The 72,089-nt window shown below is 37.5% G+C and overlaps 1 protein-coding gene across 1 annotated transcript; it reads right to left on the minus strand.

Annotated features, from left to right (window-relative positions):
* Nucleotides 1-31,257: 31,257 nt before the first annotated feature.
* On the minus strand, nt 31,258-52,257 carry Plscr5 (phospholipid scramblase family member 5). The gene is made up of 8 exons (XM_041677471.1): nt 52,170-52,257; nt 48,238-48,296; nt 43,969-44,153; nt 38,321-38,363; nt 37,257-37,477; nt 35,707-35,868; nt 33,128-33,289; nt 31,258-31,321 (listed from the first exon to the last, which is right to left on the minus strand). The coding sequence occupies exons 2-8, from the start codon at nt 48,248-48,250 to the stop codon at nt 31,283-31,285; spliced, it is 825 nt and encodes a 274-aa protein (XP_041533405.1). The 5' UTR covers nt 48,251-48,296; nt 52,170-52,257; the 3' UTR covers nt 31,258-31,282.
* Nucleotides 52,258-72,089: the final 19,832 nt, after the last annotated feature.

Genomic DNA, 72,089 nt, shown 5'->3' on the forward strand with positions numbered 1-72,089 from the left:
GAAAAGGAGCTGTTGTGTCTAAAGTCTTGTAAAGAAAACATTCAATTTTATCATGGGAGGTGGAAGATGGTGTGATCTAATTTTAAGGATGAGAGAGACACTATTAAGTCCTTGTATATAAAGAATAGTCCATGTGGAGGACCTAGTACTTGTTGGAGTAAAAAAAAATGAGCATAGAAGAGATTATTTTATTGACATTTCAAGACCCAAACAGTGTGAGGCTAAACTGAGATACTGAGATGATACTAGTAAAATTTGAAAAGAGTGGGCAAACATGAATATAATCAGAGCATGTATGAAAATGTCACAATGAAAATTCATCCTGTAAAATTAATATTCACTGATAATGAAAAATAAGTTGTTGGTGGTGACTAAATAAAATCAGAAGAGGGAAAGGAGACTTGTCACAGGGACGTTCCTACCTTAAATAATTGACCATGCTCAAATTCCAAAAGCATTGCAAAGGAGATTTGGTGAAGAGCCAGACTGACAGAATTTGCATTCTTGTAGGATATCAAAGTGAGGGCAACTTTGTTTTTAAGATGCTCTGGTTACGTTTTTTTTTTTTTTTTTTTTCTTTTTTGGAGTGAGGAGTCAGCACCTGACTCACAAATTGTGCCCACCTAACAGACTACTCCGTACTCTAAAATGTCACAGTGAGGCATGGGTGGGCATTGAAATTTGGGCCACACCTATCCTTAAAGACTTTGGCTCCTTCTAACTGTAAGAGGGAAGATGTGAACAAGGAAGGGTGTGGTCAGGAGAAAAGCCTGCTTTTCTGAGACTCAATGAGGAAGGGATTTACCATAATGATAAAAGCTGTAAACTTGAAGGAAACAAAAGAAGTGTGACTGAAGCAAGCTACACCTTGTAACAGTGGAAGAGGCCTGCACATAGCTGTGTTGACCACAACGTCTAGTTTATTGTGTTCCGACCTCTCCAGTTGCATAGGGGAAAAGAAGGTACAATCAGGAATCACACTGTGTAATTCTTTGCCTTAACTCAACCCTGTGACTGGATATCAGAGTGTTAAGAAGGTAGAAGCTTTTTACCCTAGGGGCTCTTTTTGTAAATGGAGACTGCTTGTTTGTTACCGGGCCACCCAGACCTGAATAATCAATCACACAGAAACTATGTCAATTACAACACTGTTTAGCTAAGGTCTCAGACATAGTTCAAGATGGCTCTTGCATCTTAAATTAAGCCATTTCTGTTAATTTGTGTATCGCCACAAGGCTGTGGGCTACGGGTAAGTCTCCTGTGGTATTCTTCTCCTTCAGCAGCTGCGCGACATCTACTAGACTCCACCTACTCTATATCTCTGTTTTTATTTCTCACCTGGCTTTACTCTGCTAAGTGCTAAGTTGTTGCCCGAAACAGCTTCTTTATTAACTAATGGTAATAAAACATATTCATAGCCTACAGAGAGGAGCCCCACATCACCAGTCCACATTCACTCAAAATGCAAATCAACAAAAGCAAGCAAAATGAATTTAAGGCCTAAGGATGCCTACTTATTTTTAAAAAATGGCCAATGACTTCCTGGAATATAATTATCATTAGGTTTAGTGGGAAGTAAGAAATTCTAAGAATGAACAGGTGTTTTTACAGATTTCCTGAACATCCTAGTCATGATTTAGTAGCTGCCAATTGCTATAAAAATAAGGTCACAATCTTACTGAAATGGTGAGATGGAATCTGCATTTTAGATGTTTAGAGAATAAAGGAGAAAAAGATGAAATATAGACAATGATTTCAGAAAATATAAATACTATTGTTGCTAACCAAGTTTACTTAAAAGCGATTATAAGCATTTTTAAGGCCGTTAACAATAGTTGTATGTCAATGCCTCTCAAAGCAGGAGTACTTCACTATGTCCATAGAACTAAACATTTTAAAAATATTTATTTGTGTGTGTGTGTGTGTGTGTGTGTGTGTGAGAGAGAGAGAGAGAGAGAGAGAGAGAGAGAGAGAGAGGAGAGAAGAATCCAGAGGACTTTGGATCTTATGGAATTAGAGCTACAGGCAATTGCAAGCTATTAGATGTGGGTGTGGGTTCCTGGAACCAAATTTGGCTCATCTGCAAGAGCAGTACATGCTTCTAATCTCTGAGTCATCTTTTCCAAGCCCAAATTTTTAAATTGGAAATATAAACCTTCCTGAAAACATCATAAATCAAACAAGAATATAGACATCTTGTTAAAGTTCTATGGGCAATTTGGGGTCTTCTTTCTGCAGATTGCAATATTTAGATATCAGATATATTCTTCAGCGTCCTCCAGAAAACCCTGCTCACTAGGATATATGCATTTCTACAGAGAGGATTCATTGTAAGTGATTATCATCCTGTGATTATGGAGAAGTTTTATACTTTGCTCACTCTTGTCTGGAGGCCTAAGAGGAATCAATGGGTTAGTCCAATCCAATCTTAAGTGGATTCTTAAGCCAGAAGAATCCACTGAGCCAACAGCTTGGGCCCCAGTTGGAGCCCCAAATCTTGAGAACCTGGTTGACCAGGACAGTGTCTTTTTCCCGCTGTCTGTGTTCTATTCAGCCCAACATTCACTTGAGCCCCAGTTCAGTAAGGAAGAACCTTAAATCTTGTGCTGGGTACAATTGCAGCTCTTTACTCCAACAGTTCAGCAAGCTGATATAGGTTGAATTAAGATGCCCTAAATGCTAGCTAATTCTTCAGTCATTGAACTTGGGACTGAGCAGCTCAGTTAAGTGACTCCTCAGTTCCTCCAGTGGCCTTAGCTTGAATACACCAGAATTTAGCTAGGGAAACCTCTTCATCTTAGAAATCGCAAGCAGAGAAATCCATCCAGCATAAGGGCAAACTTTAGGAAGGGGAAGAGCCCCAGATCTGTCTGGTATAAAAATCAGCACAGGAGCTCAGAATGAATCAAACCACAGAGAACTCTGTAAGGGAGGCTCAGGTCTGATTTAAGATAGGAAGAGTTTGCATCGAACTAGGATATGCTGGGGATCACCTGCTTTTATATCTGGAAATAGTAACTACTGAGCAGAAAAGGATGCCTGAGTATCTAAAGTCACGTTACTACGCTTAGTGTCGCTAGAAAAGATAAGACATGTCCTCTTACGTAAAGGGTCAAATCAATGTTTTTTTTTTTTTCTACTAGAGAGAAAGCTCATTGAAGCCTTACTACTTACTTGTTAGATGCCGCACACCTTGCCCCCCTAAATACATTTAAACTGCCCCCCCCCCCCGAAAACAGACATGGTTTCCAGTCTTCCTTTCAGTCTCATTTCTGGTGGACTGGAAAAGTATCTGGGAATGTTTTATCCATTAAACCTGGCTTTTCTCTAATTCAATTTGATTTGGTCTGAATTGGATTGCTGCATCAGCAGAGGGGCTTATCGGGGTGCAAAAAATTTTCTCTTACTGGAGATAGTCCAACTTGATTTGATCAGTTTTAATACATGTAATGTCTGAAAGCCTGTTAGGCATGTTGCATGGAGATGGTCTAAGCGTCTGTCTTTTTCAGGGCCGGATAACATCAGAGCCATAGCAGGTGTTCCCCCTGGACAGCCCTGAGCGCTGTTTCCATCATTTCTTCCACCCTGCAAGGACCTAAATTTAGTTAGAAAACTAGGTGAGTTTGACAAGGAATCTGTTAAACGTAACTGCCCAAAGCATTAAATGTGAATATTATCTTGAAAACAATGAGAGCCCAGATGCTACTGGTTACTGATGGAGCATAATTGGAAACTTTCTTCATTTGCCACAGTGCTGAGTGGACAAAGAGTCTCAAGAGGCTAATGCTGAGAAGCAGGCAGGGGTGAAGACGGAAAACAAAATGTGTCTGCATTACTTTAAAATATGTCTCATTTCCAAACACATTTTCAGGTCCTTGGTAGTACACTTTTTCTACAGTAAATTAGCTATTAATGTGTTTGTTAGATTTCTGAGGCTGTATTGATGAGAAATCCCTTGCTTGAAATATTCAGGTCAAACAATATAATTCTGTGTTCTTTGGGTTACATTTTATCCTAATTTTAGTGCTTATGTACATTTTACAGAGAGTTGACGATGTGACCACAGCTGAAGGGATTGAGGCTTGTTTTCTACTCTCCGGACCAATTCTCTTAAAATGAGGATATCTAAACAGAGGGTGGTGGCCCACGCCTCTAATCCCAGCACTTGGAAGGCAGAGGCAGGTGGTTCTCAGTGAGTTTGAGGTTAGCCTGGTCTACAAAAGCAAATTCCAGATCAGCCAGGAGTGTTACACAGAGAAACCCTATCTTGAAAAACCAGAAAAGAAAAAAGAATGAAAAGATGATAATATCTTACTTCCTGCTTTGCTAGCATAAATGCATCCAGTTATTGTAACATGTCTTTTTCTGTCCCACCATCCAGCTCCCAAATAATGACATGGAGACTTTTTATTCATTATTAAAGCTTGGCCTTTGCTTAACCTTTTTCCTAACTGGTTCTTTTAACTTAAATTGACCCATTTATATTAACTTACGCTCTATCATGTGGTGTTACCTCTCTTCTATTTTGCACCTCCTGTTTCCTCTCCCTGTCTCCTGGTTTCTCCGGCCCCTCAATTCCTCCACTTCTTCCTTTCTTGCCCTGCTATTGGTCATTCAGCTTTTTAATACACCAATCGCAGCAATACACCTTCGCACACTGTAAAAATAGTCCACAACAATTTATGGAAAGTAGCATCCAGTTATATGATCCCAGCAAGCAAGTGCCTCCATTTACTTGCATTTCCACATGCTTGTGTTGACAGAAACCACACAGTTTTTACCTCTAAGGGAATAGAGATAATTTATTCTATAGCCAGAAAGGAGTGACCACATCCCTATACACACATTCAGTTCCTCCAAATACCTTGTTTTATTCTGGATGCGCTTGCAGGAGATTTTAATAGTTGCAGAACAAAGAAAGTTAAAAAAAACTCAAAGTATTCACAAAATACAATGGTAGAAGCACAGGTTTGGGGGTACCAGGGAGTGGGGGAAGGTTGTACTGTGGGGTTCAGATGACAGTCTCAGCTTTTGTACTAGTAAAAGCTAGTGATCTACTAAGAATAGAGTTTAAGATTTTGAGAGTTACAGGATGTTAGGTCAGGTGCAGGGGTGGGTGGTAGATAACTGGAACTCAAAGTAGCCCAAGAGAATTTATCTTATGTTTGCATTTCTTTGTGTTTTTCTTTTTAAAATAATTTACTGTCTTTTGATGTTTAAAATGTAACATTTTATTCATTTATTGAAAATGTTGTACATGCAGTATCATGTATTTGGTCATATTAATGTGTTACTCCTCCTACATCACTCCTCACTCCCACCCAACTTCATGTCCTTCTTTTGCCTTTTTCATTGAAAATACATTCTTTTCTCATATATTATATGCTGATATAGTTTCTCCTCTTTCTACTCCTCCCATTTCTTTCCAACTCCCCTTCCATCTCCTTTTCTGTCTTTCATTAGAAAAGGACAGGCTTCTAAGAGATAGCAACACAATATGCTAAAATAAAATATAATTTAATACAAAACAAGCACATTGAAGTTGGACAAGGCAAACCAACAGAAGGAAAAGATCCCAAGAGAAGACATAAAAATCAAAGACACAGTCATTCACACACTCAAAAGTCCCATAAAATACTAAACTGAATGTTGTAATATGTGAACAGAGGACCTGATGAAAACCTGTGTCAGCCCTGTGCTTGCTGCTTCAGTCACCGTGGGTTCAGATGATCCCTGCATAGTTGGTTAGAGGACCTTGCTTTCCTGGTGACCTCTATCCCCTGGGATCTTACACTCTTCTCACTTCAACATTTCAATATCTCATAACTTCAATGTTCTGTCTTGTAGTTTCTTTAACAGATTCAGCCTTTCTCTCCTCATCTTCCCCCTTTCCTTCTCTTCTTATCTCTCCATTCTCTCCTTTTGAGAGCGTTAGTTTACACTTGTCTAAGAGACATATTCTATAACAAAATATCCATAGACTCTGTGTTTTATGATGGGAATATAATTTTGCCATGAGATAAATGTAGCTAGATGCCTCCCCTCAGCTGTATTAGCTTTTCCTAGGCTCCAGGAACAGGCCGTCCAGACAAGGAAAGGCACAGTGAAGGCACCTCTGGCAGTGGAGACATCGCATTCTGCCTTGGACCATGGCAGGTCGATGGCCTTGTCAAGTCTTTGCCAACTTATTATCAAACTGGTCAATCTCTCAGAGTTTCTGTCTTTAGACATACATCAGAACCTGTGCTCATATTCATGTGTAAGACCAGGCTCAAATTTGTTACGTTAGGAAGTCACCATATATGACCAAATACAGTGCATGAATTGACAGTATTGACTAAACTATAAACTCTGGGAAGATGATAACGTTTCCAAGCCCTGCCACTCTGCCTCAGTGCCTGCCTTGATCATCTCCTAAGTGTAAATAACAGCGTCACCAATATTTGATTTGCTGCATTGCATAATGTATTTCCTGACATAAATTGAGTGCTCAGTATAAGTGTGACATAATCAGAATATAGTATGGAAATATTATTTGATTTACTGCTTCTTTTACTTTTTTTCACCCTTTTTTTCTCATTAAGATTACATTTAGGAAGACAATTTTTTTCTAGTTTCTTTTTTTAAAAAAATTTTATGGAGCTCTACATTTTTCTCTGCTCCCCTCCTTGCCTCTCCCCTCTCCCTCTCCCCTCTCCCAAGGTACCCATGCTCCCAATTTACTCAGGAAATCTTGAGGAAGACAAATTTCAATATTAAATGAGTGTTTGTATCCATGGGAAAAAGCTCAGTTACACAGAGAGCCCAGGAAGAGAATAACCTGGGAAATCGTAGCAATGTTCTAACTGGCTGTAATCAGAACCTCCTGCGGCTGTGGCTAGGTGAGTTTTTGCCATGGAGATATACCCCAGCATACAACCTGCACTCTCTGTGATTAAAACTATTTCGGAGTTGTGAAATGCACATACAGTTCCATCAGCCGGGAAATTGAATGATTTGAAAAAGTATGTGTGGAGTCTAGTTATTATCCCATGGCTAAAGTGTCTCAGTTTAGGTACTATCTTTGTACTGTATTGTTGTTAATATATTAAATGTTTTGAATCTAGCCACTGTAGAAGAAAAAGGTGAACATTACCCCCTCTTTCTGCTTTGCTAATTTCTTTACTTTTATAGTAATTTAATGTTAATGTGATTTTGCTAGGATATAATATGTTAACTTTAAGCCAAGTTTCGATGGCGTTGTTTGTTTTTGTTTTTATATAGGATCTTAGAATTAGAGTGGCCTCAAACTCCCCTGTGTAACCAAAGATAGCTTTGCATTTCTCTAATCCTTCTGTCTCTGCTCCCCAGAGCTGGAATTGCAGGCCTGAACTTGCCTATGGAGTTCTGGAAATTGAACTCCAGGCCTAAAATATACCATGAAATCACTCTACCTAGTGAGCACCATGCTAATTCCAGATGCTTTCTTTTTAAAGTGGCATCTATAAAATTCCCAAATTGCTTTTCTGTGTTGCCTGTATATAACTATATCAATAACTACATATGCAACTCCTAGGAGGTTTATCGACATTGAACCACGCAAGCAGCATTTACTTCTTGGTGTTCAGAATCACACAAGTCTTAAATATACACCCACCGGTGTCATTCAGATCAATGCACGTGTGAGATATGTTCCTTTAACTCACTGAGGTAAAGATAAAGAGGTCATCGGCATATGTGTTCGGCGGAAGTTAAGATCGACTTTTACTAACCAAACACTAATTAAGGTTCTTTTTTTATCAAGAACTGTGCTGTTGCATGGGTGGGGAAATGTTGTCAAAGGCTCTGTGAATGCCCTTTGCTGGCAACTCAAGGCTGCCAGAGACTCTCTCGGGAGCAGGGCCCAGGCTGGGTGCAAGGACCCACAATGTCTAAAATCTATTGCTTGACGCTGATTTCACACGTGCACAAACACACATTCTCTTCGATTTTCAACTCTTACTAACTTTCAAAAATTGTTGGAAAGTTTGTCTTTTTGTTTGTTTATTTATTTATTTATTTATTTTAGTACTAGGGTGTGAAATTATATGTAAACACAGTTGAGTTTTAAATGTTCAAAACTGTCTAGCTTTTGACAATGATATACTTTATGAAAACCAGAGAGCTAGGGCACTTGAATAAGTTTATAGAACTCCTATTGCCAAACCAAATTAAAAGCAAGCACTTTAATATGCCTTTAGCTCTCCTTGAGAAGGTAAAATTCTTAATCATTTTGACTGTGACTTCCGCTGAAATTCATGGTCCATTTACTCAGAGTGGCCACCATTCACTCATTTTGATCAATTGAAACATTTCAGGATTTCTTGAAAACATTAAAAATACTAATAATTTCTTTGACGTCTTGTATTTTAAGGCTTTATCATCTTACAAATGTCAAAATAGGTCTAAATTTCAGGCTGTTGATAGATGGCTCGTGTTTTCCAAGTTTTTCACTGATAGCTTCCATAAACACAAATCTATGTACATATATATATTCCGTTTTTTAACTTAGTGTTTATTGAAACCATTTTTCATTTTATGTAATATTTAATTTTCATATTGCATAGAGGAGTATTCTGGCTATTTCTTTCTTTCTTCACTTATTTTAATGCTACTTATAGTAATTCTTCATTGGCTTAAGGTGACAACACAAGTGTAATCTCCCTATATAGGTATGAATTGTTTGATTTATTTCATATTTAATCTTCGACCTTAAACACAATCTGTCACTACAACACTCTTGTATTTTAATTATTCCACTTTATAGTACTCACTCTGTAGTTCTAATTTGCTTTCATTGTTAAAAGTTTATTTTAAACTATGCATATGTGTGTATGTCTGTGGTGGATATGCGAGTGTGAGTGTAGTTGCCTGTGCAAGCCAAAAGAGGGTGTCAGATTCCCTGGGGTTACAGAAGGTTGTGGGCTGCTGGGTGGGGTGCTGGAAATTGAACTTGGGTCTTCTGCAAGAGCATGATGTGTTCTACTCCCCGAAGCCTTCTTTCTACCCACTCACCCTTCTTCAACAGTTATGTCTTTCCCAGACATTTATCAAGATAAATATTTTAATTAGAATATGGAGTTCAAAATACTTCTAACAGTTCCACGTATATCCACACCTTTGTAAATCTTTACACTTATAGACTGTGAATATCTCAACCCTCATCAGAGAGGCTTCATTTTGGAGTAGATGATACTTAACCCAGAGACTCACAACTGAGCAAAGTGAAGAAAATAAGAAACTAGATCACTCCATCTACATGGGACACCTGTATCATAATCCTCTTTTCCTAAGCCTCAGGGACCATCTGAGAAAATGGGGCAGAAAGTCACTAAAGGCCAGGAATAGTGGCGGACAACTGTGAAATAATATTTTCTGAATAATACAGGACCATGGCACACATGAACCCATGGTGGCTTTGAGTGAATACACAAGACCTGCACAAGAACAAGCTAGGCTAAATTCCAGCATGGGTGAGGAAGGGGATAGCACAGTGTAGTAATAAGGGCAGCGGGCCTGTTTTTCGTCCCGCCCAGCTCCCGCACAGCTAGCTTTACACCAGAAATAACAACACACAAACTGTATTCATTTAAACACTGCTTGGCCCTTTAGCTCTAGCCCTTACTGGCTAATTCTGATATCGCAATCAACCCATCTCTAATAATCTGTGAGCACCGGTCTTACCGGGAAGATTCTAGGTCCATCCTGGGTTGGAGCTGAATCGCATCTGCCCGGGAGAGCGGAGCATGGCGTCTCTCTGAGGCGTCTGCTCCTGAGCGGAGTGCTGTGGAGTCTGAGCTCACTTCCTCTTCCTCCCAGCGTTCTGTTCTGTTTACTCCTCCCACCTATCTTCTAACCAATGAGGGCCAAGCAGTTTCTTTTTATTTAACCAATGGCCTTCCTCCATCAGCACAGTCGCTCATCTAGCTGAGATTCTGTGGGTGGTTAATGGCTATTGGAGTTGATTTTCTTCAGGGATGCAGGCTAAGGTTGTTTTCTCATGTTCCACTGGATGGTTCTACACCCATGTTCATACTGACAGCACTAAGTGGATCCAATAGCTTGAACAGAAGAATACATTGGGTTGGAAGGAAAAAGTGATGGGGGGGGATATGGGAGGTGCTTGAAAGATTAGGATGGAGTATGGATTTGATCAAAATACATTTTCATAAATAAGAGTCTCAAACAATACATTTTTAGAGAAGATTCAATGCCTATCTTTCGCAAACATTACATCTAAATTAAGTCTCATGGTTTCTAATGAAACAATCTGGAACTTTGGGCTTGAGTTTCTCTTCAAACTTTATTTCATTTAAAATCATTAAGTTGTGTAGAAACTTGGTAGAGCAGAAGGGAAATGCCGGTCAGACTTCCTTTGTCTTTGTCATCGTATGAGTAGAAGGAGACTGTCTCTGCATCTCCTCTTTGCATCCTCCATCCTGCTTATGTGTTCGCTCAACCTGGTCCCGAACATTTCAATCCCTGTTCTGGAAACTCTTGTTCACATGTTAGGTTGTGCCAGCATCTCAGTGTCGGGAGCAACAATTCTGTGTTTCCATAAACTGGCTTCATTTCAAGCCCCCCAACGTGTAATTATAATCTGGGAAAACCATATGTAGTTAGCTGGATGGAGTTAAGCTGGGAGTCTTCAGAAACTGTCTATTTCCATTCTCTTTCTTCTGACTTTATATTTTACTTTCACAATTTATGTCCACATTTTCCTTTCAGGGTAATTATTTCCGATATACCAGGCTTAGCTTGAGCTGATAAATCAAAAATGTGGAAAGAGAAAGTCAGAATAGCTTACATTAATACTTCAATTTTTCAGGAAATTCACTGCTTTTTCTCATGCATTTTATGAGTTTCTAATTTCTCCTCATCTAACTTTTCTTCTTATCACCCTATTAGTTTTCACGAGAGGTCCAAGAAGAGCTCAACATTGCATTTCTTCATCCCTTCCCCTCCCATTAGTCTCCATTCTCAAACCTGTAACGTTTGTATATTTTTTTAATGGTCCAGTTATCCAGAGTGGTTTATTTTAATTCAACGTAAATATGCCACTTAATTCAATATATACTTATAGATTCTAGGTGTCAAACTAACAATTGGTTTAAAAACTTGTGTCGTTTGCCAAGTATGACATAACTGGTTTGACATTTTCCCATGTGCTTTTCATTGACTAATTTGACACAGTAGACTTTGAGTAACATAAGTAGGACTGAGGACCTTGATACAACTAGTGACAAGGACCTTGCCTTCACACAGGGATTTGGGCTCACTTTCTAAGTACTGTGTAGAATACCAGTATGTCTGCTATTCAGCAAATTCTCCACATTTTTCTTTTTACGAAGCTAAGCATACACAACACAGAATAAAGAACAACAGCACATAGGTTTCCTTAAACCTCTCTTGGTAGATTTTCTAAGCAAAAGTATCATTAGTTCATTATTGATGCTGGCTTTCTGTTGCAGATGTTTACAACATTTCAGGCAATATATACCCTAGTTATTCCAGGCCCCTGCTTCATCTCTATAAATGAGGTTATCTTTTAGATAGCTGGAGTGCCATGTTTGAGAGAGCCTGAGACTTCCTGTGGCTGGCTCTTGCTCCCATATCTCAATGGCCTTTCAGCCTTCATTATCAGCTTTCAGAGCTCGTTATTCTTTACAAAGAATGATATCTTTAGTATCATACAGCAAGGATCAGAAATTTCAAGGAGCACAAGTATGTGCCAAATTAATGGCATTTTGATGAGTGTATGAGTAATTCGCCACGTGGGAAGGAGATAAAGGACTGTTCCTACCCAACTAAGAATGACAGAATGTTCAGCAGGAACTTGCAAGCACTCAGCATTCTTGGTGACAGCCACATTCCAAATATCAGCATTCCTAATTTCTGCCTGGAAGGAGATATAATGTGACTTCTTCCCAAGGTGAGAATGTCCCCTATAAGCTCACACTGAAGGATGAGGATGTCCCCTATAAGAAGATCACAGTGAAGGCCTCTAAGTTAACAGTTAAATTCTTTCAATCCTGAGCGGCTAGAGAATTCTAATTACCATGAAGCTTTTTCTCATAGAAGAAATGCTGCCTCTGTTTTTCTAACATTGCTTACCCACTATAGAAGATAGAGGAAGTAGAAGCTGGTTTGTTCATAGGTTTCATTGAGTTCCATGAGTTACTCTAAGCACAGAGCTATCTTGATGGTTTACCTAATCTTCAGGAAATTCCTGGGAGGAGTTTACAACCACTGCATCAGTTTTATAGATCAATGCTCTGAGGCACCCAAGTGACTCAGAACAAAGCTCATATTTCCTTTGCTGGTGATGTAAATTGTTACTGATTTTTTTCTTTCCTCATACAGCACATCCTGATCATGTTCCCCTCCCTCTCCTCCTCCTTGTCCTGTCACATCTGTTAACTGATTTTTCAGAGAACACAGACTCTATACTCTTTTCGTCATCCTTTCCCAGACAGCCTCAGCTTTGGCGCAATATTAATGCTTGAATTTATAACTGTATTGTTTGTCACCTACAGGAAACGGGAGCACTGGAACACACAGTACCATAGCCACCCTTCGTCATAGACAGACATTTTTTTTTGTCAGTTCCCTCAGGAAATCTTTGATTTTTAAGCGATCACTGGAATTTTTGTTTAAGTAAAAGCCTTCTTTTTTCTTTTACTGTTGACATACCTTCTATTAAACTGCTAACGATTATTTTTAGACAACCTCACTAAACACTTGCTTAATTATTTTACAAAAAAAAATAAACGAAACTGAAATTAATTGCATGTAAGACAAAGTGTTCTATGCCCAATGGAAACAGCTTGAAAAGAAACCCAGAAAGAAACACAGTGACTCCGGCTTCTCAGTCAGCTCAGTCCAGCAACAGTGGAGGAGAGGAGAAGTTGAGCAGGGAATCCACACAATAGGACAGGGTGGTTTCCAACAATAAGCTTATCATTGTATTTCCGGACATGAAGAGAATGGAAAAGGTAATGTACATGGATTGAAAATGAGAAGGTAGCTTTGAGAGAGAAAGCCTTTCATCATTAAACAAAGTAAGGAATTTGGACACATAAAAAAACGTGACGACATTAAGGAGTGCAGAAAAACGGTCACAAATGTGGGTGGGATCTCTATGGGCCTGGAGGACATTTGAATTTGAGTAAAGCAAGCTAAGCTGTGTGTATTCAAAATCTCGATGCCGTTGTTTGAGCTTTGAAATTAAATTTGAAAGCTTAATGCTAGGATTTCAAGTTTCTATTTGGAGGTTTTACTGCATCTCTCCAGTTTGAGACAGCTGAACTGCATATTCTGTTTTTGCTTTTGCAATTACATAGAATGTACAAAGCATAGGAATCCATGTCTGCATCATACAGAGTGACTGTGTGTGTGTGTGTGTGTGTGTGTGTTACAAAGAGACCCAACGTATACTCCTAAATTGTTCTCTTCTTTCTTTTGTGAGACAGGGTCTCTCACTGAACCTGGAGCTCACTGATTAGACTAGATTTGCTCACCAGCTAGCCTAAGGAATCCTCCTTCCTGCCTTTTTATCACTGGTGTGACAGGTATGTGCTGTGACACTTGGCTTTTTATGTGAATACAAATGATCCAAACTTAGGTTTATGTGCTTTAATAGTAAGCACTTTTCTGAATGATCCATCTCCCCAGCAGCTGGGTAATGATTTTCAAGCCTTCCTCAGTCCTTGCATCTACCCCATTTGTTGTCTGAGTGATTGAAGTATTCTACAGAGATATTTACATGTTGGCCTTTTTTTTAGGGTTTCTATTACTGTGAAGAAACCATGACCATGGTAACACTTACAAAGGAAAACATTTAATAGAGTGACTTGCTTATAGTTCAGAGATATAGTCCATTATTGTCATGGCAGAAACAAGGCAGCATGCAGGCAGACATGGTGCTGGAGAGGGAGCTGAGTTCTACATCTAGAACAGTTTTAAGACTGCTAGCTGAGGTGACCAAGCCTTACAGAATTTTCCAGTTAGGACTTGACTATAATTCTAAATTCTCTTCAGATGCCTGTAAGATTATCAGCGTTCCCAATCAGCCAGAAGTAGCCTGGAAAACTAAGCCCACATTCCCCCAAAAATGGATTATGAATGTTTTTCTTTGTTTAGATTGTTGGTTACAAGTATAGATAATGGATAATAGACAAACAAGATTCGATTTAGAGTTCTTGTTTTGAAATTAAAGTGCGGGGAGAAGTGCTGTGGGACAATGGTTTTACCCTGTGAAGATTTGTTTCTTGTGCTTGTTTAATAAAACACCGATTGGTCAGTAGTTAGGCAGAAAGTATAGGTGGGGTAGGGGCAGGGCAATGAGAACAGGAGAATTCTGGGAAGAGGAAGGATTTAGTCTGCAGTCGTCATCCAGACACAGAGGAAGCAAGATGTGACTGCCTCGCCAAAAAAGGTACCAAGCCACGTGGCTAACATAGACAAGAATTATGGGCTAATATAAGTTATAAGCATTAATAAGAAGTTGTAGCTACTAGGTAAATCAGTTTATAATTAATGTAGATCTCTGTGTATTTCTTTGGGACTGAATGACTGAGGGACCTGATGGGACAGAAACGGCTGTCAACACGTGTGTGTGTGTGTGTGTGTGTGTGTGTGTGTGTGTGTACACACAGCATTTGGTATGATAATGCTTACCCTGAGAGTCATAGACTATCTAACAAAAATACCAAGATTAAACCTAAGGAACCACCTTTTGAGTTGTTGGTCAAGGTAATCCAAGAGACTTCTAAGACAATATAGGTTATTCCTGTTTCCCTTCGTTGCTTGCCAGACATTGAAGGTAAGTCCCCATGTACTTTAGACATGGGGCTTGGAAGAGTACAGTTGAATAGAACCATAGTGTCTTCTCCATGAGGACTAACTTTAATAGTGCTGGAAGGTGCTATGTAAGTTGCCAAAGGAGGAAACCATTAAATAGTCTTACCCAGCTTTGATTCCTATAAACTACAGTAATGATAAGCATGGCAAGATATTCCAAAAGGTGCAATAATTTCACTCACATCTTGGCAGTAACCAAGTAATTGTACTTAAGGTTTGGTGTGGGAGGTCCTTCTTTCTATGTGTTGCTTTCATTGGTTAATGAATAAAAAAAAGTGGTTTGGCCTGATAGGGTAGAACAGAATTTAGGTAGTTGAGGAAAACAAAATGACATGCTAGAAGGAAGAAGGCAGAATCAGAGAGAGAGAGAGAGAGAGATGCCATGGATCTGATGCCAGAGATAGACGTGCTGAAACTTTGCTGGTAGGGCATAACCTTGTGGTGATACACAGATTAATAGAAATGGGGTAAATTAAGATGTAAGATTTAACCAATAAGAAGTTAGGCCTAATGGGCCAACCAGTGTTTTAATTAATACAATTTCTGTGTGATTATTTCAGTTCTGCGAGGCAGGGACAAAAAGCAGCTGCCTCCTACAAAAGTTTGCTTCACAGGAGGCAAATCATACTTGTAGTGTAAACCTAACCAACTACATGGGGCTAGTAAGGTCATGGAACTTAGAAGACAACCTATAACTGACACTTTTCTTAACAATTTCAGTTCCTGAGTGTATTAAAATCCTTATACCTAGAGATGAGTGCAGATCTTATCACTCATCAACAAAGTTTGTTTTTATAGCAGAAGGAGATCACAGAAAGCACAACTCATCATCATTTTGTTGGCCTACTGGCCCCAGCTGATACCTCAGTAACTCAAACTCTACTACCTAAGGTTCGGGGTTCATTGCCAAAGAGAGGGTAGAAATGTTATAAGAGCTAGAGGAGTGGACGTGGGCTGTGAAATAAATCTTTGATATATGATAGGGAAGCTGCACCCATGAAATCTCAACAATATGACTGCCTGAGCAAGACCTGAACAGTGACAGCACCAACTGCCATGCTAATGTGGATGAGGGAAATCTCATGGGGCTCACTCCATAATAAGATACAAATAATTTACAACTGCTGAGAGAGGGAACAATTAGTCCTCCACAGGGATGAGCAACCTAAGTGGCTATCTGTTACCAAGTGGTCAACTATAGATACATATTCATACAAGCCACACTAAAAGGACTCAGAAGGTTGTACAGATGTATGTTTGTGTATGTATGTATGTATATATATATATATGAATATATATATATGTATATGAAAAAGAATATAATTGTAAGAGGGACATGGAGAGACATAGGAGAGGTTGGTGAGAGGAGAGAGATGGAGAAAATGCTGTTGTTATTTTTAATTAAATCTGATACAATGTAGAAAGTTGTGCTGGAGAAGCAGCTCAGCATTAACAGTGTCTATTAATTTTGCAGAAAACTGGAGCTGTTTTCAGCCCCCACTTTGGGTGCTCAAAGCAGCCTACAAACTCAGTTCTGGGGTTCACACCTCTGTTTGCCTCAAGTACTTGCAATCAGATGCACACACCCACAGACAGACAGACAGAAAGACAGACAGAAACACACATATATATATATATATATATACACACACATTAAAAATAAAGCTAATCTTAGAAAAGTAACTGAAAGAGTAATATGTGGACTTTGCTCATTGTTTTACTTATTAGATCATTTCTTAGAAATTGAGCCCAAACTACACATTTAAAAACAAATGCGTAAATTTTCTTTGATCCTAAATTGTCACAGTAATATGTATTTGTTTTCAAGAGTCCTTTTCTTTTCACTTTACAGTTTCCTAGTTTTCCTTAATAAATATAAAAATGTCTCCATTTTCCATTGTACAGCAGAATATTGTTTTTAATGTTTTATTCTCTTCCTTTTCCCAGATTGTATTTGTTTCTTTACTGGAACAATAGATTGAGAAAAAAAGATTTAGTTGTGCATGATCTTAGATCTCTGTTCTATCTTTCTCTGTTATTTACATATGTGTATATGTATATAAATGTATATGTGTGTGTGTCTGTATTGTGAATATGTGCATGTATGGATGGATACATGTGCATACGGATGTTTATATGTATTTATGTATGTGTATTAGTCGGTATTCTCTAGAGGAACAGAAATGATAGAATGAACTAACATATATATATATATATATATGTGCTATACTCAAATATATATGTTATACACACATATATATGTTGCACTATACACACACACACACACACATATATGCAGAAAAAGGATTTATTAGAGTGGCTTATAGGCTTGGTGCAAGTAGGCCAACAAAATGGTTATCTCCGGATCAAGAGGCCAAGGATCTTGTCGTTCCTCAGTCCATGAGACACTAGGTGTCTCCGGAGTCACAGTCGGGTGCTGAAGTCCCAGGGAAGTCCTGGAGAGCTGCCTGTTTTCAGTCTGTGGTGGAATTCCAAAGAAGTAGGTTCTAAAACCAGCAAAGGAGAGTCTCAGGAACAGGACAGATGGGCTTTCCTACCAGAGTGAGGGAAAGCAGGCAAAAAGCAAAACAAGTCTTTCTTGAATGTCCTTTAACATGGCCTGCCACCTATGTGGGCTGCCACTAGAGGGTGTGACCCAGATTTAGGCTGGGTCTTCCAACTCAAATCCTCCAGCTTTAGGGTAGATTTTATAGTCCAAGTAATCTAAAGAAGAAAAATCCCTTACAGGTGTGCCCAGATGCTTGGGTTTTAATTAATTCCAGATATATTCAGGTTGACAACAAAAATTAGCCACCAACGTATGTATATAAGTGAATGTGTGTGCATGCACTTGTGGATGTATGCATACTTATGTGTGAGTGTGTGTGTGTGTGTGTGTGTGTGTTTGTGTGTGTGTGTGCATGTGTCTGTACAGGTGTATATGTGTATATACATGTGCACAGATATTATAATGGTACTAGTTTACTCATGTTTAAGAATAGAAGGCCAGGCGTTGGTGGTGCATGCCTTTAATTCCAGAACTTAGAAGTCAGAGGAAGGTTCTCTGTGAGTTTGAGACCAGCCTCATCTATAGAGAGAGTTCCTGGACATCCAAGGTTGTTACACAGAGAATCCCTGTCTCAAAACCAACCAACCAACAAACAAACAAAAACAAAAACAAACAAACAAAAACAACCCCCCAAAACACAGAACCCTAAAAACAAAACAAAAACCAAACAAGCAAAAAAAAAAAAAAAAGGAAGACTATTGATGTCGTTTTCTATAATGCCTGTTTATTTTTCTGTTAGATGGAGCAAAGCTGAAGAAGTAGTTATTTTTAGAGAAGTCCAAGACCTGGAAGGTAGAGGTATTTTGGCTGTCATCCTTTTAATCCCAATGCACACATTTTATGTGGCTTGTGGATGAACGTGTAGCTGTGTTTCTGCTGTTGCAAACAGGCAATTTGACCTTCTCATGCTATTTTATTCACCCCATTTCTCTCTGCATGTCATGTATACAAGGACTACAGCTAGTTTTTAAGTTAATTTTGACAAGATGCCATCTGAAAATGCATTAACCAACCAAAACACACAATGTTTGTTCTTAACTAGAAGGTGAAGAAGCAATTGCTAAGTTTGTGTTCTGAAACAAAGTGTCTAAATTCTCAGAGTTCTCCTATGAGAATTCTGAGAAACTGTGAGGGCCATCAGCTCTCTTGTGGCATTGAGAGTTGTGCCAAGAATCCCCAAGAAGTGTCTTCCTATCTGTGCTCCTGTGTCTATTTCTTCTGAGTTGGGTGGCCAAGGACGAGCTTTATTTTTTAGCCTCATTTTGCCAACTCAAGTTCAGAAATGTAGCTCCAGGAATTTTTTTCTCTGAAAAACAAACAAAACAAAAGCAACAACCTAAAGCACAATAAAATCCAAGCTACATAAACTTTTTTTTTCCTGAAATTAGATCTAGGATCTTAATATTTCTGTGAGATCATTACAGCAGCACTGTTAGAGCTACACAGGCTTGTTCAGGTGTAAATTACACATTCAAATACTTTGTAGTGGACCTGTGTCTTACCTGTCATTCTGTTAATTACATAGCTGAAGAAAATGAATATCTCTTTCCTTTAGATGGCTACCTTCTACAATAAGGAAATTAGATTCCCCCCATACTTTTCTACCTTCTCTCTCCTCTCTGTTTCCATTTCTCCCTCCGTTTTTGTATGCAATTTCTTTTATGGTTTTGCAAGCAAATTGTGGTTCTACACATTTGTATAGCTCAACTTGCTTTAATCTCTTATGAGTTGTAGATGCTGTCTATCATTTATATTTATGTACATGTTCTTTTTGTCTTTCTAGAGAGTTTTTGTCTGTGTAGCTTTGGCTGTCCTGGAACTTGCTCTTCTGCCTCCCAAGTTCTAGTATTAAAGGTGTGTGTCATGTGTCACCATTATCTACAAGATTTATCTATTTACAACCTAACATAAACCTGAATAAAGTTGTTTAATTTCTGGTTAATTATTAATTTCTAAGTTTTCTATGGATGAGGGAGGCATCAACCTGCTCACATCTAGTGACTGAAACCCTCTGAGTTCCTGTGAGCTCAAGCTCAGGACATTAGTATCTGCAGAAATGCTTTGAAATGCTGGAAGGATTCTAGGACATGAGACGACATTGCTAATAGTATAGTTAGTTTGCAATTGCTGCATCTTCACACAGATCCCTGAGTATCATGAATCCACTAAAAGCTTATTGACTGAAGCTTTAGAATGATAAATGTGGAGTTTGGACTCAAACTAAATTGACGTTTTCCTTAACATTGCATAGGTAGCTACTATTCTAGAATTTTTAGATAGACTGTTTTTGTAAAAGTATACAATGACAAGAAATTTGGTGCACAAACTGAAATTTAGCTGGTCCACAAAGAGGCCTGGACAATGGCGTTTAAGAAAATATCTAACCATGTGCTTAAATACATACTTGGTTGAAAAATCACCTGTCCAGAATAGAGCCATTTCTCTCTATTGTAATTCCCCTTTCCCTTCTGATGTCACAGCTGGCTCTGCATGGCGTATGCATCATGGTTTTGTGCTCATACTAGTTCACGATCTTAAATGCTTATTTTTACATCAATTCGCTAGCAGACCTCCTAACGCTAGCTTGATGATTGAATCACACCGGGGAAGAGATCTGAGCTGATGCAGTAGCAATGGCCATTCTGCACAGGCTTCCGACAAAAGTCTCAGGAACTTTAGATTTTTGCTTAAGGTTGTTTAAGTCTTAGTGACAATCAGAAGTAAGATTTTGAGACCTATTTTTATCTAGTTTTATGCTTGAATTTTTTTTTTTAAACATAGACCCTTGCTGTGGTGCTCAGGCTGCTTTGGGGTTTACTTGAAGTTTCTGCACCTTTCCTGCCTTACTCCCTGGGATCACAGGGGTGATCACACCCAGCTCCTGAACTTGATGATTACTGTTGTTCTTACTTTACTTGTTGGACTAATGCTCATCAGTTTTCATGGAAAAATAGGGAAGACATGCACTTACAAGGTTGATTTGAATTTTATTGCATCTATTCCCTGAAAACTGAAAGTCCAAAACCTCTGCGGTGTGCATCATGCAGCTAGAAAGACGGCCTGCTTCTCTGTTGATAACGAAATGAACATCAAAGTTCACCCTCCCACTGCCGAAACCTGCATGCTTTCACAGATTATAGAGAGCACAAAGTGAATCGCTAATCGAAATGTGCTTTTCCCAGATTCCCCCTGCCTGGCTACAGTGTGTTCATGGTAATGTGAAGTGTTGCTGCCATCTGCAGCATGGAAAAATTACTAAAACCATTACCTTTACCTTCCTTACATTATTGGGCTTTAAATAAGTGTCGTGGGTTTAAAAGTAAGAACTGTTTCGTTCTTTTTACTCTTCCTCTGCATTTTCTATTGCTACCATTCAAGGTGTTTAAAGACACCCTGAAATGCACAAAGCACTCGAGAATGAAGTCTCAGTAGTGAAATACTCAGCTTATATTTACTGATGATTTAGTTATGCTAAATTAATTTTGAGCGTCAGGGAGATGGTAAGCAAAAGGAGCATTCAATAAGTTGCATCAGGAATTATTCTTCACATCTACTACTGTTGGCAAACTATGAATATCAATCTTGTCTAAAGTTATTAACAAAGAGAACTTTTCTAGTTTATGCATTGATTCCTTCCTCCAGTGCAGAAGTACGCAAGCATGCACAGATGAATCCCACAACTGTTGGCAATGTTTCTCATTTATTGGGCACTGTTGTTCCTGTAAACTGACAGAAGGATGACTTCTTCCTTTATTGTGTACTTCTGGTGAATAAAAGACGTCTTTATAGTTTAGCCCTTGTTCCATGAAATGGTAAGAAACTTAGAAGCCTGTTTTCTATCATTAGCTAGCTGGCAAGACAATTAAGGACAAATTAGCTAGATTGGGTGTCTCTCTGTGTATGGATTGCACGCTAGACTTTTCACAGATATTACTCAAGGACGGAGGTGCAGATGTCTGGTTTGTTGAACCAAAGTCTTTTAGGTGGGGAGGGGGGCAGGGAAACAAAATCACTTGCCAGTTTCTGTTGCCAGGTCCAGTTGTTAACTGCACAAGACATTGGAACTGGCAAAATTTCTTATGCAATTAGCACCTTGCAAGAACTTCTAACCTCAATTTATGATACAGGATCCTAGGCTCAGACAACAAACCGCTTATTTGTAAGTCTTGAAATTTATATGTGTAACAGGTGAAAGCAATTAACCAATTAACCAGGTCCGGAGGGAAACAGCTTTACAGCAGTCACAATGGGAGAGACTTCACAGACGGTCAGAGAGTGCCAGATAGAACCTGGCCTCACAACCTCGAATAAAACGTTACAAACTTCCCTCCTTTAATTTCTTCCTTACCTTGTGGGCTACATACAGGATAAGAAAATATATTTTTGGATTTGGGACGTTTTCTCATTGTCAGCCTTTCTGCCGAACGTGCTGATACATTCTTTCGCCCCTTGCTTTACGCTGGTTGTCATGGTTACTCACAGGCCTACCCCCTCTCCCCCCATCGCCCATAGGTTGCCCATAAACTGCTTTCAGCTGTGCAACACTGTCCTGTCAGGACAGTGGCTGGGTTTGGGGTTAGGGAAACACACCTTCGGGCTTTATTAATCTAAAAGGTTAGCTTATACTGTTAATCACAGCGAAGAAATACAGGTTAGTATGCGGCCCCTTCTGTGATTCCCCTATAGTTGAGCTTTTCTCCCTTGTAAGTCTGGTAACCTGTCTCTGTTAGAGATAACACCTTAGCCAGAATTCTCTTTTACCCCACCAATCCGACAGCTAACAAGAACTCTCCGTTTGTCCCTTATTCCCTTATCGTTTACTCAAGGAAGGCATTGTGACCCTGAGAAACAGGTTTTGTAACCCCCTTTAAAATTTTCTGAAGTCTGTTGTATTGGATGTATTAAAAACTGTATGAACAAAGAGTCTCGAGAGAACGAGAGCTGGAAATAAAGAGTGCAAGACCTTAAGATCCTGTGTGTGTGTGTGTGTGTGTGTGTGTGTGTGTGTGTGAGAGAGAGAGAGAGAGAGAGAGAGAGAGAGAGAGAGAGAGAGAGAGAGGGAGGGAGGCAGGGAGGGAGGGAGAGAGAGAGAGAGAGGGAGGAAGGGGAGGGAGGGAGGAAGGGGAGGGAGGGAAGGGGAGGGAAGGAGAGGGAAGGAGAGGGGAAAAGAGAGTCCTCCCTCCACCCCCGCAGATGGATAGAAACTTATTCCTAAAGACCCTCAGACAAGTTCCTTCCATTCCCACTGCTTTGAAGGCATTTTGTTGGCACCCTGGGTGCAGTGCTGGGAGCTGGTCTCCCAGGCTGCAGAACTCCAGCTATGGAGGAGTCATGCCAAAGCCCACTGCTAAGGGGACAATGCAAGCACACTGTCCTCAGAGGGAAGAGTCTAAGTTCATTGCTTCTGTTGCTTTTCCAAATAAGACTGGCAGGCAGAGTGGAAGAGAACACGGCTTCTTTCAAGGAAATGAAGATGTTCTTTCCCCGCACTTCCAGATTCTCATTCTGTGTTTAAAAGCCCCCGCACTCCTCCATTTTCTGCCCCCTCATATTCTCATCCTAAAAAATAGACACAAGTTGATCAGATCTGTGACGTCGGACAGGTTACTTAACATCTGCTACTTAGATTGATTTCTTCACTCAAACCCGTGTGCTTATAGTAACTATATTTTTATTTTACACAAAAATTAGATGAGAAATGCATAAAAAGTCTTGTATTCTAAAATGTTCATTAATGCTAGCTTTTTATGTATTTATGAAACATTTTTTTTATCGTGTTTTAGTATTGTTTCAGGCGAGATAACAAATGTTAAAGCTTTAAATCTCTTATAGTCCAGGGTATATGATCTTCTAAAAGCAGATATTTACAGACAGAGACTTCTCAGGAAGTAGACTTGGATATTAGGGCACCAACAGTAATGGCCAGCCACACAGCAGTGGCTCAGTAAACGAAACCCTCTGCATTTTCCTCCTGTTCTTTAAAAAGACTTCAATCAATTTAGTTTTTATTTATATCTGCAATATCTAGATCTCTATATGTGCCTTCTAGTGGGTTAAGGGCTGACAACCTGCCAGAGGCGGTGATGCCCAGTGGTTTGTCCCCCTCACTTTTTCCTCATATCATGTCTCTGTGCTGTGATCTCCAGTAGAAGTGTAATTCCACACATCATCTGCAGTTAGAAGGAGCCTTAATACTCGGGCTGAGTAGTCTTCATGTGATTTCAGTGAAAAAAATAAATGTCATATAATAAGTAACACATAATATTTGAGTAATTTTTTCAGACAATTTTTATTTAAGTGCATTTTTTTTCTTACAACGTAAGCCATAGGTTCTAAAAAGCAGTTGTGAAACTCCTTGACCTTACCCTAGGACCGTACACACACACACACACACACACATAAAATTATTGGCTCGGCTTTGCTTAGCTACCCACTTTCTGAATCCTGCTCAAGCACCCACATAGGCAGCAGCTCCCAATAAGAATGAGACCCTTTGGCTCTTATACCCATACCCCTGCCCTGTAGGGTTGCCAAGCAACCACAAAGGTGGGTCTAGGTAGAAAAGAAATCCTTGGGTCCACCCATCCTTACTGTTCTAAGACTTAGCCTAAGCAGCTGCACACAAGGCCAATACCTCAGTCACATGCCCCAGTTTCTTCAATTGTTTATCCTGGGGCCTTACCCAAGGAACCCTTATGTGTGCACCAATGATATCAAACAAAGCCCTACATTGTCTGTCCCCAGGACTTTGCTCAAGTGGTATACATGAAGCCAGTAAGGCCCCAGGGATTCTATTAGTTTCTGAAATCATCCTACCCTTTTCACTTACAAACAACATTGAGGGACCAACAGACTGAATTTCAAGCAATCCCTACTTTCTCCAAAACCAGTCAAGTTAGGGTAACAGCAAAAAGAAAATGACACCACCACCCAGCACATGTAAGCAATAAACTCACCAACAACCTTACTCTAGTTTTCCAGGTCCCTCTGTAAAAACAACAGGTAATACAAAAAATCAAGACAATATAGTCCCTAAAAGATGATCAATCCTACAGCAATATTCCTCAAACAGACAACGTAGATGGTCCTTAAGATGCAGGTTAAGAGAACAATTATAAGCAGGTTCAAAGAGCTCAAGTTCAATGAGGACATTAGTAACCCCCTGAGTGAACCTAAGGAGGACAGGATAAATGCTGATTAAGTCCAAGAAAACACAAACGGATGGCTGAATATACAATAAAGATGATTCAGGATATGTAGAGTGACTTCAATAAACAGAAATACAGGAAAAAAACCTAAATTGAAGTTTACTTGAAATGAAAAATTCAGTAAGTAAATTTAAAAAATGTCAGTGGAAAGCCTCACCAACAAAAGGATTATGTAGAAGACAAAATATTATGGCTGGAAGATAAGGCAGAAGAATTGAATCATGCAATTAAAAAGGGGTAATTTTTAGAAAGGACTCTACCAAGTAATATGCAGGATCTTTGAGATAATATGAATTATAGGGTTCGAAGAGAAGGGAAAAGTCCTGGTTAATGCATACAACATATCTTCAAAAAGTTAACAGAATAAAATTCTCTAAATCTAGAGCAAGATATGCTCTTATAGGTAAAAGAGGCACACAGAACACCAAATAGGACCAGGAAAAAAAATTTTCCCATACCATTTAATAATGAAAATGTTAAATATATAGAACAAATAAAGAGTACTGAAAGCTACAAGAGAGAAGTGACAAGTCACATTTGGGCAAAACTATAATAATATCAGCTGTTTTCCCACAATGGAAATTTTAAAAGTCAGAAGAGCTTATAGCAATGTTCTTCAAGTCCTAAGATCACATATGTCAAACTAGTGTGTTATACTTGGCAATACCATCTGTCATATTGAAACGAAAAGAAAAACTTAAAAAATCAGTCAAAGAAATTTATCTCCACAAAACCTCCTCTGCAGAGACTACTGAAAGGGCTTTCTCAGACTGAAGGGATTGGTCCCCATATCCAAGAGGCTACAGGAAGAAAACAAATGATTCCACAGTTATTAGTGTGCAAATTAAGACTAGGAAAACTGATACCACAGAAGCAATAAAATGACAGCAATCAATGTAAAACTTTCAATAATAACTTTAAATATTAGTGGCTTTAACTCCTCTATTAACTCTATTTAACTCCTCTCCTGGTGTAGGAGTATGGTCTGTATTCTGTCAATTATATTTTAAATAAATGCTGATTGGCCAGTAGCCAGGCAGAAAGTATAGGTGGGACAACCAGACAGGAAGTAGAGGCAGGTCAATGAGAACAGGATAATTCTGGAAAGAAGGAAGCCCATTCCCCCGCAGTCGTGACCTGGCAACAGAAGAAGCAAGATGTGACTGCCTCGCTGAAAAAAGGTACCGAGCCACGTGGCTAACACAGACAAGAATAATGGGATAATATAAGTTATAAGAGTTAATAAGAAGCCTGAGCTAATGGGCCAATCAGTTTATAACTAATGTAAACCTCTGTGTGATTTCTTTGGGACTTAATGACTGTGGAAACCAGGCAGGACAGAAACCTCAGTCAACACTAACTAAATGGATTTAAAGACATGAGCCACCTTTTTGCTGTCTACAGGAAACATACTTTACCTTCAAGGGGAGACACTACTTTTGATAAAAAGGATGGGAAGAAGTATTCCAAATAAATAGAAGATGGAAACAAACAGTCATTGCAATACTAGACTCTTATAAAATAAAGGTAAAACCAAAACTAATGAGTAGAGATAAAGAAAGTCATTTTGTTCTGTTCTGCACAATCCACCAAGAGGACATTACATTCTTAAATACCAAACTCAAGTGCAAGCAATTTCACAAAACAAATATTACTAGGCAGTATGCTACATATTAACTTCAATACAGCATCATTAAGTAACATCAGCACTCCACTTTCACTAACTGACAGGTCATCCAGACAAGATTTAAAAAGAGAAACATAATAAATGACATCAGAAATTACCTAATGAATATCTCTAGAATATTTTACCCAAACACTACAGAGGACACATTCTTCTAAGTAGTTCAAGGAAATTTCTTTAAAATAGATTATATATTGGGATGCAAAATAAACCTCAACAAGTGGAGAAAAATTGCAGTAATTCTGGCCACAATAGAATAAATCTCCAAGTCAACAGAAAAATAATCTTTTAAAAGACACAAGCTCATGGAGATTAAACAATACCCTATTGAAAGATGAAGGAGTCATTAGAGAAATAAAGGCACAGAGAGACTCATCTGGAATGAGATGGAAGATTTCTCCCTGCTAGTTAAGTTTCATACATCGAGAAGGTGGCATGCAGGCTACTGTGGGTGGGTGTGGGAAAGGCACCAGTAGATGTAAACTTTTCAAACTAATTGTAAATTTTACTCACTACAGTACCTGTCTACCGGGCAAGATATAACTAATTATGCAAAAGATCCATGACTATTATGGGATAACCAACTGCTCTCTGACTGGAGTCCACTCTGTGGACTCTGTTTTTGGCAATGCAAGTCCTAGTAAAAAGTGAAAATTCCACACCTTGAGAATAATCTTCTAGTGTTGCTTAGTTAAATAGACAGGGTGTCAAACTAAACTGCCTCCTAACTATTTGTATTTATAGATATAGATTAATGTTTCGGCTTGAATCAGAGAAGCCTTTCTGTGGTGAAAGGCAGTGAGGGCAAAGTCACACATGACTGATCAAGAAGCTGAGAATGAGTGAAGTTGAATGCTTAGCCACAAACAAATATAAGAGCTGCAAGATCGTTCTGAAGAAAGGGTAGAAAGTGCCACATTAGAGCCATCCCAACAATGAACTCAGTGCAACTGTTCTTGCTGGTATTGCATCTTCACAGAAGTGGACCTGTCAGCAGTCAATCATGACTGAAGGAGGGGCATAGGGTCCTGTTTATTCCACTGAACTAGTTAGTGTTCATTGATTGTGGGAGAAACTGCCATCAGTTGCATAACTTCTGTGACCCAACCAGGCTCTAATATACAGTTCCAAACAGTCACACAGATGACTCTGGTTATCAACACACCAGGTCTCAAAGCAAGTCATAAAGACAATATGGTAAATGGATTGGTAGAGGGAGTATGGGATTGATGGAGGAGGCAAGTGAGGGTAAGCCTGGAAAGTAATCAATACAGTGTACCAAAGAACAGAATGGTCAAAACACACATGTCATAAATTTAAAAAAAAACGTAATAAGAAAGGATTCAAGGATTCGAAATCAAATGTTATGGATTTAAGACAGTTCACTTTTTACTGTGCAATCATGAAGAGTTGAGTCCAGTTTCTATCATTTCACATAAAATTCTCTGCATACTGGAAGGCAATCATAATGCCTTTGCTAAGGAAGTAAAGAGAGTTTGTGACCTGGGGCTCACTAGACAGCAAGCTTAGTCTAATTTGTGAGTTCCAGGCTAATGAGAGACCCTGTATAAAAACCAAGGTGGACAGCTCATGAGAAACATTGCAAGATTGGCCTTTTATATTCCTATATGCATACCAAACAACAACAACAACAACAACAACAACAAAACCTTACAAAACAAAAACAAAAAGCCATCTACAGATTCAATGAAATCCCCATCAAAATCCCAGCAAAATTTTCTTTGCAGACCTCAAAAGAACAATACTCAACTTCATATAGAAAAGCAAAAAACCCAGGATAGCCAAAACTATCCTGTACAATAAAAGAACTTCTGGAAGTATCACAGTCCCTGACTTCAAACTCTCATTACAGATTTACAGTATTGAAAACAGCCACAGGGGAAATGGAAATGCATTGAAGACCTGAATATCAACCCACACACCTATGAACACCTGAGTTTTGACAAAGAAGCAAAAATATAAAATGAAAAAAGGAAAGTATATTCAACAAATGGAGCTGACATAACTGGATATCAACATGTAGAATAATAAAAATAAATCCATATCTATCGCCATGCACAAAATTCAAATCCAAATGGATCAAAGACCTCAACATAAAGCCAACCACACTGAACTTCATAGAAGATAAAACAGAAAGTATACTTGAACGCATTGGCTCAGGAGACCACTTGCTAAATATATCCCCAGTAGCACAGACACTAAAAGAAACAATTAATAAATAGAACACTCTGAAACTGAGAAGCTTCTGTAAAGCAAAGGACACAATCAACAAGACAAAACAGCAGCCTACAGAATGGGAAAATATCTTCACAAACCCCACATCAGATGGAGGACTGACCTCCAAAATATACAAAAAACTCAAAAATTTAAATTTTTATGGAAAGGAAAAATATACAACTTGAAAAGATAAATATTATAAACAATAGTTCCAGACCCTCTCATTTTAACAGAGAAATAATGACATAGAACTACTGAAATAGAAATGTTTAAAAACTGGAGAGATATCTCAGAGGTTAAGAATATGAGTTGATCTTCCAGAGAACCCAAGTTCAGCACCAGACAACCACACTGCATCTCACAACAGTGTATAATGTCAGTTCCATGGAATCTGATGCTCTCTTCTGGCCTCCATAGGCATCAAACAGTGAAGTGGTGTATAGATATGCATATAGGAAAAAATCAATGTACATAAAGTAATAAAGTAAATAAAATAGTAATTCTGTTAAGTTATGAAGACATTAAAAGTTTGTTGTTTTGGTAGTAAAAATTACAAATATAAAAATGTGTATTCATACTAACAAAATTTCAAGTGAGTCAAAATTTTAGAGAGCTGTTGATATGTCACCTGGTTTTTCAGATTGTCTAGCGAATATTCTTCCTTTTTATTTTAGTTTTATTTTTCATCTTCAGTCCTCATGATCAAGCTCAGATCCTTGCATATGCTACGGGAGTTCTCCATCACTGCAGTATACCCTACCTTTAGCATTGTGTGATTGCATCCTCCTATCTCCCTATCTATCATGATAACAGCTTTGGTGATGGACATGGCTCGTCTTGAGTTTTCTGTGATACACTGGCCTCAGACTTCAGATTCTCTTGTTTTCCAATATGAAGATTATAGGTACAAGTCACTGCACCAGTTCAAATTTCTCTTTCATAGAGAAGTACTGGTGACTTACGGGAAGCTTTTAGCGTTTTGTTTCAAGGTTCTCTGGCTCACAAAGAACACTCTGTTAAAATCTATTGGCATTGTACTTCTTCTTGATGATCCCACTGCAGTAAGTCTTCCTGTGTTTATCAAACTTGTCCAACATGCTTGACACAGAGACTTGGCACGTTCTTTTTCAACTGGCAAGAATTCTCTTTCCTAAATGCTCTTATCTCTTGCTGACTTCTTTTTCTCTATGTTCAAATTAACAGCTCTACTTATGTCTGTTTATTTATCTCGAGTTACTTTTCTTCCTGGGTCTGGAAATACAAAACTCTTGCCCTTTTAGGAGAGAACTGATTAATACCTTATTGTCCCAATGGGTAACAATCAAAACTAGCATTAAACTTAGTCAAGGACTGGCTTTTGCAAAAGTATGTACATCTAAAAGGCAATGTGAGCTATCATTGATAAAATTACTAAACATCAGAACACCAGTTCAATTAAGATATTCTTTTCTGTTTTTATTTTGGGGGGTATGAGGTTGAGATGGGGCATGATTTTGCAGCCAAGTATGGCCTTGGACTCAGGTGGTGGTTTGGATGAGAATGTCTCATATAGTCTCATGTATTTGAAGATTTGGTTCCCAGTTGATGCCATGTTTTGGGATGTTCAGGAAGAGGAGCCTGGTTGAAGGGCTTTGGAAGCATACGGACAAGTAGGGTATAGGAATCAGAAGTACTACCCAGCACCATGTACATCCAGAATCAGTGGCATTTGCTATGCTTGCTTCCCTCTGCACTGCTGCATGGATCCAGGCCTGACTCTTTTGGCTTGGTTTGTTTGTTTTTAATTCCTGAGCTGTCCATTCTTCATTTTGAAGTCTCTGATCTTGTAACTGGCAGAAACTTCATAATAGTTAGCTATAATGCTGGTTGATAAGACGGCTTTTGCTAATTTAGAGTCTATCTGTATGACTATTTAAATCTCTGAAATGAGTCTGCTCAGTACTTTAGTTAATTGCCTTACAGAATATAATTGTGCCTCTGCAACTTCAAGAAATAGAAGCTATCTATCTTCCTCCAAATCTTTACACATACCATTTACTTGATCTCCAACTTTTCCAATATAAATAAAATATTTTTACTTTAATAAGAAAATTAACCTAGTCTGAGATGCATGAGATTCTCTCTCAAAAATGTATTATAAAATACTTATACTTTAACTTGTTAAGACTACGTGTAAAAATTTTAAAAAGAAATAAAATTAAGAAAGTCAAAAGCAACTACTTTTGAAGAGATATTTTAGAAATTCAAGCCCTTTGATTAGTAACCACCCTTAGTACCAGAGATACTTCAAAGCATTTTCTAAACATTGAATTCCCATCAGTGATGCTGCAAGCCTTAGCTCTCATCTTTCATGCTTACCATTGCGGTAACTTCAAAAGGATACAAAGAGAATGGAAATCTCTCAAAGTAACCTTGTACTCATGCTAGTAATTGCGTATTTAGTTATCATGCATCCACAATCAGGTTAATTGTATCATTACACTGTGTTTTAATAAATATAATAATTAACATTTAGTTATAAAAACTAGAATATTCAAGCCATTCAGAAATTAAATTCAGAGCCCAAGGGACATCTAGAAGAAAATGAAAAAGAATTAGAAAGTGTCAAACCTAGACATCTTCAAAGGAAGGAGATCATTTAAACTTGCCTTTTACTTACTGAAATGTATTCTGCATATTTTATTGTTTTCGTCATCATGCTTGCTATAATCCAGCAAGTGAGTGTTCAAAGAACATAAAATCCTACAAACAAATAAAGTGAACATGAGTGAATTTATAAAAGAGGCAACAATTAGGATCAAGATCTTGACATGCCAGTTTTGATTATGTGAGTCAGTGATGTTCCTAATGGTGTTTCAGCAATTCATGATTTATTGGAAAAAAAACCTTAATGTTTTAAGTTTTGTGATTCTCAAATGTTGAATTTTCATATTGTAAGGAACTTAAATCCTTATCTAAGTAATCCCAATATCATCAGTCGAAATTTTGAGGGGTTATCAAGACCGTAAAATTCTGTTGTAAACATAATAAGGCAGAGGAAGAAATGATAACAGTCAGTGCCTTTTGCAGTGTTTATGACCTACCTTGGTGACACATTTAAGAAGCTGTCTCAAAGCATATACTAGGAAGATCACAAAGTCCTCATGAGGTTCTGATTTAACAAGAAGTGGATGGAGTTCTTTCTATTGTCAATTAAGTATGTGTCTTTCCTAGCTGTTGGAGTATTACCCATACATACAACTGGGGGACTATGTAGATCAGTCTTCATTTGCGTTTATTGAGCACAGAGGACTCATTAGACGTCATGTTCAAGAACTGACCCTGGTGCACCCAGGTGAAGTCTGTGATTCCACAATCTTTTGTGCCACACAGAGAATGTATGATGTACTACATATTGATGGGATCGAAACAACCTGCCTAGATCACATTAATCTCCCAAAGAATGGGAGTCAAGGACAGAAAGCACACTTGTCAAAGCACAAATATTTAGAAGGGTTCAGAAAGTGAATAAAAAGGAAAATCAACAAGGGTTAAGATCCAGAAACCATCTATTGTTTATCAGGACCATTTTGTCACCAGTGTGTCTGCCAAGTAGGTCAATAAAGAAGATCACAGATGGACACTTTTTAATACAGACATAAAGTGAACAACTTGATCATCAAGATCTAATTAACAAGAGAAAGGGTATGTGAATGTGTGTTTGTCTGAGAATGTGTTTCTCTCTCTCTCTGTGTGTATAAGCATATGCTTCTGTGTGTAATTGTTTTGTGTGCATGCTTATCACGTGTGTGTGTTGAAAGGTTACTGCTAAAATGTGTAATGAGCAAAAATAGGAAGGATAAACAGGAAGTGATGAAGTACTATGAATTAATATTTCATGTCAGGAAAAATTAACTGGAATTACTTTGATTTGTAGATAAAGATAGGGACCAACTACTAATGGTAGGAAACAGTTAAGCCTATATCTCAAAAGATTTTGAAGAAATTATTCTGATATATATCTCTATGTATATATATATATATATATTACCTAGTTCATACTTAATTCTCTGTGTCCATTAAAAATATAACCTTGAAATTACTTTTAATTAATGTTGTTTATGAGCATCTTTAGTGGAGACACAATAAATGGGTTGAGTTTATTCAACAGCATCATAGATTGCTGTAATCATTAGGTTTGGGATCTTAAATTCTGTGCAACAAAAAAGGAAGAGGGAAGATGTTGGCTTATGTAAAAAAAAAAAAAAAAAAAAAAAAAAAAAAAACACCCGCAGGTTTCTGTGAATTCAAAATATTCATGATAGGGGGAAATCCGCGGCAAAAACTAGTCAAGCATTTTGGCAAAGATGTTACTTGACTCCTTTGTTATCAGCCTGAGCAAAACGTAAAGCTCTAAATTCTGGTTTCCAAAGGATGATGATCCTATCTTAAACTGCCTTCTGTGTATAAAGCATGTTCTGTGGGTCAAGACTGGGTTGAGGAGGATTAGCTCTATAGAGGCTGGCACGTAAGGACGAAATTCATCTATGCAGCTTAGACCAAACTTACAAAGAGAAAGCAAGCACCAATCATTGCTGCTTTGAGTGTCACATCGAGATCTGCAGGAACATGTATCCCAAAGTTGTCAGCGTTTGTGAACACGTCATTGACAAATCCTGACCAGTACTTGGAAATCTTCCCAATTGTAATCTTTTCGTCAACAGTTTGCACCTTTGAAAAGAAAAATAAGAGCTATGAGCTTTGCAGATAAAAGAGAGAGTAGTTGCCATTTCTCAGTCTGTTCCTTTCACTGTGAATTTGAGACACTGTATTGTTCGCCACCTCAAAAAGGAGCTCTACGGTGTTTGTGCGTGCATATCAGCACAGGTGTGAATACTCACCTCCAGCGTGTTCAAGGATTCCAGATGCCACAGTTTGTAGACCATTCTAGTTTGCTTTCCTTTTCGTTTTCTATGTAGATGGAGTAAATAATTAAGGCTACACAACCACAAGATGGCAGCAGGTACATCTCTTAGTTATGTAGCTAAGTATGAAGGTACCTGTGTTCAGATTTTAAACCCGAATTGGCCATCATAAAGTATATGGACAATACTACGTGTGTTTGTGTGTGTGTATACACACAGGGATATTAAAAATTTCTATTTGGATGCATTTCATATTTTCGAAGTATAATTCATAAACTTAAAAAATTATTAATTCTGTAATTAGTGAAGCTTTTAAACCCAATGCATTGTCAAACTACACTTTTAAGTTACACTCAGATATTTGTCAACACATTCCTTCTAACCAACTCTAAGTATTAGAAATCACTTTGAGCTAGTGTATAAACAAGAGATTGGGGTGAGTCTGACATTGAAATCTATCACGTCCACTGAGTGAGGAATCCACATCTGATTCATCAAATATTTATTTCTTTATCCTGTTTATTGTGCTGATACATTTATTTAATATGGACCTCCCCTTTCCCTATGGTGATAGAAAATCAAAATAGGAAAGGTTTCTTAGGACGTATCTATAGCATGGAAACTAAACCCTGGTATTTAAACTCACTTCAGTCATATTATTAAGAAGTCATGTAGCCAGGAGGTGGTGGCACATGCTTTAGTCCTAATACTTGGGAGGCTGAGGCATGTGAATCTCTATGAGTTCGAGGCTATCCTGGTCTACAGAGCTAGTTCCAGGACAGCCAGGGCTACACAGAGAAACCCTGTCTTGAAAAAAAACAACAAAACAAAACAAAACAACAAAAAACACATCACATGCTTTCACAGTTCTGGATCTAGGACAAGTCACTTAACAAAGTCTGTTTTCTTGGTGTGTATAGGTTCCTCCAGAAGTCGGGAAAACAGAACTATGTGGGATCCGTACAAATAATGAAAAGTAGATATTTTAAAACCAAATGGTCTTCTCACATATAATGTATGTGTACAATAATCTGTTAAGAGCATATGTTGCAGGTTAAATTTCCAATGGCTCATTTTAGTATTCAGTTCCAGAAATCTGAGAGTGCATTATTATACAGTCTTACAAATATAGCTTTATATAGTGACACTCTAGTGCAGTACGCTTCTGAAATGAGACCTGAATGGGGCTAAATTTCCATCAAGCAGGCCAACAGGAAAGGACATAGGTAATTTTGATGATCAAAATGCACATATGCCCTCTGTCCCCCACGTGCTCTTAACTCCCTATGAATCAACCCCATGAATCAACCCCATCAAACATAGGGTTACCAAGACTTTTAACGGTCACATATTGAACATATTGGATATCTAAAAATCACAATATATATATATATATATATATATATATATATATATATAATATATATATATTCTTGATGTTCAACGGTTTAGAGGCTGAAGTTAAAAATAACAAGACATTTATTGTTTTATGTAAGGAAGTACAATAGATATCTACTGTATTTGGCAAATAGGTCAAGAATTCTAATTTTATAATTCTCATTTTTATTTGTTAAAATTTCTTTGAATGACATGTGCTGTTATTTATGACAGATAAAATGGGCCAATCAGTATATTGTCATAGCATTGTTTTGGCTAAAAACCCCATGGACTTAGAATCTCTGGACTAATGTCTGTTAGTTGTTATTGGCATGGAAACATGATTTATTAGAGTATTACACTAATATGCAATTCTTAAAATGTATTTAAGTGATACATTATGATTTCGAGTTTTTTTTTTTGTTTGTTTTTCAAGACAAGGCTTCTCTGTGAAACAGTCCTGACTGTCCTGGAACTCACTCTGTAGACCAGGTTGTCCTCAAACTCACAGAGATCCACCTGCCTCAGCCTCCTAAGTTCCAGGATTAAAAGCATTTGCCACGACTGCCTATCATAATTTGGAATTTTTTAACTAATTTTTTCATGTACATTGGGTTTTGCCTGCATGTATGTCTGGGTGAAGATACCAGATTCCATGGAAGTAAAGTTACAGACAGTTGTGAACTGCCATGTAGGTGCTGGGAAATGAACCCCAGTTCTTTGGAAGAACAGTTAGTGCTCTTAACCACTGAACTATCTCTCCAGCCCTATGATTTGGATGTTTTATAAACTGAATTATGTTGCAAGAAATCAGGACCTACGCAAAACTTTCTTTGTCATTCATACCTCAAAGTCCACATCTCCAAAACAGCCACAGGTTGCACAAGGACCAACAATTTTCAAAATATCTTCATTGTCTGCATTTTGGATTGTGAATGTGGGTTGAAAGGGGTGCCACTTTTGTGCAACATAACCAACAATAGTACCAGGAGGGGCTTGAATTTCTAGCTGTAAGAGAAAATTGTAAAAAATGACATTTTCGTAAGGTTGCTGTACATCAATTACAGAAGAATGCCGACTTACTTCTACATAATATTTGTTATGAAATCACTTATGTATTATAATAATCATTATAAATATTATTTAGGATGAAAATTGGTGTTTTCTTTTGACATTTTGTATTGTGTCATGGAAATGATAAGAATTCATTCTGCTGATGTGTGTCACATTCCCCTCTAAATGCCTTTGTGTCCTTGGTACAGCTGTTGTCCCACCTCACCTGTGACAGTGAGTGAATCATAATTTTTTTTTTAGCATGGACAAACTCAATTACTACTTCTCAGTTGTATGCATACACAGATCCATTTTAACCTTTTTTTTCGGTTGTTGAGTGTTCACATTTTTTATTTCTGACATTATTTCAGCATTTGAGTGTAAGCCATGTAGAATCTTTTTGTAAGATACTTTGGAATGGGGGCAATAGGAAATGTTTCTTTAGAAGGAAACAAGATATACATACATATATATTCATATATGTGACACACATATAGTCATATATGGCATATGTCATACATACGACATACATATCATAGTCATGCATATATATAGTAAAAGCACACAAATTCACTCTTTCCCACAGTACTTTAACTTCCTATGAATCAAGCTTGCCAAAAATATATAAATATATGACATTTATGTATAAACATATATAAACATGTGTAATATATAGAAATATATATTTTATACTTAATGTCTTAGATCTCAAAACACACACACACACACACACATATATATATATATATAATCTGTTGAATAGAGGATGAAGTAATATTAGAGTCTACAGAGACATCATATCAAATTGAGTAGTTTTCTACATCAATAAAAATTATTGTTACAGTTTTATTAACAATGACAATGACATTATATTCTAAAACAAAACAATTAAATAACATCACTCTTTTGCATACTGTGGGTTTATTGAATGTGAAAATGGCAAATGTTATCCGAGGAGAATAACACCCATGGAAGATGGCATCTTAGTAGAGGTTCAGTGTCATGGCACCTCCTGGGCATTGCTACACTTAGAGACGATGACTGTATTTGTGTAGTGGGCACCTGAAGGTATTGCAATTACTTGCATAATACTCTAGTTCAGGAGGTCATGTCTCATTTTTACAGGAGGCATGAACTCCCTTTAGCATTTAATCTAATGCTAGCTAATGTAGTTTTGGGTTACAAATGGTAAAAGTACCTCACCAAATCTTCATGTTTTCCTTATCCTAAAAGGGAAGATATAAATTCAAACAACCCTTATGTTGACTGTCTCATAGCTCCAGATGAATGTCACTTAAAGGAATAATCTTAAAAAGGAAAGATGCTCAGAGGCGGTGACCAACCTCTTGTAGGTAGCAGGGACACCAGCAGCTGTTACACCTTAGGGGCCTGTTCACTGTAATCACCTCTCGACCCGAGTTGTCTGTGATCCTCAGGGTGCAGGCTCTCAGTGTGGAACACACATTACGATTAAAACAGATGCTTTCCTCCACTGCAAAGTAAATTCTTTGTCCCAAGCTGTTTTTGATCTCGTATTTGTTGGAAGTCTCAGTACCGAGTATCACTATCAGAAAACACATCATATGAAGGCATGCTTTGATTGGCATCACAACTTGTCAAAAGTCAAAAGTCAAGGATTATTAAGAGAACATAGAGTTGCTGCAGATATACTGAACTGATAGTCTCATCTTCATACACATCTCTTTCCATGTTTAGATGTCAGAGCAAGAGCCAAGAACAAAACTAATAACTAATTTTTATTCTAGAACTATGAACAAACATATTGTGACACCTTTCAACCAAATAACATTGTGTAAGGAAGAAATCATTGCTCAAATAATAACCCTATTGTTCTTCTGCAAGTTATTTGGACAATTTACAGTAGTATTTTTTTTTTTACTGTGTCTAAATTTTCTTTTAGCATCCACAGTAGTGGTACTGGCCAACTTCTTCAATTCTGCCATATTTTGGAGTAATATAGACTCATAAACAGAAAACACTCAAGTGATTTGAAATTGTTAATCATCCTTACACACATCTATCTACTGATAAGCTGTGTGCATATTTTATTGAGGTGATTGTGAAGGAATAAAATGATAGCATTTGTGTTGATTAAATTTTAATATGATCTCAACTGTGATATCCCCTTCTCAGAATGTTAAGAAATTTCAATGGGATATTAATTACTGCTTGTCACTTTAAGACTGATTTTATTAGAATATGAATGTCACCGTTATGAAGGACTTACTTTTATACTTTACATGTGCTTAAACTAATAAGTTTAATTTTGTTTAAAAAAATAGGTTAAGCAATCATTCAATCTTTCTACCCATTGTTTATAACATTTTCTTTTGAATAGTAAAGCCTTTTCAAATGTTTTAATAAATGCAAACTCTGATGTACTTACTCCCGAGAAGTTCCACCTGCTGATGAATGATTATCAGGTCCAGCTGCAAAGGATGATAGACAGGAAGTGAAACCATTCCGCCACAGTCCTTACTATGCAGCATGAAATCTGTCATTTTCATTAAAACATTCCAAACACTCACAATTTATAAGGCAAAGACTTAACCATAGGAATCAAAGCAAATTCTGAGAAGAAAATGTTTAACTTTTATTTTGGATCTATGAACAAACATATTTGTACTATGTTTCAATTAAAGAACAAATTTGATAAGGAATAATTTTTTACTCAAATAATCACTCTATAATTCCTCTATGAGGCTATGTTTCACTTACAGGATACATGGCCTGTCTTCACCAAATGTTATTGTCCAACTAATAATTTATAGAACTCTTAAAATTCCAAGTCAGATTTGCCAAGAACAAGAAAAACAGCAGTGGTTATGCTAACTTTCTGAAAATGAGAAACAGTATTTTAAGAACGTTTTTAAAATAACCTCTGAATAGTAATATTGAAGACATTTTTAAAATGTCTCCAAATTTCTTGTGAGGAAATGAAGCCACAGGATGGGCATCCATCAGTTGGCTCCTTCAGTTGGCACCATGCACCTCTCGGGGAGGAAATATCTGTTTAAGTTGGAAGATGACAGTTTATAAATAGCTCTTATTCTTATTTTCCTTCAGGCTAGGGAAGACAGAAAACTTTCAGACACCAACAGAACGTCAACTGAAGTGGAATAAGTGTTCTGTTACCAAATACCCGCCACAGCATTTGGGCTAGGTAATTAAAAAGAAATTAAGCAAAAAAAAAATTGCAGTTTACAGATTTATTTGTTATCGTGTGTGTTTGTGTGCATGATGTATGTTGTACATACCGCAGCACCCATACAGTAGTGAGAGGATACATTTGAAGGGCTTGTTTCTCTTCTTCTACCTTTGTGTGCACTCTGGGAATGCAAGTCATGTTGTCAGGCTTGGAGTAGATGACCTTTACCCCCTGGCCATTTTGTCAGCCCATATACGACCTTTGCAAAGGAAATATGTAATATGTGATTTAGAACAGCCTCGGGTTTTGTATTTTTAGTTGAATCAGCCCATAGACCTACTAAAGCCAAATCACAAGCCTTGACTGCACTGCTGATTACCACATTTCTAAAGCTTCATTTCTAACCCAATCAACATTATTGTCACGGTATGCTCTATTCATGCATGTAAACTCCACAGGATTCTTTAAGTCAAGGCATTTTTTTTCATCAACTTTGGTATTGATTGTAAATCTACAACTCCAGAAAACTTGAAGCTGTACTTGCTCTTTCATTGTCCTTGTATATCCTGAGGTGAGGGAAACATTTCCTCTGATCCTATTGATGATGAAAAAGTACAATGTGACCTCTTTTTAAAATTGCAAATATTTTTATAGATGTCATTTCATGACTTGAACTTTTCTAAAATCATATTAACAATCGTGGTAAAGCATCTTCAAGTGGAGTGAGATTTTGAGTGTATCACATCACTTTTGCTTTCTTGAAGAAAATGGAGATTTCCTTTGTGGGTAAAAAATGGGTAAAGACCTTCAGAAAGTATGTGGCTATTAGCTCTGAGAAGAATCAAATTAGGACTGGAACACTAGGATTAGGGATAAGATGTCTGAGTTTATCATCTTTGAATATTGGTGTAATGGATCCAACCCTAGTCTTAAATTTTAAAGCTATAGAGATCTACTACAGAATGCAAAGGGAAGGTGCATCTCTAATCCCCAGATGTTAACTGAATGATGCACATGAAGTATTTGTTGAACTATAGACTTTACTATATTGTCTTATTGGATCGTCAAGAATAAATAAAAATGTCAACTAGATGGACATCCCAAGAAATTAGGAACCAGCTCTAAGAACACAGCATGCAGCTAGCCACCAGTTCTACTCCACTGTCATGGCTAACCTAACTTTAGGGACAAAGGAAGCAATTCCACAGTGACACCTTAACCTCTGCTCCGTTTTCCTCTCTCTCATCTTTGTCACCCTGTGTAATAAGAAGTGAACCAATCTCTTTCTGTGGGCAAGCACCCTTCCTTTGACAATGTTGATTTGTTTATTATACTTTCCTTTGAATAGTCGTGAGCTACTAATAAACTGTCCTAAATGGACCCTTTCCATTGTCTCCTGCTGGATGGTGTACAAGGAATCAGTAGAAATTTTAAACAGATTAAAATATACTCCAGATACCAGGACAAGTAAAGTGGTTTTAAAATACTGAGTCAATGAAAACATGACAGTTTTTAATATTATAACTTAAAATTTAAAAATAAAGATTACAAGTATTGATATCATTGAATAAATTTAAAAATGAATAGAATGTTTGTGTGTGATTTTACCCTTTTGTTGATAACTGAACAAATTTTAATATTTATACTATGACACTAAAGGGGTAAATATTAGTCATTATTGTCAATGTGTAGATATATCTAGAAAGTATCTACAAGCTTCTCAGATCCTACTATAAATACATATATTTAGTTTCAAATTGTTTGACACAATGTTCTTGAGAGTTAATTCACAAATAATATAGTAAGAGTTTAAATAACCTTCTAGTTTTTAATGTAGAAAGATTTTTCTTATATTTTTCTGGTTTATTTCTTGAAATATGCAGTATTTCCAAATATTCGTAGTTTTAACTAATTTGTATGTCTTTCAGTTGAAAGTTATCACTCGCAAATTTGTTTAACAGACATTCTCATACAGACTTATATGAAGTACATAGAGCCTTCACTTCTGCGTGCTAGCATCTTAGATACAGACAGGCACTCTGCACTCTATCAAGGGAGATACATAAGCACCGATCCAACCACAAGCCCTTTGATCTACAAGGTTGTCCTGCCTGTAACATATGCTGGTGAAATGGTGGCACAAAGCCTGCGGAAATAACCAATCAATATCTGATTAGATTTAAGGCCTAGCCCATGAACTGAACCATACCAGACACTGCCTAGGTAACCAACAACCTGAGACTAGATATCCCAGGGATCTAAGGTAAAAACAAGTACTATTGTTCTTTTCTTAAATGTAGCAATAAAGTGGCTTATAAGGACAATCATCTATACTCCTAGATCAGTTCCTTACTCAGTCATCATCAGAGAAGCTTCCTCCTGCAACAGATGGGAACAAATACAGAAGAGACTCACAAACAGACAGTATGCAGAGTGAGAAATCTTGGAACACTCAACCCTGAATGATGTCTCCATCAAATCCCTCTCCTCCGTACTTAGGAAACCTTACTGAAGATGAGGTAGAAAGAGTTTAAGAGCAAGAGGGGATGGATGACACAAGAAACCAAGGCCCTCTTAATCAACATCCTCAAAACCATAGGAACTCACAGAGACTGAGGCAGCACACACAAGGGTCTGCGTGGGTCTGCACCAGATGGTGCCTCAGGGCTGAAAGGAGAACTAGACACATGCCCCATCCCTAACCCAGAAGCTATCTCCAACTGATAGTCACTTGCAAATGATAATCTGGTTTTTTCCAATGGAGTATCACTGGGGAAACAAACTATTCTTAAGGGTAGGCTGCATGCCCAACAATAGATGGCCAACAGAAAATGAACTCAATGGCATCTTTGGAGGTTCCTTGACTCACATTGTAATGTTAGGACTTTCCCTTTTAAAAAAGTTATAAATCTTTTTAGTTTTTATGTGTGTGTGTTTTGTTTTCCTTCTCCCCTTTTAAGACAACAAATCCTTTATATGCATATTATGGCTTATACTTTAGTGTTTTTCTGGGATTCCCAAGTGTGTAAATGAGTGGGTTTATGTTTCCTGTGCCTTCCCTAGAGCTCTTTCCCTTCTGTCTGTTTTGTCCAATTCCAATGTGGTAGTTTTTAAAATCTCATTATGTATTATATCATATTATATTATAATTATATTGGTGTCCCTTAGAAGCCTGTTTATGTTCTAAGGAAGACAGAAAAGGAGTGGATCTGGAAGAGGGAAAGTGGGGTAAGACTTAGAGAAGAAGAGGATGGGGAGAATGGAATCAGGATTTAGGATGTGAAGAAAAAGCATATTTTCAATAAAAGGAAAAACAGCACACACAAAGTCATTTAACAGGCATTCTCCTACAGACTTACACGAAATACTTTTGAAATTCCCACATATCTTTTTATATGTACAGAGCTTAAAGTGAACCCATATTCTTTTAGTACAAAATGAGTAAGTCATTTCCTTTAGGAAAAAAATGTTAACAATTTATGGCGTCTTTTGTTTTCTGAAAAATATTGGCAGACGTATGTTTTTAGAAAATGCACTTCATTTGAAACTGAAGCTCCTGAGTTCTTCTGTCTATTTATTGAAAGTTAGAACATGTATTCACGTCAGGCATCTGGCCACGGTATGTCATCTTTCAGGGGTGGAAGAAGAATATGCGATGACCATATGTGATCACCAAACCTCAGCCCTCTGGCGCTGGTATATCACTTTTATATTTGGCAAAAACCTTGCCTGACAACACTCCCAAACAGCTTGCAGCAGTTAATCAACTCTAGCCAGCTCTTACAGCTGATCCTTTCTGCAGATGGAAGATGGAAGATGGTAGGTTAGCTTTTCCAGCTCCTTTCCGTAGCTCCCTGAGCTCTCCAGTCTCTGTAGAACATTTGTCTGCCAGTGGGTTTCTGGGGAAGGCATCTGCAATTATAAACATTTTCCCAGGAACATATGCTGCATGCAGCTTAAACCCTATCAGGCATAGCAGAAATCTCTTGTTCCTTAAGGGAATTAACACAGAGATTTGATTTTGATAAAAGAGATAGACTTTATGTTTGAAGGAATGCCAAACAAGGGAGCACGGTAGCACATGTGCTGACATCTCAATATTAGTGTTAGAGTCATTCTAATCTTGTGTAGGGTGATGTGTTAAAGCAACAATAATACATTCACATATGAACAATTTCTATTTATGTGCCGCATGACAAAGTTTTATAAGACTTGAAGTGCCCTAGCTCGAACAGCAACAGTACCTAATAGTGTGATATAATCGTTCAAGCAGGTTGACCTGGAGACTTGGGAACATCAGAAGAGAGTAATGTGGCCTTGGTAAATTGTTTTCCCTTGGATTTTCACATAGCTTTTGAGAGCAGCTGAAAAGTCTCAACTCCTTCCCGAAGTTTCCACGACTGCCTTCTCCCTTAAAGATGTGTGTTTTCCTGGCTTTCGTGCCTTGCTTTGTACTTTTTAATCAATGTTTTTGTTTGATCATTAACTAATAAAATGTTTGAGTGACAGGAGGTAGGTTTTATGTTTCTTATGTGCCTTGAATATCTAAGTGCTCAATACATGTCTAATTAATAGCCGTAGGTGGCCTAGTCTAATAATTCCTTGAGAATGCCTCCACACCTTGAACAATGAACAGAAAATAGACAAACATGCTAAAGGGCAAAGTCAAGGCTATTTAGTCTCATCACTCTGTCAATAAATAAGAATAGGTGACAATAGTGTCGAATAAAATCTTATCTACAAAACAAATATAAAGACAGTACTTTATAACTTTATGATTTATAATGCATTCTGCATTCCATTAAATTATTGGTTGAAAAACAAGACACCGGGCTTGAATTGCCTTTAAAAAGAACACAAGAGTAGAAATGGAAAGGCATGCAAACCTGGCTTAAATATTCTAGACCAGGGGGGAGACTGGCTGTTGGCAGGAAACGACTTGGCTGACTGTCGTCAGGCTGCTGCCTTGCTTGTTTCCTGGGTTGGGAAGAAGCTGCCCAACAGTGTTGATCTGGGTCTGTAGATCCTGGAAGAAAACCAGGCAGTCTTCCAGGCTTTTGACTCTGGGAATCTGCAAGAGATGAATATCTATATGTGTGCTAAAATTTAGGTTGCTTTTGCTTCTACTTAATCTTCCGCCCTCCTTCCCTCCCTCCCTTCCTTCCTCCCGCCCTTTCTTTTCTCATTTTGATTTAGATTGAAGTTGCTCCTTGATTGATACCTCTCTCATGTTAATGCACTTTCTTTTGTCTTCACTACTCCATACCACCACCCCTTGACTTCTCAGCCAGAGAAAAAGGAGCATAGAAAAATGTTGGTAGTTGTGAGAATAAGTTAAATGACTTAAATAACTGGCCTGGAGATACATCACATGTATAAATAGGTTTGTGTATAAGTGCAAGGTAACACCTGTTAGCCTGTACTCATAGCCTAGACTTGAATTTTACCTCGAAGTTTTAATTACCATTTATTTATTTATTTAGAGACAAGGTTTCTTTGTAGCTTTGGAGCCGATTCTGAAACTTGCTCTATAGACCAGGTTGGCTGTGAACTCAAAGAGATCCATCTGTTTCTGCCTCCCAAGTGCTGGGATTAAAGTCAGAATTTCCTTTCTTTGAATATTATGGAGCTGCCTTGTACTTTATGGAGTTACTCTGCCCAATTTAATAGTCATAATATTGTAGCCCAGTTTAATTGAATGACTCGAATATTTCAGCCTTCATCAGAACCACCTGGAGTGGGGACCTATCAAAATAGGTGTTGGGCCTCTCTCCAGCTATTGATTCAGAGATTGGGGTGGAAGGTTTGCAAAGTTGCTTTTTGATAAGATCTTACGTAAAACTAATAGTCCTAATAGTATGAGGATATCCTCTGAAAACTCACTGTTAAACTGAGTAAGCTTAAAAAAACTCATAATAATTTATCTGTGAGTGTCTTAGTATATTTATATAGAATTATATAAAGGTCACTTTATTAGTTCACTGGTATCAATATTACTGCTGAGTAAATTTGCTTCTATTTCAGTCATCTCACATGGGACTCTGTGAGTTTCTTATTTATTGTGTATTAGTCTATGTGATGTTATGCATCAGCCCCAGGCAGGAGAATCTTTATTTAAAATTCTAAACATTAGCTTTCTACTAGTTCCCCTATTTCATTCTCATAAATATCATTGTGTTATTTCCCTCATTAGATGCTAATTTTTTCCCATAGACTACTGGTGTTCATGATTCTCATCCTCATAGAGTGTGAAGGTTCTTTTTTTTTTTTAGAAAAATATGTGAATAAATTTGAGTTGTTTCTCAATGTTGTGTTGCATTATCTTAGCTGTTGATTTACAAGAAAGTGAATGGCCAAGTTTTCTTTTTCAAACTGTAGTAGGGTTCATCATGAAAGCAAGCACAGTCAAACATCACATTGCTTAACAGCATTAACATTTTCTGAGGATATATCAATCATTAGGTAATTTCATTGATGTGTGAAGGTCATGGAGTAGGTTTAAAAGTTAAAAGTCTCTAACATTATTGGGTAGAAACATTTTATGTACCATGATCTTTGTGGTCCATCATGGACAGACTGAAGTTTTGTTAAGTAACATGCACATGAATGAGACGAAATAATTGGTTCTGGATTGCTACAAAGAATAAATTTATAGCAGCTGCTTAACATTGGAGTGATTGCTGTCACTGAGCATATAGTAAAACTGGGGTGCTATATAAATACTTAATATAAATTATAATGGTCTTATTTCTACACGGATACCCAGTTTTATAAAAAGTTTCTTGTTGTCTGAGGTATTTTTCTGTATCTTGTAATCACACAGTTTAAAAAATGCAGTAGGATTCTTTCTAAGATAATAAGCCTATCTTATCATCAAGAAAACCCAAACATAGTCTGAACAGGGATGAAGGGACACAGACAAATGGCCCTTTGGGCAGAGGAATAAATTGATTCTAGTAATGACAAGCTTGTTAAGCTTGTGCATACAGGAAGTGTTAATGAGGGGCAATTGCCAGATGACTCATTTATTTATTTACCCCTAAGGTTGTTGGAACCGGCTGGGTTTATATTAATATTGATGTTGGTTGCTTAGTTTGCATTTGTCCGTGGCATCTGACATCCATACAGGACTTGCCTGAGAATTAAACAAATAAAGAAACTTGTCCTTTGGCCCCTCTCTAAGAGAACTTGTAGGTGATGAGGCTGCGGTTGCTTTCCCACAAGGGCTGCATGTCCCTGGCCTGGGCTCCCAAGTGTCTGACCCTACAGCAGGTACACAGGATGCCTTTCTTTGTCTTTGTTTTTACCACTTGAAGAAGTTCCAGATGATACACATTTCTTTGGATCTATGGCATCGAGCTCAGGCTTCCTTGGATTTGTCTATGAAATGCCCTGTTAACCCCAAGTCTCTCAGAAGATGCTACCAGACAATACAGTTCCATAGGCCAAAGACCACTATGGAGTTATGGTCATATCTTTAAACATTTTTGAAAAACATGGCCTCAAACATTTTGGGGGGCTAAAAATTAGTAAGGCTGTTGCTCAACCAAGATTTTCTATTTAAACAATATCTTCCTGTCTCTTTAATTTTATAATAAATGTTCTGTCCAAACCGTGGGCTAAATGTTCTCAATTGGCCAGAGGGATGTTTGTTTTTGTCTTAAACTTTGTCTCTAGGTTTAGTGCAGCTTTAATTCACGAATAAAGTCTTTTTCATTACTGAACATCACGTCTTTTTGGCAGATTCATCATAATCTTGCTTTCCGGTCACATTTTCTTCAAAGACCCGGACCACCAGATGAATAGAAATCTCCTTTGAATTGGTAGAATTGGTATCGGGCTTTGAATTTCTATCTACTCTTTTAAAAATGTATAACTGAACCATAAATAATTTACACACTGTGCAACTCTTTCCTTCCAGGCTGCTCTGTCGCTCCTCTTAATTTATAAAACGAGAGGTGTTTGGCCTGTGATAGTTTCAGTCTTCAAGGAATGTTTGTCACGGTTTGTGTTTGCTTGTCGTCAGCGTAGAGATTGTTCTGCACACATGCGGTAAAAGTCACTATTTTTCTCTTTCTGGTGAAGTTTCTCATCTGTTTATAAGCTTTCCCGGGGATTCCCAGACCCACATAAAATACGAATGAAAAATATAAAGACTACTTAATTTGTCTAATAGATGTCAGCGATGTGTTCACGAAGCAAACAAGAATGGACTCACACTATTTGGATTGAGTCATCTATTTAAATAATTTAGGGGAGGTTACACTTGTGACTAGTTTTAAATGCTCCCCTAAGTTTCACAAATCAAACTTACTCATTCTGAAACTTTTCCTTATAGAGCTTAATAGTGCATTGTTTTGATAACTGAATAAAAATGGATTATAATTTTTTTAGAAATATCTTACTGTGATTGTGTATTATTAGCCCTGATAAAACCTTATCTCTCATCTTTTGAAATCTGCCTCAATTAAAACACATATTTCAATAGTTTTAATGTTCTAAGTGAAATTGCACCCTTTTCTCCTAATGTCCCTAATAGATCTTCTTGCTTAAATTGGAAATTTTGATCATTTTGATTGATTTTTTATGCTGAATTTACTACCAAAGTATTTTTAAAATATTTTAAGTTTATAAAGCACAAATGTTTAGTTCTGCTGCATCAAGTTGAGGCTTCACTGATATTCTGTTCTTCACTGGGCTGAGTGCCATGTGACTTTGAACAACAAATGAGCAATTATGAATGTTTGGATAACATTTTTTAGATGTCTATGTGGAATCCTTCCTTCAGATTCATTTAGACTTAGAATTTCATCCCATTTCTGTGTTTAAATTAAACCTCCTTACTCTCAAAGTTGCTTTACAGCTTTTCTTATTAAATTGCTAGGTTTGCATTTACAGCAACAAAAACACATTTTACAGCCAGACTCTTTACATTTTTTTTTTTTTTTTTTTTTGGCTAAAAGTGTGGGGTGTGTGTTTTTAGTTAGGACAAAGTAAACCTTCAAGTAAAATAATTCAAATTCCAGTGTTCAAGAGCAATAAATGACAGCTTTTTAAAGTACCAACCAGACCGGTTATAATGCTCCAATATCCATGCACTTGTCGTTATAACATATACGAGGCCAAATTTAGACGCTGGCTAGGTTTACTCTTACCTTTAGAGGCCATGGCAGTCTGAGTCCCCTTCAAAGGCAGGCAGGTGGAAAGTCTTTTCCTGTTTCAACACGGAGAGAACAGAAGGAATAAAGCTCCCGACCCTTGCTGTCTGCTTCATGTCAGCTTACAGATAAGAGGCGCCTGGTTGGTTCTAGAGTGTTTGATTTTATCTGTTCAGACAACAGGAGGAGATGAAGCCATCACCCTAGGTAAAAGACCTTCTTGGAAGAAGCCATATAGCTTGGTAGCTGAAAGAGTTACTTAGAAATAGCCAAGAGAAAGGAAAGCACAGCATTTATATCGTTGTGTTCTGGAGTTGGATGTGGTCTGTTACATTCTCAGAGTCAGAGGCTGTGTAAGTCATCCTATACCCTGGAAGGCTGTCATAGATGGAAATACAATTCCTGATCTGTTCAAACGTTAGAGTCACATTTTCCCTCATTTTGTCATGTGATTTTTGTCTGACCCATACACCACAAAACAAACAAGAAACCAGAGAAGGATAGATCCCCAAGCTCTTACACATGAAAATAATTCTTTATTTTCAGTTGTGAATGAAACGTGATCAATCACGGGGACTGGGAAACACAAAAGTTTAGGACCTTGATGGAGCTAAGCAAAGCCTACAGACACTTGACTGAAAATGAAATACCAACCTTCAAGAGTCAGCTTGTGGTTGTGAGTGCAGCTTCCCAGGAGGACGTGGGACTTTGTGCACCTCGTCAGCCTCAGTGCTCTAGCACTGGACACATTAAGGTACTGTCTGCTCTAAGTCATACAGTTGCCTCAGAAGGTACAGGGACCAAAAAAAAAAAAAAAAAAAAAATGAAGTTTAATCGGGTACATATTACAAGCATAGATTTTCTTACTTGATAGGCAACTTTTGTTGTTGTCTTATTTTGCTTGCTAAGTCTGAGCCTGAATCTAATTATCTTATTTAAGCTGTTATTCCACAGAAAATCTATATTTTTTTTTTAAAAAATCAAACTTCATAAATTTTATTGGCATTTCCAAAAAAATATTAATATAAAGAAATTAATTTTTACACTATCTGACCAAGTGTTTTAAATTGTGATCATAACTGGACAGTCATTTAGAATATTCTAAAGAGTATCAACTTTGAAATGAAAAGAAAACCAGGATTAAACATTTGACCTGTAGAGGGCACACCATCCCTGCAATTGCATATGGTCATGTGACCAACAGCTGAGCTCTTTATCCCATTGGCAACCTGACATTTGTACCTGCTCAATCGTGGTATGGCTCTTGCAGTGTGCCACTGCCTGTTTCTTCTCTTGTGCATTCTCTCTGTGTGGCCAGTCACCGGTCCAATACTGTTTGCTTCTTTTCAGATTCCTCTCCCCTGCCTCAGGACTCCCTTCAATGCTCTTTTTGGATTCATATTCTTCCTTAAGGAAATGCACTGGCCCCTCTTTTATGAAATTCAGTTGTTTCAAATATGCCAGTGGTTCTAAGTATCCTAATAATCAACTACTGTTACTTTGGGCTTTGCAGCTAGTCTCCTTCTGGAGGAATTGCTGTCCAATTTCACCTTCAATGCTATCAGTCCTAAGAGTGCTGTGTTCATAGTAGAACCAAGGTCCATATGATAGTTCAAGATGGCCACACCCTCCACCAGGGGCAGTGGCTTCTCTTGCTATGGTGATACGTTTTCTCATTCCCAATTTTGATTCCTGTAAGCAGAGCTATTACATGATGAGCATGTCTAACAAAAACAGCAATGGCAACAAAAAAGAAAAAAACAATAACAATGAAGAAATACTGCCAGATAGGAAAATCAAATAATGAGCTGGCAGGAAAACAAACAACAACAATGAAGCAAAATTATGTCTCCTCAAGTGGATATCTGATGGCAGTCCTCTATTTACCATGATCACGTTTCATTCACAACTAAAAATAAAGAATTATTTACGTGCATAAGAGCTTGGGGATCCATCCTCTTTTGATTTCTTGATTGTTTTGTGGGGTATGGGTCAGACAAAAATCACATGACAAAATGAGGGAAAATGTGGTTTCAGCGTTTGAACATATCAGGAATTGTATTTCCATCTATGACAGCCTTCCAGGGTATAGGATGACTTACACAGCCTCTGACTCTGAGAACATAACAGACCACATCCAACTCCAGAACACATCACACACCTAGGTGACTGCACAATGATACAAATGCTGTGCTTTCCTTTCTCTGCTATTCTAATTGCATATGAATATGATTAAAATAAGACTTGTTATGGGAAAGGACATACCTAAGTGCAGTGGGCACATAATTTTCTCTCAGTTAAAATGAGGACCCATGCAAATTCTATTACCTAGCAACCAGCTATTCTTCCTCCCAAACCCCATAAAAGGAAGTTCTAAACAGTAATTGGGCCCTTACATACCTTCACTTATGTGGCCCGTTGTCAATCTTTAGATTTATTCATTTTATTGACTTGATTATTGTGTGTGTGTGTGTGTGTGCGTGGTATGGTAACTAGGTCAAAGGACAACTTGTGGGAGTTGGTGACAAGCACCTTTATCTCTCAAGAGATGAAACCATCTGCATCTCCTCAGCAGTCCCTGAGTCATGCATTTCTATTCATAAACCTAATCTTTAATTTTTTTCCGTGTCCGCAATTACATTATGGAACCAAACAGAATATAAATAAATAAATATAAATAAATAAATAAATAAATAAATAAAGGAAAAACAGATACGGGGAAATATCATTGTTGGTATTTTTCCAGAGTTGTAAGATACAGAGCTATCCATGAAATTTGAAAAAAATTAGAAAAAAAACCAACATTTTTATGTGAACTGATGTTTCTTATCGTTAACACTACTATTCATTTACACAGTTGTGCATAAACATCACACCTGAGTGCATTTATTTACTGTTTACTCAAACCTGCTCTTTTGACACAGCATTTAGTTAATGTATGCATTTAGAAACACTCATTAACTTGTCACTGTGTTCATGGCATCATGAAGAATACTGACATCTAAGGACACGGCCCCACCCCGGGGAATGTGGACCTTAGTGCACTATCACAACAGAATTCAATAATCTACTTATTTCTGACAATTAAAAGTCAGTTTCTACCTTCTGAAAATAAAATGACACTACTCCTTCCCTTTCTGAAAAACCATTTAATTAGTATCAATGATGTGTCTTCAAATGAGAAGGACAATTAATTGTTTCACACACACACATGTTAAATTCCAACCCCCCCCCCATTTTCTGTTACTTTCCAACAGGAGAGTAATAGCTATTGCAATATTCATTTGTGAGTAATGAGAATAGTAAATTGCATCACCCTTCTTTGCTGACAGTAAGAAATGTTTCAATCTGCTTTCTTTCTGATGGAAAAACAAACGATAACAATTTAAAGGACCAGAGAGAAAAGAACCCTAGGCGTTCAGCAGAATAGATCTGATGTGGTTCCTCACCACATTTACCTAGAGTTCACATTGACTTGGATGGAGTAATAAAAGATTGAATTGGAAGACCTGTGCTCAGTGTCTTCGTTTGTCCATGTAGATAAATTGTCTCCCGCCAGTAGATTGCAAATCCCACAGAAGAAGCAGACATTTACCTGGCTTATTGCTCTTTACATTGTCTCAGCCTTGTACATTTACATCAGCAAGACTCAGGTACGATGGTGTTTGAACATAAATCTGTCTGCATGGCCTTGTTCTAATACTCCCTGCTATGCACAATGAAAATTTTATCATCTCTGATGCTATTCTGAGTGTCTAAGAGGAAAGAGAGCATTTTGAGACCTTCTGGTTTATATAAATTTGAGAGAGAGAGAGAGAGAGAGAGAGAGGAGAAAATATGACCAGTCTCCAGAGACTTCAAACTACCGAAATTAGAACGCCTTGTCGTTTCAAAGTCTTTCATTTGGTCATTATTTGAGTTATATTTACCTTGTGGCTACTTTTTCCTCTCAACATCTGTCTCCATCTTCACAAATATCACCAAAACACTGCAACGAGCCCTTCAGTTACTGCAGCCTCTGTATCTCTGTATAGAACTGATTTCACTGGCTGAAGCTGTACCACACAGAGCCAGGGCAGCTGCAGTTCAGAGGCAGCCAGTTAGACCAGTTGTTTTGTGCAGCACACTTTCTTCCCTTTTCTAGCATTAAAAATAGCTTCCCTGAGTTTCAGTCCCCCAGGAGCAAAGTTCTCATGAAAATAGGGTAATTATTGTAATAAATATACATTAAATATATAGGCAAAACATACCAGAGTCAATTTATGTTTAACAGTGCATGTTTATTATTTACTTCTTGTGGTATTTATGGGCTAAATCCTTGAGAAAACTGCACACTTGAAAGGATGCTTTGCTAAACAATAGCTAAGAGTGAGATGAAATGCTATAAACCACAGTGCTGGGTAGCTTTTGTAAACTTGACATGGACTTAGACATATCTGTGAAGAGGAAACTTCAGGTGAGGTATTTTTCTTCTTCAAATTGTCAGAGGAGCAGGTCTGTGGGGAATATACTTGCCGGCTAATGGATGTAAAAGGGTCCAGCCAGTGATGGGGGTGCCATCTGGCAAAGCAAGCCAGTAAGTGGCACTCCTCTCTACTTCCGTTCCTACTTCTAGGTTCTTTTTTTTTTAATTTTTTTTTTATTGCGAAAAGAAGAAAAAAAACATAAACAAAAAACAAGTTTCCACCTCCTCCCAGCCTCCCATTTCCCTTCCCCTCCTCCCACCCTTCTCCCCCTCCTCCCACCCTTCTCCCCCTCCCCCCACTCCTCTCCCCCCCCCCTCCCTCTCCAGTCCACAGAGCAGTCCGGGTTCCCTGCCCTGTGGTAAGTCCTAGGTCCTCCCCCCTCCGTCCATATCTAGGAAGGTGAACATCCAAACTGGCTAGGCTCCCACAAAGCCAGCACATTAAGTAGGATCAAAACCCCCTGCCATTGTCCTTGGTGTCTCATCAGCCCTCATTTTTCGCCATGTTCAGAGAGTCCGGTTTTATCCCATGCTTTTTCGGTCACAGTCCAGCTGGCCTTGGTGAGCTCCCCGTAGATCAGCTCCACTGTCTCAGTGGGTGGATGCACGCCTCGTGGTCCCGAATTCTTTGCTCATGTTCTCCCTCCTTCTGCTCCTCCTTGGGACCTTGGGAGCTCAGTCCAGTGCTCCTGTGTGGGTCTCTGTCTCTTTCTCTATCCATCACCAGATGAAGATTCTATGATGATATGCAAGATATTCGTCAGTATTGCTCTAGGATAGGGTCATTTTAGGTTCCCAATCCTCAGCTGCCCAAGGAACTAACTGGGAACCTCATCTTGGGCACTAGGGAGCCCCTCCAGGACCATATGATCATTTCATTAGATGCTGAAAAAGCATTTGACAAAATTCAACATCCATTTATGTTAAAAGTCTTGGAGAGATTAGGGATACAAGGGTCATACCTAAATATAATAAAAGCTATATACAGCAAGCCGACAGCTAACATCAAATTAAACGGAGAGAAACTCAAAGCCATCCCACTTAACTCAGGAACACGGCAAGGCTGTCCACTCTCGCCATACCTCTTCAATATAGTGCTTGAAGTTCTAGCAATAGCAATAAGACAACATAATGAGATCAAGGGGATTCGAATTGGAAAGGAAGAAGTTAAACTTTCGTTATTTGCAGATGATATGATAGTGTACATAAGCGACCCCCAAAACTCCACCAAAGAACTTATACAGCTGATAAACAGCTTTAGTAATGTGGCAGGATACAAGATCAACTCCAAAAAATCAGTCGCCCTCTTATACACAAAGGATATGGAAGCAGAGAGGGAAATCAGAGAAGCTTCACCATTCACGATAGCCACAAACAGCATAAAATATCTTGGGGTAAATCTAACCAAGGAAGTGAAAGATCTATTTGACAAGAACTTTAAGGCATTGAAGAAAGAAATTGAAGAGGATACCAAAAAATGGATGGACCTCCCTTGCTCTTGGATTGGAAGGACCTACTTCTAGGTTCTTGCCTTGAGTTTTTGTGTTGGTTTTCCTAGGTGATGTAACCAGCTGGCCAAATAAACTATTTACTTGCCAAGTTGCTTTTGGTAGTGATGTTTGCCACAGCAAGAGAAAGCAAACTGGGACAGCCCTGTGGAACCATGCTTCACAAAATAGAAACAAAGGTTTTGTGGGAAAACAAGACCTATATTTGTTACGATGTTAAAAAAGCAAAACAAAAACAAAACACTGTTTCTCAGGAGTCCTCCAATACAACATTTCAAATATTTTTGTCTCCTCTCCAGCGTTGATCTTCAGGTAGTAGAACTGTTTGGGAAGAAATAGGAAGTGTGGTCTTGTTGGAACTGTGTTACTGGAGCTAAGATTTCATTTACAAACTTTTCTGTATGACTGGTTCACACCTTTTCTCTCAACAAACACCCATGCTTCTTGTCTTATCCTTATTCCCAGTTGATGACTTTGTATCTTAACTGGAAAAATTTTCAGTACCATTTTTACCTGACACAGAAGACATGTGTATGATCTGTCTTCTTCCCTCCCTAGTTCACACTTCTGGATCCCTCCTTCCTGTGTGGGTAAGTTATCTCATTGACTCATCCACACTCAAGAACCTTTGACCAGGACAATTTTCTACTTTTCTCCGAATTTCAGTGCTAACATTGTCTTGTCTGTCAGTGCACACACTGGAATTACTTCTATTGCAAACATTTATTTTTCTTGATCTGTTCCATTTTCAGTCATGAGTTTTTATGTGATATTTGGTGTAGTAAATCTCTTCAAAAGAGATTTCTGCACTTGCAGCCTCTGGCTTTCTTTCTAACATGTTCTCTGAAGTACCCCTTCAAACCTTTATCTATACGATGCTACAAACGTGATTTTTATAAGGCTAATGATAACATTCCTACTATTAGTCAGTGACTGAGAACGATTCTTCTCTCCTCCTGCTGGCAACACTTATTGTGTCACACACTTTCCTCAATAGTCTTTTAGGATATCACATTCGTAGATTTTTGCTGACAAGAAAAATCTTTCTATTTTGGATCAATTCAGATTTTAAACCTTAGTCACTTTCTCTATTCATTCACTTCTGTGATGATTTTCTTATGTTTGATTTCTTTAAATATATTATGTATGTTTACTGCTCCAAAATATTTCAAGAGTAAGCTTTTCTTTAAAATTCCCAACTTGTATACTGCTTCTTCAGGTTCAAAAACAACTTCTTAATTTTTTAGTCCATTCATGGCAACCTATCCCTGTTAGGTTAAATCATAAATTCCTTCTTAGCTATATATCTCTTATATGAATCATTTGTTTTTCTTCCAACCAATACCCCACTCTTACCATTCTCTTTCCTTGACAACATGAAAACCTCATGCTTGGATTATTATATTAGTCTCATAAGTATGTTCCTTTATCTTTATTCCTGCTTCTAGTGTTGATTTTCAAGGCAAAAAGCAAACTTCCTCACTGAAAAGCAGTTTTGATTGTACTATTCAACCTGAAGTGAGTCAGAAAGATGTTATACTACCTAGTAATTTAATCACTTTTTTTTTAGATAGGGTTTCTGTGTGTGGCCTGACTGTCCTAAACCTTGTTCTTAATCACATGTTCTAATTCCATTTCACTTGCTCTGGCGTCTTTGTTACGGCTCACACCTCCTTGGAATTCTCCCACTATGGACATCTATTCTAAGTGGTTCCTCTGTCTAGAAGGCTAGAAGGCTGTTAAGATATTTGTGGGTGAACTACCTCATCTCAATGATGACTTTATTAATTACCATCATCTAAACTTGGTCTATCCTAAGCACACTGTTTAATATTCAGACACAATCTTACATTAGGGTTTACTTACTTCATACATGCCAGTTCTGAAAACTCATGCCTTTAAATTATAGGTCACACTGGCTGGGTATAATACACACAGATTGCATTTTATTTCCTTTATATCACTGTAGCATCTGTTCTTCTTCATTTTGGATATTTATGTGATACCACCACACAGTAGATATGATGACTATTCTTGGTTGTCAACTTGACTACATCTGGAATTAACTGGGTATAAATGTGAAGGATTTTTTTCTTAATTAAATCTTTGATGTGGTAAGATCCACTTTTAATCCAGATACTTTGAGGTGTAAAGATTTATCTTTAATCTGGACCACACCTTTTACTGGTAACCTATATAAAAGACATGGAAGAAGGAAGCTTGCTTTCTTTGACTGTTTGATCTTGCCTTGCTAGCAAATCCATTCCTTTACCGGCATTAGAGCCTACTTCTTCAGTATTCTGACTTATAATGAAAACCAGCTGAGACATCAAGCCTTGTGAACTGAACAACTACTATATTATTCGATCTTCTGTTGGTAGACAGGCATTGTTGGGCCAGCTGTATCACAGCCCATAACCCATTCAAATAAATTCCCTTGATATATACACACACACATTTTGTATGTTCTGTTCCTCTAGAGAATCCTAAATAATATAGCAGGCATTCTCCCCTTATCAATATCTCGACTGCCTTGCCTATCTGACTGGAAAAGTGTTTCATTATTACCTGCTTGTTCATAGCATTTTTAAAGCATTTTTGATTCATATAGCCCTTTATTCTTTTGAGATAAATCTTCTCATGACTTTGTTTTCTATTGTATGTGTTTATTTGAGGAACGTCTATTAACATTTGCAGATTTATGGCCATTAGTACTTCTAATTCTACTCTCAGGATTTTGGGTTTTCCACTTTATTGTTTCTTCAACTGTTTTATCTTGTAAGTGGAAGCAGTTATTTCTGGCTAAATATTTCTTTCTTTTAAACATCCTTCTTTCTGGAAAAAATATAATGAAAAGTTTTGGGCTCATTCAATTTTATTCACCTCCTCTGAAACTGATGTACTTAAGAGGACCTAGATATCTAGAGTTAATGACTTGAATTTTTCTATCTTGGCAACATACTTTTTCAAGTGCCTGTTTTACATAGAAGGAAATATTTTAAAATAATAGCATTAAAGGTATGGAAAGAGACTTTGAAAAATCACATGTCAGGATGCAGAGATGGCTCAGTAGTTAAGACCACTGGCAGCTCTTCCAGTGGACCTGAGTTCAATTTCTAGCACTCACAAGGCAACTCCCAGTTGCGTTATTTGAATCCCAGTAATCTGGTGCCCTCTTCTGACCTCTGTGAGAAGCAGGCATGGGTGTGACACACAGGCATACATACAGGCAAAACACCCATACACAAAAAATAGATACATTAGCAAATAAATAAAATACATGTGTTATAGGAATTGCTGATTTATACAGGTTGGTTCAACTTATGATTTTTTTCTTTTTAAAATTTAGGAGAAGATGATAAAGAAACCAATAGATTTTTTTTTTAACAGTAAAATTCAGTCATTCCCCCCTCTTCCCTTTGGGGTAGCTAATACAAGGTTTACACTATAGAGATGATGATAAGGCGTCATTCACCAGCTCTTTGTCAGCCACAGATATTCTTTAAAGTGCCATGCTACTATTTTTTTTGGTAGACTAGAAAATGCATTTTGAATATAAGACATTTCCATCATCAGTCAAAAATCTGCTGTGTAGTAGCTTAGGTAGTTATTTGAAGTTAGTATTATTTTTTATACTGAGTACCAGAAGTTAATTCTTCAAAGGAAGCTAAGTAACAAATGAAATTATATGGCTACATATATTCCAATAGTAAGGAAATAGACACATGGCCCTGGATTTCTTCATATTAATTTTATTGTTTTTAAGTTGTTGATTTATTTTCACTAACGAATTTTATAAAACAATACAAAGACATCAAAAATACTTATTTTATGTACATTAAGTCCCTGTCTTGGAAATTTTACTTTTATTTTTATTCATACTTTTAGTCCATTAATAATAAAAAGGCCAATTTTTAAAACATATAGACAATAATATACTCTGGCTAGCTAATCAGGAGCAAGGCAGACAGTCTGTGAATTCATGCTGCTATAGATTGAGATATTCCACCTTTTTTTATGAAAGAGCAAAAGGAGGTTTCATTAAATTTCAAAGGCCTGTCTTGTGTCCGGCCATCAATGTGCTATTATTACACTTAATGTCTCATTCCTCACAAGGGATTTTTTGCCCCTCTTTTTAAATCCCTTGTCACATTCCAAATCATCATTTTCAGAATCTACCAATCAAAGGAAATTGTGATTCTTTGAGCCTCTCAGCTGTACTCTTGTAACCATGGAAACCAGCCAAACTGTTACCAAGGTTACCTTCCTGAAGCCATCATTGCAGGCTCATTATCACCTTTCCCTAAGATTAATAAACCCATTGATGTTTAAAATAAATAAAGCTATATTTTTGTATAATTTATAGACAATAAGACAATTTTTCATTCTCTTCCATTTAAAATTAAATGTAACTGAATGTGTGGCTCAAAGTGAAGGACCACGTACTCATGGGGTGACATTTTGAGCAATTGATTGTCTGACAAGAGAATTAATTAGACCTTGGTGCTGAGAATGGTTTCCTCTTTGTGAACGATTAGAACTTAAGGTTATTTGTCCTTCGTTTTCTTTTCCGCCACATGACTTCATTCTGCAGTATGATATGTCATCATACTATAAATCTTTTACTGGTTTTCAATTTTTTTTTTAATTAAGGAATGGCTAAGACACAGAGGACTTGCTCTGGGTAAACAATAGAAAGTGTATATATAGAAATCATAAAGGTAATTGTACATTTTTCTTTATTTTACAATGTAGTCAAATAAAATATTATTTCCTTAAATAGTAAATAGATAATCTAATATAATTTAGTTACTAAATAGTATTTAAGTAAATAAATGAAGCATCAAATTAGGACCAAATTATAAATATTTTCAGATATTTATAATATTTAGACACAATTTAGATATAATATTAGAATTTTGTAACATCTTTAATCTTTTGATCAGGCATGCATTTTCAAAATATCTTTAAATATACCTGCTAGCTATCCAAAGAGGGGTAAGGAAGACAATGACCCAGCGATGGGGTTAGGATATGACTTATTTTTGCAGTATCTGTATGGTTAGGCATTGCTGTCTTGAGCACTTAGAATAACCTTCAAATCACTGTTTTTGCTTTTTTCAATTGGGAGTGATGTTTTTCATTGTAAAGAGAAGGTATAGGGTTGCTTCTCCTAATTAAAGAGGAACAGAAACACATGGAACGAGTCTTTTTTTTTCCTGTGAGAGTTTTCTTCCCCATAACTTTCTCCCTTCGGAAGACCCCGTTGCTACTCTCGTCCTCTGAAGGAGGCTTTCATTAACAGATCAGATATCAAAAATGTGCAGCCTGCCTCCCAGAAAGGGCATTGGGTGCCATGTCTGTGTGTACACTGAGAGCTACTCCCAGGACTCAGGGAAAACTGGAGATGCTTATTATAAAGTGGGCACTCATAAACATCGGAGTGTTGGAGCTAAAAAGATTACTTCTCAGTCCAGAAGTCAGTTTCTCAGCAGAGAACATGTTATAAATTACCATATGATCTAGAAGAAGAGGTGACTGGCTTTCTGGAGAGCATGAAGGGATCAAGGGTCATGACAGACCTATAGACTAGCTTATGTAGCCCTCTGTCCTTCACTTCCTGTCTCCTATTAACTTTAAATTGATGTAAGAAATCTCAGAACATGAAATAAACGAGGTTGCTTATCTGGCATAGAGCTCGATGTAGGTAGGTTTTAGGGACAAAAGATAACATTTTTCTTCTTTTCATTTTTTTCTGTACAGTATGTGTGAGTGCGCATGCACAATCATGTGTAGGTATGAGCAAGTGTGTGCATACTTTTTGTGTGTAAATGTGGGTAAAAACACAAGTTGTAGATCAGAGGATGAGTTCAATGACTTTGACATTGGACTCTTGGCATCAGTCTTCACCTTCCACCTTTCTTGAGACAATCTCGTGTTTCGGAGCTTCTGTGGGTTCTTCTGTCTGTCCATAGCACTGGGGTACAGCTGTTTGCTCTGCCCAGGAACACACCAGGCATCTCCATAGGGTCTGATGATTCAAACTCGGGTGCTCATACTCGGCCGCCAAGTACTTTATACACCAAGCCACCTCCTCAAACCCTGGAAGACTCTTCTGACTTTTTTAGAACTAGAAATTTTCAGCTCTCAGAAAGATCATTGTAATTAATGCAAAAATCTGCCTCGCTGTATTCAAGACAACACTGGGCACCACACAGCCTGAAAGGCCCTGCCTCAAGGGAGACCTGGATTCCAAACAAGGAAACTGCCTGGACATATTATGTGTGGTATCTCTTAGTGAAATGCTATGTTGGAGAACAACAGGAAGATTCAGTGAATTACATCCCATTTCTTCAGAAGCAACATGGATATAATTCAGGAGATGGGAACTGACCCCAAACCGAGTTGCAGGTTTCACACTCCAACTCTGAGAAGAATTTATTCCTTTTCAAAGCTCCAGTTTGGGATTTGTGTATGTCTGGCTGAGAATGCATAACAGAAATTGTCTTGGGGCAAGACTAAGGCTTTTAAATAAGGAACTTTTTTTTTTCTTTTAGAAACAAGCCTGTATGTGGCTGTCAGGTGTTGTGTATGGAGGAGGAAACCAAAAGGGAGAACATAATAGACCTGAATATTTTGCATCAGATTTTGCTGTATTAAGGGACTAGAGATCCATTTATCTTGATTTAGCTAATCATAGCAAAATAAGATACATTTTCCCTTTTTATTAATGATACGTATTATTTTCCTCACAATTTGGTACCAACCATGTTTCTTGTTGGCTATTCATAGAAAGTAGGCCATAAAATAACACAAGTTAGGAGAGAAAAAATATTATCAAGACTCAGTAGATGTTTTTCCAAATGTGTCCTATTAAATCCTCAGTTTCCAAGAAAAATCTCTGTGCTCTGTGGGCACCAGCCACGAGGCAAGAGTTCTAGTGGGATTCAGAGCTGAGACTGGGAACTCAGTGTTTTTCAGAGAGTTATGGTTGATTTCATTAGCTTTAAATATGTTCTTAAGACAAATGCCCAGGAAGACTAAAAGTTACACCATCCACTTCTGAGTATGCGTTCAGAGCTTCTCCTAAAGTGTCAATGGCACATAGCTTTCTGACCTTACTGTTAGGTAGACATGACAAAACAATCAGCTTGTTTCTCCTAGAAGACCTAGAGGAGTCTATTAACATGTGTCTAGTCAGAAAATTAAGCAAAGAGGTGATCAGACACAAACTGTTGTTCTTTCAAAGAGTGAAAGGGAGAATGAGTAGCCTGGGATCTCCCAGCCAAAGATCACATTCATGGTACTTTTTGAGGCTAGCCCTTTCTGTCTTCTGAACACCCTTTTTGGCTGCTTTATTATGCGGATTGAAAGAACAGCGCTGAGGAGTTTATAAGCAACTATAATTGCCATGTACAATTGCTACATTTTGAAGAAGATGCTGTGTCTAAGCATAATCTTTGTTTCTGCAAGACCACAGCAGTGAGAAACCTGATTATTCATTTACATGAAAAACCTGGGCCATGCTATCACTGAAACCTTGAAAGGGTGAGGGGACAATACAAGACAAAACAGCTTCAGCTTTTGTTTGTAACTAAAGTATGGTTTTGGAAGTGGATCCTAAGCATCTGATAGAACCTATCATATTCTCTAGTCTGCTTCTTTAAGGAAAAAAAAAACTTTACTTGAGACTTCTAAGTTTTAAAAATTATTGTATATAACAAACATATCATAGATTTTTATCCAAGGTTTCCCCCGTGGCCTTAAAGTACTTACAGTTACATGAATTAGTGAACCAAACAACGCAGAAAACAGTTCATTGACTTAGGTAGAAACAAAGAAAGTAACAAATAGCAAGGAAGAAAATGTGAACATCGAAGTAGAATTTGGTCGCGAGTATTTCGAGGTAAGAAAATGGAATTGGGACTTAAATATGACCAGTGTTTAATTTTTCCGCCCAAGAAGATTTTTAAAATGACTCAGTAACTTCCCTAACATGCTTCTCAGAAAGGGCGTTTAAGGAAAAATCAACAAATGACAGCTGCTTGGGGCTCGAAAGGGGCCCTTTGATTTATCTCTTCACCTTCGAGCTTCGTGAACGGATAATTTGATGAGTGTAGCCGGGAGGGGAAGTCTACAAAGAACACGAACACGTAGTAATCCATTGTAATGTTTAATTGACTTCCCCTCCTTGAGAGGAAGTTCTTAAATCTATGTGAAAAGCTCTGTCCAGGAATTTTAGTATCACTTGAAAGAAAATGTGATGCCCAGCCTCCCTTTGTGTCCCTGTTAGTGGCAATGCCAACCCCTTTGTCTCTTTCATTTCAAAAGCAGCTTCCTAAAATATATGTCAATATTTGCCTTTTCTGCTTCCTATCCCACCTGCCACCCATTCACTATGTGGAGAAGTGACCTCAGGCTTCCTTCCAGTCAGCAATTCAGAGGCCTATCCCTCTCACATGGCTGTTTCCAAGGTAACAAGACCCTCTGGTTGCCAAAACCGAATGTGCTTTGAAATCCTGATCCATGCAGCCTCTCCCTGCCCTTGACTGTTGACAAGTCCTTTGTTTTCAAACAGCTTCCTTTCTTTGGCATATTTGACATTGTTTTCTCCTGGTTTGTCTTTCTTGCCTTCTAATTGTGATGTTACTTCTGCTACATCTTTGATGTTCTTTTTAATTCTATCAATAAATATTCTCTCCCTGAAGGACCTAATATCTACAGGCTGGCTTTAATTTTGATCCCTCTCCAAATCATGTTATGAATTCATAAACCTTGTTTTGAGATTTGTATAAAATGTTTCTTAAAATGAATAAATAATTACCCGTTACAATCATTAATCGTTTATAAATTTCAAGCCTACACAACACTCCCTTTGTATACATTAGCATCGCCAACAGCAGCAACAATTTCTCAATAAACTGCATTTTCAAGCAATCTGAATCTCTGTTTTGTGCCTGTCTAAGGTACAGTTGTAAATCTGCTCAGAGAGTTTAGGCTCTAATGCAATACACTCACTGGCTTCTAGGAACTGCTCAGAGAGCTTCGGTTCTTACAGAGATCCCCCATTCATGTGTGTAAATGTGTGTAGGTAGGGTCTATAGTGTGTATAGCATAGTGTGTATGGTGTGTATATGAGTGTGTGTGTGTGGTGTGTATATGTATTTGTGTGATCTGTGTGGTGTATGTATGTGAATTGAGTATGTGGTATGTGCGTAGTATGTAGTATGTGAATGATGTATATGAATATATGTGTGATGTGAGTTATGTTTCTCTGTGTGTGTGGTGTATCTATATGTGTGTAGTGAGTGGCACGGTGTATGTGTGTGCTATATGGCAAATATGTGTGTGTGGTGTATATGTATAGTATGTGTATACACGTATGTGATCTGTGTGTAGTAAGTGGGGTGGATGTGTGTGGCATAGATGTGTGGTATGTGTAGTATGTTTGTGTGTCGTGCTTTGTATATGTGTGTGTGCGGTGTGTGTGGTGGTGTGTATGTGTGTGTGGGAGGTGGGCATGGTGTGGTATGCACCATTCTTTTCAGAATATGAAAAAAGAGAAGTAGAGTTTATTGAAGGAAAGAAATTCTTACCATGTGTATGTTACTAGGTTTAATATTATAATAAAACATTTGTCTGATATTATCATATGTAGGTATCACAGTTAAGTTACTGATCATATTTAATACAATTTTTAATTGTGCTAAGACAAAGGTAACTGTCTCTGATGTTTTATGCAAGGTAAAATTTTAAGGCAGAAGGGTGTAGTTTTTATCAGACTTTCTGAAGGGCCTGTCTCCTAAAAATGTTGAGAACTACAAAGTCAGTATTCCTTGTTCTGCAAAATATTCTGTACCATGAATTAAAAAAAGGAAAAAAATACCTCAAGTAAAAAGAAAATATTTGTTTCTGAAATCCGTGTTGCACAGAAAGGCGTGTTTTCTAGCTCTGATCCCCAGGGACGGTTCTATTTGTGTCTGAATAGACTTTTCCAGCTTTGGAGGTTAGCTATGGCCCATGCCAATGCAGCTCACAATGTGCACTTGATATAGCTAATTAGGGTGCAAATTGTGGTGGTATTTCTGGTGACCTGGCCATGTGCTCAATAGATGCAGAAATGAGCACCTCAACTCTTCTCGCAGAGGCCAGGGAACATCTGGCAGATGGTTACTGCTTTCAGCAACCATTAAACGGGATCACAGCTGAACAAATGACTTACACACATAATATCGGAAAGCTCATTTGGAATTCTTTGCCACACCCATGGAGATTAATCTTAACGAAAAACTACATTAATCCACCCCGTGCATTGTAACTGGTCTAAAATAGAAAATTCCTTCTCACCGTGAAAAAAAAAATGGCTTTATCTATTTTCACATAATGCTGACAAAACATCTGAGAAATTTATTGATATAAGCCGGTCTGGTAGGACACCAAATTAATTTCAATTCTCTGAGGTATCTTATTTTAATTAACAAATCTACACTTCTGTTCTATTAATTAGTATGCTGAAAGAGTAAGCATGAGATGAGTTTATTTCTAACAAAGCATTTATCTTCTATAATAATAAAAAGGGCATTAACAGTTCCAATCAAATTTTCTTTATACATTTAATAACAGTCTTGAAAGTCTACCCAGAAATGCAGTGTAAGCACTGTCATTTTAATGAAGAGCTTAATTCTGAGTATGCTGTATCCCAAATACTTCATTATTCTGCTACCATACATCTAATGCTGGATTTTTGAAGATTATTAATGAGCACGAGTTCTTTTACTATATTACATTTATAAACTTTCTGTTGGTTACAAATCTTACATTTATTCCTCATCTTTTTCTCCTGACAGCTGTGAGCCATTGTGTGTATAGGCATGCACACATGCATACAACAGACAAATGTGAGAAAAGGTTTTTAAAATATTTTAAGCAACAGCAGACTAGATTAGCTGTGAATCTGATATATTGAAAGGGCTGTAACAATGGAAAATGTCAAGCAATTTCAAATAAGGTTGTGTCCACTCACAAAAGATACTCACGTGGGTTGAGGTTAGAGGAGCCAGTCATTGATAGCTTAAGTGATATTATTCTGCAACTCCACAGAGGAATTTTGGAATTGCTCATTTGTTGCCAGCGTGTTTATGATTAAAAGCACTGTAGAACTATCCTTAAACAAAACACAGTTGATATCAAAGTGAAAATCTTCCAAGTTTGTATATGGTTACTTGCTTTGAGTCTATCATATGGATGGTCTGCACTGTTACCTGATGAGAGACAGAGAGGCAGCTAGCTAGTATTTTAAGTTCTTTTTTTTTTTTTTTTTGATTTTTCGAGACAGGGTTTCTCCGTAGCTTTTGGTTCCTGTCCTGGAACTAGCTCTTGTAGACCAGGCTGGCCTCGAACTCACAGAGATCCGCCTGCCTCTGCCTCCCGAGTGCTGGGATTAAAGGCATGCGCCACCACCGCCCGGCGTATTTTAAGTTCTTATAAGTCTATTTGTAATAAAAATTCTAAAAGGGAAAGTTTTGGGTGCCGAGTATTCCATTCATTAGTAAAGCACTGAACTATCATACAGAAGTCCATGGATTCAAAAGTGGAACCACATACAAATCTTCAACTTCTTCAAAGAGCTGTAGAAAATGGCCTTTAATCTAACTCAGAGTTTTGTGGTAGTGAGACACAATTGCTCCTGGCAACACTGCTCTATTCCCGAGAGAATGTTGAGCACCAAAGACACTCCACCTGGAGCCTTTCTTTTTGGCAGAACTGGCCGTGGGGCAAAGAAATGCCCATACCTCAATTACTGACAGAGATACAGAGCATGCATCAATGGATAAAACAGGACTGACATATCCTGCCAAGACAGGGTAAGATAGTTTTGAAAAGTTGCTTGCCTTTGAAAATGGTATGTCAGTTATGTTAGGCCTTAGCCAAAGTTGGTTGCTTCAACGCTGCTAACGTGACTTTGGGTGACTGCCCAGGTAGCTAGTTATCTCTGTGATTTGTTGCATGTTTTGGAAGTTGTTTTACTGAACTTCCTAATTACTCAGGTAACATTATTTTCCTTCTCAGATCTTCGATGTGGTTGAAGACTATATAAATGTAGTTACTTTTCTCTCATGACTTGGCCAAGTTATTTATTATACAAGACCTAAGCTAGTTAGAATAGGATATTTGTACTTATTGTATATAATTTCATATTAGGTTTAGAACTCTCTTATTTAAACAAAAGGGGAAGGTGTTGCGGGAGGTCCTCCCACTCCTCCAGCCTATCGCCGCTGAGATACCCCCCCCAATGGGGCGTGGTCTCTCTCCCTTTAAGAAAGCGGCCACTTCCCTCTCCTCTCTCTCTTCACTTCCTGCTCCGCTGGCGACTAGACTCCCTTCCTGGTTGCGCAGAGGGCTGTGATCTGTAAGTTTTTCCCCTTTAAATAAATACCACCCTATTAATCATAAATCCAAACTGGTGTGGCATTGTTTGTGACTTACGCCTTCACACTGCTTGGCCCATTAGTTCTAGCCTCTTATTGGCTAGCTCTTACATATTGATCTAACCCATTTCTATTAATCTGTGCATCCCACGAGGTGGCTTACCAGGGAAGATCTTAACTTGCGGCTGTCTGGAGTGGAAGAATCATGGCAGCTCTCTGACTCGGCTTCTTTCTCCCAGCATTCTGTTCTGTTTACTCCACCCACCTAAGGGTTGGCCTATCAAATGGACCAAGGCAGTTTCTTTATTAATTAACCAATGAAAGCAACAGATTAGAAAGAAATCTCTCCCACATCAGTTTTGTTAATTTGGATATTCTTTTGGTTAGTTTGAATAAAGGTTTGTCTCTTTTGTTGATTTTCTTGAAGAATCAACTCTTTGTCTCATTGATTCTTTGTATTGTTTTCTTTGTTTTTATTTTGTTGATTTCAGCTCTCAATTTGATTATTTCCTGCTATCTAATACTCCTGGGTGAGTTTGATTCTTTTTATTCTAGAGTTTTCAGGTGTTTTGTTAACTCACTAGTGTGAGATTTTTTCAGCTTCTTTATTTGGGCATTTAGTGCTATGAACTTCTGACACAATGTGGGTAAACTAAAGAGTAAAATACTTTTTCAATGTAATACTTTAGTTTATTATCCCCATGAACCCCAGCATTATGTGTAATATCATATATAAAAACATATTTGCCTTTGTTTATGGATAAGCTACTCATGGAATTTAGGAAGTGACTGTTGTTGGCAAATATATCATACTGCTTTTGAAAACAAACTCAGAGCATGTGCTTTAACACCAGCGAAACTGATTCTTACAGTTTCATGTGAAAAGTGTTGGTGGTTCTGACTCAAATTTTGTGATCTGATAGGTCGTCATCATTGTTTGTAAAGGTGCTTGGCTCACTGAGGGGGGCTTCCACCACTCTCTGATTCCTGCTTTGTTTTTTCTGTGCCTGGAATTCCCAGTTTTTTCTCTTCTTGGGAAATGTGGAATGAAGGACTTACTGAGAAGCAGTAAGGGATGTTTTGCTCATTCTCTTGGTTTATCAAGTGGTGAATAATTTTAATATCTCTATGGAAAGCAAACAGCTTTAAAACATTCCTGCAGTTTCAAGTCTGTCACAATTTACAGGATCCTCAGGTCAGTCTCACAAAACCTCAGATGGCTTGACTCAGAAGGACCATATTACATTCTTTGTGTGCCCGAATGATATTATCGACATGGGATTGTGTGCTTGTCTAGCCTTGCTCATTTTCCCTCTTGGCCCTTTGAAGACTTCTACAATTAGTGAATGAAGACATTTGACATCACACTGATACACACGCAACTTTATTCCCCAAAGTCCAATAGTCATTTCTCATATTTTGTTCAAGAGGTGTTTCAGCTGCACAGAGCAAGACATGGGGACTGAGCAGAGTTACCCATTGAACTAGAATGGTTATTAGGAAAATACAGGTAAAAGTGACAATGTTAACAAGGATACAAAGAAGAAGAAATGCTGTTGGTAAGCATGTAAATGAATAATGAATATAGCCACTGTAAAAGCATAGCAGTTTCTCAAAAAAAAAAAAGCCCTGCAAAGCTAAAACTAAGTCAATCATATAATCAGTGTATGTAGCCAAAAGAATGTCAGCACAAAGAAGAGATGCAGACATGCCTAAGGTGATTCTGAAATTATTTACAGAGTTCAACTGTGAAATAAGCCTGTTATTCAACATGTGAATGGATAAAGAAAATATTACATAAAAACATAAGTAATGTAATATTATTTAATAACAAGAAAGTAGAATTCTGTCCTTTGTAGAAAAATGGATATGATTGGGAGATATGTTATGATAAGATAAAAGAAGGAAGGTAAGTATCATGTGTTTTCTGTCATATGTGGAAAATATAATAGAAAAAAATACATGGATTTCAAAATAGAAGAGGGATTACTAGAGTGTTATGTGACTTCCTGATGAGACATATACAAATATCTATTCATTCCAGATAGGGCTTTAATCACAAAAAAAGGAAGGATTCTATCCACGTAAAGCTGAGTTAACCAATGGGTACACTGAAGTTATTTGCAGGATTCCGGGTGACGGGCTTATTAATAGGGGCATTGTGACTAAATATGCAACTGCTTTAACAAAAAGGCCACTCCAACAAAAATACCAGAACTTTCTAGGAATTTAAACTTGTTTACTTCCTGAGCCTTATAACTTTTATCACCTTTCTGACTCTTAAGAAAACTTCCTCTTACACAATATTTCAATTTCAGAGAAAATTGGTATATAACTAAGAGCTGGCAATGACTCAGGTGGAAGAATGAATGAATACAATTGATTCAAGATGTACACCTGTATGAAAATATAATAACAAATTCCATTAATTAGTATATTAAAGAAATGCCAAACACCATCTAGGTGGTTTTATACCTATCCTATATGCAAACAACTTCATGGTACATTCCAAACATCTATGCACTTATCTATTTATATCTACCATATAGTTGATAATGTTATCCTAAGTCTAGAGCCTCCAAGGACCACAGGAACAATGCATTCTCTTCTTGAAACTTACTGACCTAAAGAGTCCAATCAGGAGGAAAGGAGTCCCAAGAGCAGGCAAAAGAATCAGAGATTTGCCTACGCCCACTGTTAGTTGTCCCACAAAACACCAAACTAACAGCCATAGCATATATGCAGAGGACCTGGTGCAGACCCATGCAGGTTCCATGTTTTACTCTTACTGGGTTGCCCTGTCCAACCTGGAAAATCTAGGGTCTTGGCTTGTCTTATTGTACCTTGTTCTGTCCTGTTTTGCTATAGTCTCTTGGAGGCCTGCTTTTTTCTGAAGATGAAATGGAGGGAAAGTGGATCTGTGGGAGAAGAAAGAGGTCATGGGGAGCTGGTGAGGTAGGGAACCTGTGGTCAGATGTATTGTGTGATAGAAGAATCTCTTTATCAATAAAAAGGAAAAAGAAAAAAGAGAGTAAAAAAGAAAAATAATTGCATTGTAAATATTTGAAGTTTTCAACACCATGTGTGGGATATAGTAAACAACAGGATAGTTAGCATAAAAAAGGGAAGTAGAGGAAAGGGTGATTCCCTAATATGAATGTCTTGCAAAGAGTAGTTAAATAACCCTCATTATAATACATGAAACCAAATTATGATAAATTAGTGAGTTATTTGTTTTTATGCTTATTTAAAATTTTAATATGACATTGAAAGAGCTATTAAAAGAATTTAACTAAGTGCCAAACCACATCATAAATATTCATAAATTAAGAGGAGAATTTTTTTCATCATATAGCCACCTAGTGGTCAAAGTTTGCAATGGAGACAAACATTTATTAAATTTAGAATAATATGTAAGGTGTGAATGACAATTACTCTGAAAAGTTATATTGGATATAAAAAGTTATAATATTCTACTAACATATTATTTAACATATCTGGCATATATAAAAAATTAGAAGACATAATTCTGTCTTTCTCACTATATGTCTCTGTGTAGATTACATAACTAAATAGGATAAACACCAAGTCCTGTGTGTGTATACTTAATGTTGCATGTAAAATGAATTTCTCTGCACAGAGTTTTATGATTCTTTACGTTCTTATTGGTGGGAAGCACAAATATTAATTGTCAGTATTTTATAGTTAAGTTAAAATAGGCCATAGTTGTGACCAGAGAGTTCTCAGATGAAATAAAAATGGCTGGGAAATTATCTTCAAATGTTCAACATCCTTTGCAATCAGGGAAACATAAATTAAAACTGTGTTGGAATTGATTCCACTGATATTTTCATTGATCTCTGTCCTATCACCTCCCTCTCCAGATCTCCTTCTTCATGTTTCTCATCATTGTCCCTTTCCATTTTCCTAGCTCCTGCAGTTATTCTGTATTGTATACTCAAGTCTAATCATTCAGAATTAGGATCTTCAAGTAAAAGAGAAAGGCAGTGTTTGTATTTATGGGTCTGGGTTACTTTACTCTGTACATTTTCTAGTACCAATATTCACCTTCAAGTTTTACAACTTCATTTCCTTTATGTCTGAATACAGTTCCATTCTATATATGATGACATTTTTATAATCCATCCAGCAGTTGAAGCATGGTTAGCTAGGCTCTTTGCATTTCCTACCTATTTCTAATAGAAGAAAAATCAACATAGTCATGCAAGTATCTCTGTTGTAGGATATCAAGTCTTTTGGTTATAAATCAACAAGTAGTATAGCTGGATCATGTATTAGATCTGCTTTTAATTTTTTGTTTGTTTATTTTCCCTTTGGAATACTCCACAATAATTTCTATGGTAGCCAAACCAATTTGCAATTAAAAAAATAGGTGATGAAAGTTTTATTTTCCCCACATTCTTGCCAGCATTTTCTGTCAGTTGATATATTTGATCTTAGCCATTCTAACTCTGGTAAGATGAACTATCAAAATAGTTTTAATTTATATTTTCCTGATTGCAAAGAATGTTGAGCATTTGAAGATATTTCTCAGCCATTTTTATTTCACCTGAGAACTCTCTGGTCACAACTATGGCCTACTTTTTTTATTGGGTAAATTGTTTTATGGATTCCCTTTTCTTTTTCAGTTCATTATGTTTACTGGATATTAATCCTCTACCAGGGGTATAGTCAGCAAATATTCTCCCCATTTCTGTATAGGCTTCCTTGTCGCTGGATGATCATTTCCTTCATTGAACTAAATTTCTAGCTTTGTGTGTTCCCATTTGTTGGCCTTAATTCTTGAGTGAATGAAGTGCTGTTCAGAAAACTTTTGCTGGCACCTACACCTTGTAAGGCAACATCTCTACTTTATTCTAGAGATTTCAGTTTTTCAGATTACAGACTGAGGTATTTGTTTCCATTTAGATTGTGTGTGTGTGTGCGCACGAGTGCATGCACGTGCACACTCATGCGCAGAGTAATAGTTACAGGTCTAACTTAATTCTTCTTTAGATATCTGCTTTCCCAGCATCATTTGCTGAAGATGCTGTGCATTCTTGGTATCTTTTCCAAATATCAAAAACTATAATTATGAGCACTCTTATTGGGGAGGGGTATTCTATTTTTGATCCATTGAGCTGTATGTCTGCTTTTGTGTCAATATCAGATGTTTTTTGTTTGTGTGCTTATGTGTTTTTGTTTTGTTTTCTTTTGTTGGTTGGTTGGTTTTTAAACTATAGCTGTAATATAAATATAAGTTGAAATCTGATACTGTTACTTCTCCAGTATTATTCATTTTGCTCTGTATTACTTTGGCCATTTAGGGGTCTTTTGTGCTCTCATATAAACTTTTTTGTTTGATTTTTGTAAAGAATATTATAGTGTCATGGGGATTTTAATTGGGATTTCCCCCTCCCTTTCTCCTTCCCTTCCTCCTTTCTTCCT

This window comes from Microtus oregoni, unplaced genomic scaffold (genome assembly GCF_018167655.1).
Source record: "Microtus oregoni isolate MIOR12 unplaced genomic scaffold, Mior012 000028F_ref0000031, whole genome shotgun sequence".
Taxonomy (NCBI): domain Eukaryota; kingdom Metazoa; phylum Chordata; class Mammalia; order Rodentia; family Cricetidae; genus Microtus; species Microtus oregoni.

Coding starts and splice junctions, on each gene's coding strand:
- Plscr5 (XM_041677471.1), bottom strand. Junction 38,364..43,968: donor GTCTAGAATATTTAAGCCAG/GTTTGCATGCCT, acceptor CATCCTTTGCAG/CTGGACCTGATAATCATTCA. Junction 31,322..33,127: donor TTGGTGCTTGCTTTCTCTTT/GTAAGTTTGGTC, acceptor ATTTGTTTGTAG/GATTTTATGTTCTTTGAACA.